At 38.6% G+C, this 72,089-nt stretch overlaps 1 protein-coding gene and 1 non-coding gene across 7 annotated transcripts; both read left to right on the forward strand.

Annotated features, from left to right (window-relative positions):
* Positions 1 to 17,831: 17,831 nt before the first annotated feature.
* POTEC (POTE ankyrin domain family member C) lies at positions 17,832 to 57,622 on the forward strand. Of its 6 annotated transcripts, none has more exons than XM_063597157.1 (12): positions 17,832 to 22,149; positions 26,526 to 26,640; positions 26,800 to 26,973; positions 29,789 to 29,895; positions 31,233 to 31,370; positions 33,879 to 33,949; positions 39,753 to 39,823; positions 41,231 to 41,275; positions 42,318 to 42,484; positions 50,924 to 51,047; positions 52,686 to 54,628; positions 56,232 to 57,622. In XM_063597157.1, the coding sequence occupies exons 1-11, from the start codon at positions 21,629 to 21,631 to the stop codon at positions 52,905 to 52,907; spliced, it is 1,755 nt and encodes a 584-aa protein (XP_063453227.1). In that variant the 5' UTR covers positions 17,832 to 21,628; the 3' UTR covers positions 52,908 to 54,628; positions 56,232 to 57,622. The 6 variants fall into 6 exon arrangements, with proteins under 6 accessions (XP_063453227.1, XP_063453228.1, XP_063453229.1 ...); XM_063597158.1 differs by having other exon boundaries at positions 52,686 to 54,445; positions 56,284 to 57,622; XM_063597159.1 differs by having other exon boundaries at positions 52,686 to 53,939.
* LOC129394643 (U6 spliceosomal RNA) lies at positions 32,650 to 32,756 on the forward strand. Its single transcript, XR_008621985.1, has one exon. It is a non-coding gene; the product is annotated as a U6 spliceosomal RNA (small nuclear RNA).
* Positions 57,623 to 72,089: the final 14,467 nt, after the last annotated feature.

Below are 72,089 nucleotides of genomic sequence, written 5' to 3' on the forward strand. Positions count from 1 at the left end.
AAGAACATAAATATCTATACAAGCTAACTGGATGACCAAAGGAAGATCACAGAAAAAACTGTCTACAACATTGGGAACACAGAAGGGCAAATAGAGGGAAAAACTAATTGGCTCATTGTATGTAGAAAGCCCACTGTCCAACAAGAAACTGCCACAAGCTCAACACACACTCTTTGGCTCATAATTGTTGAATAGTGGAGAGGTTTACATATGGCAATATACCTGTTAAAAGACATGGAGATCAGCAGCACAATCTCAGTCCCATTGAAGAGGTGTAAAAAAAAGAGAAATGCAGCCTTCAAAAGAGATGGTCTTACGCAGAGCAAAAAAGTCCATAATCATCTTTGGTGTGGCAAAGGAGGACAGGCACATGTCAGTGAGACAGGTTGCTGAGCAGGAAGTACATGCGAGAGTGAAGGTGTGAGGTGGATAGGACAGTGAGCAAAATCAAGTAGTTGCCCAACATGGTCATTAAATAGAAGACAGAAAACACCACAAAAAAGAATATCTGGAGTTCAGGAGAATCAGTAAGTCCAAGTAACAGGAATTCAGATACTCTGGAATAGTTGAACCCCTCCATTCATCTGCAGACTCGGCTTTATAATTGTAAAAGGAACAAAATTACAGAGTTTGAAAATGTGATATTTCTACAACCACATATTAACTTATCATTCGCTTAAAGATTGATTACTAGAATCCAACTAAAAATTCTCAGGGTAAACATTTTTTGGGGGAATCACTTAACAGTTGCTACCAGATATAATCTGAAAAGTTTAACCTCTTGGTTTTGACTAGCATTAGTACACATTGAGCTGTAGTCATCACATGCCCATACAATTATACACCTATCTGAATACTACTTAACGAGTTATGTAATACACATTTATTGAGGCAGATTACATTACATTTGTGTGCTCTACTGAATAAGGCATGTAAATAAAACTAAAAATAAAATAAGTGTTGAACTCTCAAAGGTTTCTCTTACACACAAAAATGTGAATATTTTGAGTCAACTATTGTTAAACACTAGACTTAACTAAGACTTTAATGATTTCAGAAGATCCATTTAATATCTTATGAGGGTGATAAATTATTTAATTTTTAATTTCTTAATTCCATAAGACAACTGATAACCAAAAGGCATTCTTGTAACCTACAAGAGTTATTCTCCACTTTTGGTAATTTATTATTTCATAGAAACATGTTTTAAAAAGAGAATCTCCCTCATTTAATTCTCTTCATTCTACCCAAAGCTATATTTTAAACTAGAAAAAACAAACAAAAAAGATACATTAAGAACTCAGAATTATTTTTCAAAATTAATTTTTTCATTTACAGTGCTTCCCAAGTTCTAGAAATTTTATTTCCTATGGAATATCAATGTCTTTACCAAACAGTCAAAAGTGTGGTACAAAACAAGTGAAACTTAGTCCTAGTAAATGAAAGCTAATTTTGTGACCAGGTAGGGTTTACTTTGCCAGCCACCTAATGAAATTTAAGCCTTTGACTACAGAAATTTTAGCTGAGTAACTGGAAATTTGTCCAGGTTACTGGAAAATTTGATGAGACCAAAATTAATTAAGTAAAAAAATATAGTGTTAGATCAGGCATTTATAAATCTATATGCATCTAAATCTTTTTTTTAGTTAAATTGCTTTTTCCACATGTAAAACTACATGAATTCCCTTGTTATATTACACATTTGAATATTTCACTTTATATATTTGAATATTTATCTAGTTTTGATAATAATTTAATTATAATAGATAATGCAATTTTATCTAATCCTGTATTCTAACTTATCCGTCTTTGAAAATGCAATATTTCATTCCTTCATCAATAAAAGTTTACAAGGTACACTAAAAAAGATTTCATTATGTCAGTGAAACACGGCGGACGAATGTCAAAAATTTTAAAATATCAGTATACTAATATTTAAGTTATAGTCAATATTAATATGCTTAGAAAAGAATAAAATCATTGTTACAAACTCAAAGAATGAACAAATGGAAAAAGAGTCAAAAATGGGCCAGGCACAGTGGCTCATGCCTGTAATCTAACATTGTGGGAGGCTGAGGCAGGCGGATGGTTTGAGCGCAGGAGTTCAAGACCAGCCTGGTCAACAATGGTGAAACCCTTTCTCTACTAAAAATACAAAAATTAGCCATGTGTGGTGGTGGACACCTGTAATCCCGGCACCTGTAATCCCAGCTACCTGGGAGGCTGAGGCAGGAGAATTGCTTGAACCCAGGAGACGGAGATTGCAGTGAGCAGAGATCACACCACTCACTCCAACCTGGGAGACAGAGCAAGACTCCATCTCAAAAATAAAAATACAAATAAATGTTACCCTCAGCAATATTTTTCCTTTAGATGACCTCATGTTTTCCCATGTGGAGGAAAATCTGGTTACATCTCCATTTATTTGCACATATTTAAATTGTTTTGTCAATATTGAAAAATTATTTTGGCTGGGTGCAGTGGCTCACACCTATAATCCCAGCACTTTGAGAGGCCGAGGTGGGTGGATCATGAGGTCAGGAGTTCAAGACCATCCTGGCCAACATAGTGAAATCCCATCTCTACTGAAAATAAAAAAATTTGCTGGGAGTGGTGGCACATGCCTATATTCCCAGCTACTTGGGAGGCTGAGGCAGGAGAGTTGTTTGAACCTGGGAGGCAGAAGTTGCAGTGAGCTGAGATGGTGCCATTGCACTCCAGCCTGGATGACAGAGCTAGACTCCATCTCAAAAAAAAAAAAAAAAATTATTTTTAAATTTTGTCATGGAATGATATTTGAGAATTCTTAAAAGGAGTCTATTGCCCGGTAGTTAAGAGTAGTTACGGTATTCTTGACTTCACTTATGTCTCAGTAGCCTAAGATTTGACCTCTACTTGTGAGAATTATATTAGATGGTCTATGTAAAGCTTGAAGCATATTTTCTGGGCAAAATTTAAGGAATTTTCTAGGTTTCAAAATCCAAATTTAACAATGCTGTTCAGAAATAATCAGTGTGTTTTATTATTAATAACATATGCAATAAAAATTCTAATCTATTTAACTTCAGGGATTTAGAAAAAGACCATGTACTACCAAAATAATTTCATCTGTTTGAAATTGCATTTTTCATATGAAAATGGCACAAGTTCCTTTTATATTAAATGCATTGAAAACCCTCAGCTTCACACATTTGAATATTTCTATTTTACTGACAATTTATTTACTATTGGGAACTACTCATATTGATTTAAACATATACATAAGTTTATATTTACATTTTTTTCTCCTTTTCATCACTAGAATGTTTTAATTCCTATTTAATGGAACCATTCATTTTTATGTCTTTAAGTTATATATAATTTTTTCTTTACTATTCCTCCATTGTTTCTGTTTTATGTAATTATTAAATAAATGTCAATTGTTTTGCTATCTGAAGAATGCAAACCACAACTGCTTCTGAAGACCCTATCATATCTAGCTTTTAACCTACGAGTTATGCACCTAGCATCAAAAACACCATTTCCTCCGAGATTCACAAGCCTACTGAAATCACCATAGTTCTTTAGTAAGCATCAGAAGCCTGTAGTATGGATGTATATTTTTCTCCTGTCTTTATTATAAAACCCCTTAGAAAGCAGTGACATTTACTAGATCAAGGATTAAACACTATAATCTACTTGCAGTGGGAGTCATTAAAATGTTGACCCAACTTTTCACAGAGTTGCAACAAGAAATGTGAAGTGTGTCTTTGCTATTTAAAGTGGGAATGCACACCTGTGATGTAGCAATGTTCATTGGAGAAAAGCACAACTGGGACTGGCCTAGGAGAAGAAAACATTGAAGCAGTCAATTACAGAGCATATGGGGAACAAAAATTACTTATTTAGTTATGGAAATATTCCCATATTTATGACCCAGTTTTCAAAATACAACAATTGGAAAATTATTCTTTTAGGCTAAGGCAATTTGTCTCCAGCAAATACTTGCTTACTGGAAGTTGCGTATTAAAGGAGGTATCATGCATTAAAGTTTCTGACAATACATTAAAAATTAGCACAAACTAATACTGATAGCTGTTTCGAGGGATAGGTGAATCATAGAAAGGAGGGGGACGTTGGAAAGTCCAACATAGCCAGGAGGAGAGAAGAGAGGTAGTATGGAGTACCTTAGACGAATAGTGTAAAAATTAAATTATAGAAATAAACTTTAAACATTCAGTTCAATGCTTACTACAAGGAAAGTACTTAATAAAATATAGTAGAAATAATAGCAGGGATGTTTGTAATAATTATCATTATTTTTGAAGTGTTCATAATGGATTATCCAGGAAGACACAGATGTGGATACACAACCCAAAACCATAAGCCAAGGGTCTTGCCATATTTACCTGCAGGTCAATCATTTATCTGTGGCTTGCTCTCTAAGCACGACTTGTTTCCCAAATACCTGAAAGACTGAACTGTTCACAACTGTCATATCCATCCTACATTCCCCACAGGTCTGGCAATAGACCCCAAGAAAATCTTCCCTAGCTGACCACATTTCTAGCACTCTTTGAAATAAGGAAACAAATTTAGTTTTAAGATGTTTTTTCTTCTACGAAGAAAAAGGAAACGACTTTTTAAAAACTTAACAAAACTGGTATAAAGATTTAATAGTTTTCTAGTTGTCCCTTGGTATCCATAGAAGATTGGTTCCAGGACCCCCGCTGATACCAAAATCCATGGATGCTCAAATCCCTGAGTTAAAATGGCATGATATTTGTATACAATCTAAACACATCCTCCCATATACTTTAAATCATCTTAGATTACTTATGATGCCTAATGCAATATAAATGCTATGTAACTAGTTGTTATACTGTATCACTTTCTGAATTTGTATTATTTGTATTGTTTTTTATTAATATTTTGGATCCGCTATTGGTTGAATCCAAGAATATGGAACCCACAGAAAAAGAGGGCTAGCTGTAAATCTAAAATATGTATCCAATTGTAAGACAAAAAATAAGGATATATAGTAATTATTAGAGTAATCCTGGAAAACTGTATAAATCCTGGAAAACAGGTATAATTATTATTAGAGTAATACTGGAAAAGGCAAGAGAATAAACAGAAAAAGAATAGAAATAAAAATAATTCAGAAAGAGAGAGCATGAAGGAGTTTTTTGGTATTAGTAACCTGTTCTATATTTTGGTTGTGGTGCTGATTACATAATCTATATATATGCTAAAATTAATGGATTGTTTACCAGAACAAAGAAAAGGTCCATTTTACTTTAAGATAATTTTATAAAGTAGAATTTTAAAAAGTAAACCCAGATAATTCAGTACAAGGGAAAATTTCAAAATGAGAAAATAAATTCAATAACCTTCTTATAAATTATTCAACAATTAAATATATTGAACTTAAATATATTGAACTTAAATATATTTAATTGTTAAATAAATATATTGAACTTAAATATATTTAATTGTTAAATAAATATATTTAACATTATATTAAATATGTAATATATTAAAATGTAATATGTTAAAATGTAGCCAAAAAGAACCTATTCAGATGAACAATAGGCTATATAAAGTAAATAGGAATAATCTTAAACAGAAATGTGTTGTTTATAAATGACAAAAACTATACTATTCTAAAAAAAGAAAAAAGTTGACAAATAAATTTAAATACTTATTATGGTATTGGAGAAAAATGCAACATCGTTCAACACATACATTTTCCCTCCTATAAAATGAAACTCAATAAACCATGAGATATTTTTGAGTTCACAAAATAATTTTCAAAATTTGTCTGAAGGAAAATCAGATTAAAGTAGTCAAGAATTAGAAATATTATTTCATTTTGTTTGTTTGCTTTATGTTTTGGTTTTAGCTTTTTTTATCGTACAAATTTATGGGATACGTGTGGAATTTTGTTACGTGTATGTAATGCATAGTGATTAAGTCAGGATATTTAGGGTGTTCGTCACTCCAGTACAATACTTTTTAAAGTATAGTTATCCTACTCTGCTATCAAACATTCCATTTATTCCTCCTATCTTATCCTTTAGTGCACTTCTCTTTATTCTTTCCCCTGCCCTTTCCACTCACTCTTCCCAGTCTCTGTGATCTATTTTTCCACTTTCTACCTCCATGTGATGAAATTTTTTTAGCTCCTGCATATAAGTGAGAACATGGGATAGTTACCATTTTGTGCCTGGTTTATTTCACACCGGTTTTATCCATGTTGCTGCAAATGACATTATTTCATTCTTTTTTATGGCTGAATAATATTCCATTGTGTATATACACCACATTTTTTGTTGGTTTGTTTTGTTTGCTGTTTTATTTTTTCATGATTTTTATTGGAGGATATCTTCATGAAATATTCTGTATTTTGTATGTTACTGGCTTGATAATAGATCATGCTCGGAAATTATTTCAGAGCTTCATCACCTCTTCCAAGCACCACTTGGGACCTGAGTACCCCAAACATTGCTGGGTACACCTGCACATCATGCTACTGCCCCTGCACACCAGCACATCCCTGGCTGCTGAGCCGTCCACCTTGCCATCTTCACTGGTCAACAGTTCTGCATGCAGTTTGAAGAGCTTTGCAAAATCCCTCACCAACTTCACAAACCCTGAGTCTTTTTACTATCACCTTCATAAGCCCAAACCCCCACTTAGGTTGGTCTCATATCTTTGCATTGTGAAAAGTACTGCAATAAACACGCGAGTGCAGGTATCCCCTTGGTATATTGATTTTTTTCCCCTTTGAGTAAATACCCAGTAGTAAAATTGCTGTTTCCAATGGTAATTCTATTTTTACTTTTGTGAGGAATTGCCATAATGTTGTCCACAGTTGCTATACTGGTTTACATTCCCACCAACAGTGTAGAAGAGTTCCTTTTTCAATCTGTTATATTTTGTTTTGCTTTGTTTTTGTTTTTAGTAATAGTCATTATGACTAGGGGAAAATAATATTTCATTGTGGTTTTGATTTGCATTTATATAATGATTAGTGATGTTGAGCATTTTTTCATATATCTTTTGGCCTTTTGTATGTCTTCTTTTGAGAAATGTCTATTTATATCCTTTGGCCACTTTCCAGTGGAATTTTTTTTTTCCTGTTGAGTTGTTTGGGTTTTTGGTAAATTCTAGGTATTAGTCCACTATTAGATGAACAGTTTGCAAATATTTTCTTCCATTCAGGAGGTTGTCTCTTCACTCTGCTGATTATTTCTTCTGCTGCTCAGAAGCTTTCTAAGTTAATTAAGTCCCATTTGTCTATTTTTATTTGTGTTGCTTGTGGCTTTTGAGGTGTTAGTCATAAATTCTTTGCCTAGACAAAAGTCCAGGAAATTTTTCCCTAGGTTTTCTTCAAGTATTTTTATAGTTTCAGGTCTTCTGTTTAAGTTTTTAATCTACTTTGAGTTGATTCTTGTACATAGTGAGACAGTGGTCCAGTTTAATTCTTCTGGATGTGGCTATCCAATTTTCCCAGCACCATTTATTGAAGAGTGTGTCCTTTCCCCAGTGTCAGCTTTGTTGAAGATCAAATCTGCAAACAAATTATAAAACTGTAATATCTAAGTAATATTGGAGAAGCACAGAAAACAACTGACAATATAAGGGACTTGAGAACAATGAATTATATATAGACCAAGTATATATAAGACCTTACAACATTATAATGTGAATATGTTAACCTGAATTGCCAAAAGGGACTTTGTAGATGGATTTAAGGTTGCTAATCAGCTTGCCTTCCAAATGCTACCGGAGGTACAAAGAGGAGCTGGTACCATTCCTTCAGAAACTATTACAAACAATAGAAAAAGAGGGACTCCTCCCTAACTCATTTTATGAGGCCAGCATCATCCTGATACCAAAACCTGGCAGAGACACACATAAAAAAGAAAATTTCAAGCCAATATCCCTGATGAACATCAATGCAAAAATCCTCAATAAAATACTGGCAAACCGATTCCAGCAGCACATCAAAAAGCTTATCCACCATGATCAAGTTGGCTTCATCCCTGGGATGCAAGGCTGGTTCAACATACCCAATCAGTAAACATAATCCATCACATAAACAGAACCAATGACAAACATCACATGATTATCTCAATAGATGCAGAAAAGGCCTTCGATAAAATTCACCCCTTCATGCTAAAAACTCTAAATAAACTAGGTATTGATGGAACGTATCTGAAAATAATAAGAGCTATTTATGACACACCCACAGCCAATATCATACCGAATGGGCAAAAGCTGCAAGCATTCTGTTTGAAAACCAGCACAAGACAAGGATGCCCTTTCTCACCATTCTTATTCAACACAGCATTGGAAGTTCTGGCCAGGGCAATCAGGGAAGAGAAAGAAATAAAGCGTATTCAAATAGGAAGAGAGGGAGGTAAATTGTCAAAGTTTGCAGATGACATGATTGTATATTTAGAAAACCCCATCATCTTAGCCCAAAATCTCCTTAAGCTGATAAGCAACCTCAGCAAAGTCTCGGGATACAAAATCAATGTGCAAAAATTACAAACATTCCTATACACCATTAATAGATAAACAGCCAAATCATGAGTGAACTCCCATTCACAACTGCTACAAAGAGAATAAAATACCTAGGAATACAACTAACAAGGGATATGAAGGACCTCTTCAAGGAGAATTACAAACCACTGCTCAAGGAAAAAGAGAGGACACAAACAAATGGAAAAATGCTCTGTGCTCATGGATAGGAAGAATCAATATCATGAAAATGGCCATACTGCCCAAAGTAATTTACAGATTCAATGCTATCCCCATCAAGCTACCATTGACTTTCTTCACCGAATTAGAAAAAACAACTTTAAATTTCATATGGAACCAAAAAAGAGCCTGTATAGCCAAGACAATCCTAAGCAAAAAGAACAAATCTGGAGGCATCACACTACCTGACTTCAAACTATACTACAAGGCCGCAGTAACCAAAACAGCATGGTACTGGTACCAAAACAGATATATAGACCAATGGAACAGAAAAGAGGCCTTAGAAATAATGCCACACATCTACAACCATCTGATCTTTAACAAGCCTGACAAAAGCAAGCAATGGGAAAAGGATTCCCTATTTAATAAATGATGTTGTGAAAACTGGCTAGACATATGCAGAAAACTGAAACTGAACCCCTTCCTTACATCTTATACAAAATTAACTCAAGATGGATTAGAGGCTTAAACAGAAAACCTAAAACCATAAAAACCCTAGAAGAAAACCTAGGCAATACCACTCAGGACATAGGCATGGGCAAAGACTTCATGACTAAAACACCAAAACCAATGGCAACAAAAGCCAAAATTGACAAATGGGATCTAATTAAACCAAAGAGCTTCTGCACAGAAAAAAAAAAAACAACTCTCATCAGAGTGGACAGTCAACCTACAGAATGAGAGGAAAATTTTACAATCTATCCATCTGACAAAGGGCTAATATCTAGAATCTACAGGGAACTTAAACAAATTTACAGGAAAAAAACAACCCCATCAAAAAGTGAACAAAGGATATGAACAGACACTTCTCAAAAGAAGACATTTATGCAGCCGACAAACATATGAAAAAAAGCTCATCATCACTGGTCATTAGAGAAATGCAAATCAAAACCACAATGAGATACCATCTCATGCCAGTTAGAATGGTGATCATTAAAAGGTCAGGAAACAACAGATGCTGGAGAGGATGTGGAGAAATAGGAACCCTTTTACACTGTTGGTGGGAGGGTAAATTAGTTCAACCATTGTGGAAGACAGTGTAGCGATTCCTCAAGGATGTAGAACCAGAAATACCATTTGACCCAGCAATCCCATTACTGGGTATATACCCAAAGAATTATATATCATTCTACTATAAAGACACATGCACATGTATGTTTACTGCAGCACTGTTCACAATAGCAAAGACTTTGAACCAACCCAAATGCCCATCAATCATAGACTGGATAAAGAAAATGGGTCACATATACATTATGGAATACTATGCAGTCATAAAAAAGGATGAGTTCATGTCATTTGCAGGGACATGGATGAAGCTAGAAACCATCATTCTCAGCAAACTAACAGAGGAACAGAAAACCAAACACCACATGTTCTCACTCTTAAGTGGGAGTTAAACAATGACAACACAGGGACACAGGGAGGGGAACATCCCACACGGGGGCCTGTCACAGGGTCGGGGGGCTAGGGGAAGGATAGCATTAGGAGAAATACCTAATGTAGGTGACAGGTTGATGGGTGCAGCAAACCACCATGGCACATATTTACCTATGTAACAAACCTGCATATTCTACACATGTATCCCAGAACTTAAAGTATAATTTTTAAAAAAGACTTCACCAATATTATTTATTTTTCCTGTTGCCTCAGGTTCCAACGTGGCTCAACATGGCAGTTGCTGATCCTGACTTTGCTTAAAATTTGGTACTTTATCACAAATTTTAAAATTAATTTTGATTTCTCAAAATATTGATTAAAATGTTTGTCTCTACTATTGAGTTTTTGGGCACGCCTTTAAATTTTGCATGCAAGATAAGCACCTTACTCAGTTGTAGGATGTTGACGGTGATAAGGGTATTAGCAAAGGAAATATTGAAAAGCTCATGAATACTGTTGCATAATTCTTCTTAGAGAAAATAGTTTCTTGGTATAGGATAGAACAATTGCTAGAGGGAAGGTGACCTCCTACATAGCATGAAAAGATGTGTCATGATCTTGGTATTTGTAATTTGTTCCCTTTCACTCTGCTCAACTAAAACAAGGATGACAAACATTTTTCCATTAAAGATTATTAATTTTAAAACTTAATTGAGTCAGAAAAAATAAATGCAAATTAATTTTATTTTATTTTATAATTATTTTAATCTTTTGCTTTAAAGAAAACACTGAGTTTATGGGTCACTTTACAAGTGAAATAAGAACACAGATTTGGGGGTAATAAACATAATTTAGCACCAAATATATTTGTTCTAATTTATTTCACAGTTCAAAAACAAAGTGTAAGAGTAGAAAAAGGAAAGAAAGAAGAAAGGAGAGAGAGAAGTACAGAAAAAGTTACAATAATCAAAATAAAAATCAAGAGAAAAGGGAAAAGAAAGACTAGCAGAGGCATAAATGGAAAGATAGTCGTATGACTTAAAAAAAAAAAAGGTGAAGAGACAGAGAGATACTAGTCCACGAGGAGAGCAAGACCATCCAGAGGCAGAACTCCTTATCCAAGGAATTCAGAAGTTATTAGACATCCCTATTATGTAAAGCTGGCATCTGGTATGAGATTTCTTTTCCAAAAATTTGTGAGTAACCAGAATTTCTATGCATCTCTGGAATGCATGTATTCTAAACTCATTGTGCAACCCTTGCTGACATCAAGGCACCAAAATGTCTATAAATGTAATTGTTTACCATGACCTATGTGGCTAATATGGTAAAAATTACCCTTAAGCTCCCACTTTAAGGTCCATAAATACCCTAAGGAAAAATCTACTGCAGTGGCGTACTCAGTCCTCTCTTGCTGAGGAGCCCTGCTGCACTCCTCTGCAGCGTTCTTTCCATCTAATACAGCTTTCCTTTCCAAATCTATACAATTGTTGGTAAATTCTTCTTACTACCCACAAGCCAACCACACTCCACTGCCTGGGCTGTGACAGCTCGCATGGCAGTCCATATAAATGCACAGTCTACAAATCCATATAACCACAAAAAGAAAACAATGATAAAGAGAGCTGCACAAAGGAAAATAGAGAAAGGAAGCAAAATGAATGAGGTTAGATACATTCTTAGGTGGAATAATAACCCCATCTTGGAGTAGGTTAGTCTTGCCACCAAAACTTTTAAAAACATGATTTTTTTCATAATTGTGCATATAATCCGGGATCTTATTCACCTCTTAATGTTCACTCTAATACATAAGATAAAATTAATCTGAAGATCTAAAATAGTTCTCAAAATGGAGACTTTTTAATCCTTCTAGGAAAGTTTTATCACCTTGGATAGATTTTTTTCCTCTAGATAATCTTGAATTAATTTTACAATGAAAAGTATTACTGGTATTTTATTAAATTGTATTCAATTTATGCATTGGCATGTATATATTCAATAATATTACTTTTAACCAACAAAAGAGTTTGTCTCTGAATTTATTCATTTTTTTCTCAAAAAATATTACCACTTTTTATATGAACAGATACTTCCCAAAAGAAAACATGTATACGGCCAATAAGCATATGAAAAAAAAATGCTCAGCTTGACTATTCATTAGAGAAATGCAAATCAAAACCACAATGAGATACCATCTCACACCAGTCAGAAGGACTGTTATTAAAAAGTCAAAAAATGGCTGGGCACGGTGGCTCACACCTTAAATCCCAGCACTTTGGGAGGCCAAGGTGGGCAGATCACGAGGTCAGGAGATTGAGACCATTCTGGCTAACACGGTGAAACCCCGTCTCTAATAAAAAATACAAAAAAAAAAATACAAAAAAAAAAAAATTAGCTGGGCGTGGTGGCGGGCGCCTGTAGTCCCAGCTACTTAGGAGGCTGAGGCAGGAGAATGTCCTGAACCTGGGAGGTGGAGCTTGCAGTGAGCCGAGATCGCACCACTGCACTCAGCCTGGGCGACAGAGCGAGACTCCGTCTCAAAAAAAAAAAAAAAAAAAAGAAAAGTCAAAAAATAAAAATTCAAAGAGAATTTTTTTCTTTTTTTACTTTTATGGCATGACTTCTAATATTTTTATATCCTTAACACTTTATACAAAAAAATCAAAGGAAGAAGAAGAACATTTAAGTTTACTTTGTTTCATTTTTCAGAGTTAATAGTTGTTTCACATTCTCACCAAGATTTGATTTTTAAATGTTGATCTTGTATCCTGCAACCCTTGATAAATTTCCTTGTAAATTATAGTTATTTAAAGACACCATAGTATGCTTTACACATATATTTCTTCTATGAATAGATTTTTATTTTTTTCTTCCTAATATTAATACCTTTAAAAAAAAACTTTATTTCAGTGGTTAGCACATGTTGAATAGAAGTGGTGAGAGCATGAATACTTGCATTCTTCCTAATCTTAAAGGGGCATGCATTCAAGATTTTATCATATGTTATAATGGTTGCTATAGGTTTTTCATAATTGCCCTTTATTGGACTGGAGAGGTTCCCTTTCATTTCCAATGTACTTAGAATTTTTTACAGACATGAATGGATGTTAAAACAAATGATTTTCTGCCTCTATTGGCGTTCACCACCACATCCAGCTAATTTATTTTATTTTATTTTATTTTATTTTTTAGTAGAGTTGGGTTTCGCCGTGTTAGCCAGGATGGGCTCGATCTCCTGACCTCCTGATCCGCCTGCCTCAGCCTCCCAAATTGCTGGGATTACAGGAACTAGCCACTGCGCCCAGCTGAGGACATGTCTTTAAAAAGGTAGCATAACTCCTATTTCTAGCTGCTCTTGCAACTAAAGGTGGCTGTGTACAGAATAACTCTATTCCTCTATATCCTGTTTGGACAAACCATCTTTCCATTGATTTAAGCACACTTTCAGAATAAAACGTAATTTCTTATCTCAGGAATTCCAAAGTCTAATGGAAGAGGCAAGCTTATATTGAATAATTTAGCAAAGCAGATAGATTATGCTTGGCAATAATGAAGTAATTCAATATATAAAACATAAGAAAAGAAGGAAATATCTGTTTCATAGTTGTAATTAATTAGAACTTTACTATGCAGAACAGGTAGAGAGGCATTCTTCAAAAGATTAAGAGAGGTATAAAGTAAATGTAAATGTCAGCTATAGGGGTTTTCTTAGGCAGAGAATTATGCTTTAGAGTAAATGAAGGTGACGCTGGTATTCAGGTTCCTTTGGAGAAGGCAACAATAAAAGTAGAGTTATCATTTATGAGATCCAAGAAGCCCAAGAAAAGATAATAAGAGCCCAAGCCACAGCAGGCTCAGACTTTTTTTCCTAAATAAAAAGGAACGAATAGCTAAATATGACAAAAGTCAAGGTATCTTTTAAGAAAGTTACACTTCCTCTGAAGCACAACAGAAATCAAAGATAGTCACCCTTACAGCACTCCTTGCCTCTCTTCCAAGGATATAGCTATGTATTGTTTTTTAAAAAAGGTAAAGGGAATATATCACTTGACCATGTCTCTATCCAAGGTGAATTTCTCCAAAAGCACAACTTTGGGGCACTTGTATGAGATATAGTTTAAACCCCACTGAATTTGATTTCCCACCCTCCCAGACACTTACCTTTATTATTTTCTCATATTTGTTTGCTTTTGTTTCCTTAATATAGTCCAGGAAATGTATTTGTGGGCCGTCCTACAGGAGAAGTTATAATGAATGGAAAAATGTGAAGAACCTTCTATTCTCCCAAGAGTATATGGCAAAGAGGGTGCAATTGCACCCAAAATATCAGTGTGGAAGGGTCACATAACTGATACTATAAAGTAACACATTGTCTTACAGAATTCTCATTCTTAGGCTGAAATATTACCTTCTTCATCAAACTTACCTGACTGCATGTTTGATGTTGTTTGAGTAAAATATAATACTCTTTTATTTCCCAAATGCACACACACACACACACACACACACACACACACACACACATATTATGTTTTGGGAAATATATGTGCTATAGTATCTATATTTATTCACTTCTTAAATTTGTACTTAATTAAAATGACAAAATGAATTTGCTGAAAGGAGTTGGTAAAATGATCAGCTGTATTCAGTCACATAACTATTGTTTAGTCTTAGTAATGAAAATAGAAAAAAAAAAAACCAGTCAGGTGCAGTGGCTCACGCCTGTAATCCCAGCACTCTGGGAGGCCAAGTTGGGTGGATCACCTGAGGTCGGGAGTTCAAGACCAGCCTGGCCAACATGGTGAAACCTCATCTCTACCAAAAATACAAAAATTAGCTGGGCGTGGTGGCACGCACCTGTAACCTCAGCTACTTGAGAAGCTGAGGTAAGAGAATCGCTTGAACCTGGGAGGCGGTGCTTGCAGTAAGCCGAGATTGCGCTACTGCACTCCAGCCTGGGTGACAGAGTGAGACTCCACCTCAGTCAAAAAAAAAAAAAAATGAAAATAGAAAAAACCGACCGACACTAAAAGCTAAGAAAATAGTGTGTTCATTTTGGAATCTAATTCAAAATTCATTATAATGAATTTTAACGGGCCACCAAAGGCATGTGTTGAAGTTCACTGAATATTATTCAATGTTTGAGAATTACAGACAGCACACATATTTCATTTGTAGCAATGTCTGATTTGTTTTGCATCTATATATTTGCATTTATTTAAAACAAAAAAAGTCAAAATATATTTCATCTGTTATTTGGAAAAAACATTGAGTAATTGTCCAAATATAGCTCTCTATTTTCTAATTTTTAATTAACAATGCTTCTTATTTAAAAATATAACTTATTTCAAAATAACTGACATTTAATGTTTTTACATTTTTTAAAGTGTTCATGCACATCTATTTAATTTCTAGATATCATGAGGGAATCGTCACTGTATCTGGAAGCCAGATGCCAAAGATGTTCAGTTATTATCAATGTATCTATGCATAAACGATTGAAACTGATTCTTCATGCCATAATTTATCTAAATATTCATTCCTTTGGAACACTGTTTTCCACCAATAGTAACAAGACTTGGAACAAAATAAAATAGCAATATCATGTGCATTTTCTATTTCTGCACTTTTCCACTTCTGGAAATAGTCATAGAATCATTTTCTGACAGATTAATATCATCCATGATCCTAAGCCACTAAGAATAAGTGTTAGATTCTTTGGGTTAAATTGCCATAAGGACTAAATTTTTTTTTTAACAAATTCCCTAAAGAATCAACTGATTTTTAGTTTTACAGCATATGTATGACCTCTCCATCCATTTTGCCTTAATTCTAGTTATTTTTATCCTTCAGTGGTGAGAATGAGAAAACCTGGATGCATATGGGTATGGTTGATTTGAAAAGTACTTTTTAAACATTTGGAAGTTTTTCAAAACCAAAAGCATATTTGCCAAGTGATCTTTTCCCCCTACATTTTAAATCCATGTGCAACCTAAGAGAAATTTAGACCATATGCTAGTTCAGATTGACTTACATTAAAATCATGAAAATTTTATTTAATAGCTCTTTGACACACAGGGAGTGTTTAAATTAAGCTTCTCTAAATTTTACATTTTTCAAAATACACTCTGTTTTCTATCTACCCTCAACTACTCCTCACTACTCTCCAGGAAAATATCAGATTTAATTCAGGAGATGTAAGTTGGATGTTTTCAGTCCATCAACAATGATTAAGTAATTTAAAAAGCATTCTTTTTTTTTCACTTCTTCTCTAGTTTTTGTTTGTTTAAATATCTCTGTGCAAGTTCAGAACAGTTTTATTTATATTAGGATCAATAATCTGAGGAATGAAATAAATTGTTGCATTTCTTGCAATAAATGAGTTTATGCTTTCTTTACAGAACATTAAGGACATGAACTTTTAAGAACATTTTAATGTTTCACTATAAATGATACTTGAGCCTTGCATTAGAATACATAAGGTAAACTTATATAAAGAAAAAATAAAAACCTTCTCCTTCTCATCTGCATTTGCAATCCCACATGCACTGAAGTAATCAATGTTAATGGTTTTCTGTCCATTCGGCCACACCTCTAATGGATGGAATTTATGTAATTCTTTGTCAGGTACAACTACACATGAGTAAAACTATGTGTGATTTAGAACTCAAGATTAGGATTTTAACTAGTAGTGAAATGGGAAGGGAAAAGCAAAAGTAAAATAGACATCAACTAATGGCAGAATGGTGTATAGAAGGGAGTCATCTGTATATATGACATCTGATGGCCCCGCCACTCAGCTAACCCATCCACACATGAAATAATAAGTAGACAAGTGCATTGAAAATTGTAAGTGTGACAGAAAGGTCACCACGTGATTGCTACTATTATATCGTTTTACTATTTTGTTCTCCCAACAATGTATAGCTCAAATTTATACTATAGGCTGTTCATATCCCTTAACAAAATATCCATTAATTTATGAATTTGATAAAATTCTAACTTACTGCAGTGCCCTACAAATAATAGTTTGGCCCATCTGTGGTGATGACTGTTCTGGAAGATCTTTCTGATGTTGAATAACTAATATTGTGTTTCAATGTTACTATTAGGTTGGTGCAAAAATAATTGCGATTTTTGCCATTAATCACAACTACATTTGTGCGAACCTAATAGTAATTTAACATTCGGTATCTAACATTTGTGGACACTGATCGAATATGCAGTATTCGGGGGAGAAGTTGGTGGAAGAGATGTGTGTTGTTTTGTGAAAGATAGTATTCTGAGGGAAGGCAGAAAAGGGATATACGTATAAGAAAATAGTGGATCTTGATCAGATGCACACTTGTTCCTATTTACAAGAAGTCTATTCTGTGTTACTGAACAAATCAACTTACATGAAGTCAACTAATTCCAAAGAATTTACCATCTAGAGAAATTCACATTTGTAATAATAAATAGTTTTCTTAATGACAGAAATTTTATAATATGTCTTTTTTACTTTATAGCTATAACCGTAGAGTTATAAAATCTAAATACAGACAAGCCTACCCAGTGTTTGATTATATTCAATGATGTTTAAAAGTAATGGCCTCTCTTTTGTTCTTACTGGGAAAATTATCATTAGCACAGTGCTTCATGCAGGCTCTTATTACTTCTATCTCCCATTGTTATGATTGGCAAAGCACAAAGCCATGCTCAAATTGGAATGCTTGGGCACATTGCAGTATTTATCACAGGGTGGACTGGATACTGAGTTTCTTAATTTTTAAATATTTCTTTCCAATGCAAAATTCATGAAGGCTTAATGTTGGGAAATGTCTGAATGGCTATAAATTCCCTTCCTAATTCCCTCCCCTCAATGCATACCCATTTTTTTTGGCTCATTCTTAGAACTGTAGCTGTTCTTGAATCTTTGATGGGTTGAAGCTAATCCACATTCGGATTTTACAATCTCATATAATTGCCAAAATTCTACCCCTCAAAACACTTGTTTCTTTCTTTTTTTTCTCTTACATTTCCTCAAAGAAAATTAGTGAAAAAACAATTTTTTATTTGGTCTGAAACTTTATGGTGGAAATCTGAGGACAGGAAGAAATTTAGGGACTTGTTCGTGCACTTTTGATTTGGCGAATGCCTGGAATATATTTTTTTCTCTCTGCACAATGCAAAGTAGTTGCACTCACAAAGTATCAATTAGAAAAAGAAATTCTTTCCACATTTCATCAGAGTTTTAAGTGGTTACACTACGATAATCCCCAGCTATTTGGGAAATGGTAAAAAAAAAAAAACTTTGAAGATCAAGCCATCATTATTATTTTCACTAAAACCTAAAAATTCAGCCACAATATGTCAAACCAGTTGGGACAGGACTTCCTTCCACTAATTTAGTTTTTACTGCTGGATACCTGATGGGCTACTTACTATATCAGGTGTCTCATAGGGCAAATTGTACCTGGAGATAAAAAAAAGAAGAAAAAAACAGGCTCCACCCCCTAGCAGCAGAATACAGCAGAACATTTAGGTACCCACAGAACATAAACCAAAATGGACTGTATCCTGGATTTTAACAAACATTAAGAATTTTTTAAAAACTGAAATCCTGTAGAATGTATCCTCCAGCCAAAATGGCATCAAATTAAAAATAAAAAAGTAAAATAACAGCAGAATCTTAAATACTTGAAAAATAAACAGCATACTTTTTTAGTTCTTTTTTTTACATTTTTATTTATTTTAAGTTCTGGGGTAGGTGTGAAAGATGTGCAGGTTTGTTACATAGGTAAATTTGTGCCATGGTGGTTTTCCCTACCTATCAACCCATCACCTCGGTTTAAGCCCAGCATGCATTAGAGATTTTTCCCAATGCTCTCCCTCTCCCTCCCCCATCCACAGGCCCCAGTGTGTGTTGCTTACTTCCCTGTGTCCATGTGTTCTCATTGTTCAGCTCGTACTTATAAGTGAGAACATTAGATGTTTGGCTTTCTGTTTCTGCATTAGTTTCCTGAGGATAATGGCTTCCTGTTCCATCCATGTCCCTGCAATGGACATGATCTCCTTCATTTTTATGGCTGCATAGTATTCCATGTTGTATGGGTACTGCATTTTCTTCAGCCAGTCTATTACCGATGGGCATTTAGGTTGATTCCATGTCTTTGCTATTGTGAATAGTGCTAAACAGCAAGCACACTTCTAAGGAGAACGTCTCAAGGGAAACAATTAAATATATTAAACTGAATAAAAATAAAAATACAACATACCAAACTTGATTTAACACAGTTGACGTCAGTGCTGAGAGGAAAATGCATTTCACTAAATATATATAATAGAAAAGTAGAAATCTCTCAAATAAAAATTCAAGCTATCACATCAAGAAAGTAGAAAATAGTTGCAAAATAAAATCAAAACAAATATAAGAAAGAATATAATAAGGATAAGAGCAGAAATAAATGAAACAGCCAAAAGAAAACAACAAAGAAAAGCAAAGAAATAAAGCTGGTTCTTTGAAAATATCTATAAAATTGACAAACCTTAACTAATAATGATAAAGAAAAAAGGGATGTCATAAATTACCAATTTCATGAATGAAATGGGCTAACATTAGCAGTAGAACTCAGCAATGTACACAAAGAATTACACAGCATGTCCCAGTGACGTTTACTCCAGTGACTGCACACCTAGACATTCATCCCACTGAAATAAAAACTTTTTTTTTGCACTTGTAATTGGCTTCCCCTCTGCTTTTGTTGGCAAGAGCAGGTCGGTGTCCCAGGCTTAGAATCCATTTTTCTCTCTCTCCGTCTGTCTCTCTGTCTCCGTCTCTGTCTTTGTCTCTGTCTCTCTCTGTCTCTCTTTCATTTTTTGACAGAGTCTTGCTTTGTCGCCCAGGTTGCAGTGATGCGATCTCGGCTCACTGCAAGCTCCGCCTCCCGGGTTCACGCCATTCTCCTGCCTCCCCAGTAGCTGGGACTACAGGCGCCCACCACCATGCCCGCTAGTATTTTGTATTTTTAGTAGAGATGAGGTTTCACCGTGTTAGCCAGGATGGTCTTTATCTCCTGACCTTATGATCCGCCCGCCTCAGCCTCCCAAAGTGCTGGGATTACAGGCGTGAGCCACAGTGCCTGGCCAGAATGCATTTTTCCTCCCACACTAAAGCACCTGCAGTATGGGTGAAGCAGCCTGGAACCTGGCTGCATAAGCCTGCACAGCAGGAAGGTCCCAGCAGGAGGGTCGAGGTGCCACTGCCTGGGTCCAGCTCACAGGCTGCCAGGGAGGCTCTGATCTGGCTCCCTGGTGCTGGCAGTGTCCTGTTCCCAGGATCTGCACGTGGGGGTGCCTTCCTGCATCTCCCCATCAGTGGTAGGTGCTCCTCCCAGCCCCCCCTCTTGCAGGCCTGGAGACAGCGGCCTGCACCTCAACCCTACTGCATGCCAGTGAAGCGAAGCACCCCGGGCCAGAAGCCCCACAGCTGTTGGCCCTGGTTTGGACACCAGGCAGGGGGCACCACAGCAGGAGCTAGCAGCCCAGCCCCGATTCTGTGGCCCCGAGTGCCCCGTTGCTGATGGCCCTGTGTTCTGGGTGCGGACCAAGGAGGAGCAGGTGTGGAAGGCGCCTCAGGCAGGCCCTGGGCTCCGTGGGCGTCTTGTGGTCGGAGATTTTGAGGCCATTTGCATCCAGCTCCGCCAACCAGAGCTCTAAGCTGCAGCAGCGGCCACCCGCAACAGCGCCACCACTAGTGTCTTGGGGGCTTTCTTCAGAGGAGGCTGTCAGCATCCTCGAGTTCCAGGCGCTCTAGCCCCAGTCCTGCTTCAAGAGGCTTTTTCCCACCACAGGCTTCTCCTCAGTGGCCAGAAAGCTGGGCCAACTCCCATGAACTTTGCCAGTAACGCAAGGCTGTCACTGACATTTGTGGCGCCAAGACTTGCGCACGCGGATTGCACACATCGGCCACTTCCTGCACCACGTGCAATGACACGCGCACGCTTCACGCGCACGCCGCATAACGTCTGAGGCGCGCGCGCCCCGCACGCGCGCCCCGCACGCGCATAACGGCTTGGCTTACCTGTAACGGGTACGCTTCGCTTCGCGTTCCTCGCTTGGCCTTGCGTTCCTAGCTTGGCTTGGCTGTTAGTCGCTTTGCCTGGTGTTTCTTGCTTGGATTGGCGTTTCCTCCCTCGCATTCCTTTGCTGGGCTTGACCTTTTCTCTGCTGGGTTTGGCATTCCCTTGACTGGGCTGGGTGTTTCCTTGGGAGGGGGGGCTTGGCCTTTCCTGGGGTGGGCGTGGGGTCCCCCTGGTGGGCGTGGGCTTTCCCCGGGTGGGTGTGGGTTTTCCCTGGGTGGGGTGGGCTGGGCTCCCTTGCTGGGGTTGGCAAGTTTTGGCTGGGATTGACCTTTCTCTTCAAACAGATTGGAAACCCAGGGTTTCCTGCTAGTTGGTGAAACTGGTTGGTAGACGCGATCTGTTCGCTACTACCGGCCTCCCCTGGCTGTTAAAAGCAGATGGTGGCTGAGGTTTGTTCAATGCCCGCTGCCTCTGCTGTGAAGAAGCCGTTTGAGCTCAGGAGCAAGATGGGCAAGTGGTGCCACCCCCGCTTCCCCTGCTGCAGGGGGAGCGGCAAGAGCAACATGGGCACTTCTGGAGACCATGACGACTCCTTTATGAAGACGCTCAGGAGCAAGATGGGCAAGTGTTGCCACCACTGCTTCCCCTGCTGCAGGGGGAGCGGCACGAGCAATGTGGGCACTTCTGGAGACCATGACAACAACTTTATGAAGACACTCAGGAGCAAGATGGGCAAGTGGTGCTGTCACTGCTTCCCCTGCTGCAGGGGGAGCGGCAAGAGCAACGTGGGCACTTGGGGAGACTATGACGACAGCGCCTTCATGGAGCCGAGGTACCACGTCCGTCGAGAAGATCTGGACAAGCTCCACAGAGCTGCCTGGTGGGGTAAAGTCCCCAGAAAGGATCTCATCGTCATGCTCAGGGACACTGACATGAACAAGAGGGACAAGCAAAAGAGGTAACCGGGCCTGGGATGGGAGGAGGCGGGACATGGAGGGATGATGGGGACATACCCTCCTGGCACAGGGAGGGAGGAGCCAGGCTTTCTCTTCCTCCGCAGGCCCCACACCACCCTGGGTGTGGAAACCTCAGAGAGGTCAGGGCCCAGGTCCCTTTATAAACAGCAACACAAAAACAAAACTTTAGCTGATTTCCAATCCAATTATAATTTCCCTTATAGAACACTAATAGACGGTTTTAAAGTGATTTAACTCGCAAAATTAAGTCGATGCAGCAGATTATTTTTAATGTACACATTTTAAAACAATGTTCTATACACTATAGAAAGGTGTATATTGAGAACTAAGTCCCATAATATATCAACTTCTGGGCTAAATATTTTTCAAATAAAATCCAATATGGATTTTATATCGATGTGTACCCTATGTAAATACGTTCTTTACTGAGTAACCTTAAAAGGAAACTGAAATGGGAAGTATGGTTCATATCTTTGAATAGGAGGGTTCGTTTTTCTTAAGATGTGAGCTTTTTCTGTGTTTATCACTTTTACATAAGCCAAATAAAAATAGCAAAGTCTTAGTGTCTTTAAATTGCACATGATGTATTTTATCATTGTGATAAATTGATTTTTTGTAACAGAATGGAAAAAGACTTGCTTTTCCAGATATCAAAATGTGCGTGTGTTATTTCCACAAATTGTTTACTAACAGCTGAAAAGACATAAATGAACAGAACAGAATAGGAAATCCAGAAATACCCAAATATATGTAAGAATTTAGCACTTGATAATGGTGATGTTTCATATTGGTAAAACAAGGTGAATTATTCATAAATTAAATGCATGCTGTTTGGAGAAAACTACCTAGATTTTTATGTCACAAAAATAAGTTCCTGGAGTATAGATTAAAAATTTTAAAGATACAAAAGGAGAAAAGTACCAGAAGAAAACACAAATGCCTATTTATATGTGCAAATATTTATTTATTTTTCTGAGACAGACTCTCACTCCATAGCCCAGGCTGGAGTGCAGTGGTGCAGTATCAGCTCACTACAACCTCTGGTTCCTGGTTCAAGTAATTCTCTGCCTCAGCCTACCAAGTAGCTGGGATTACAGGCACCCACCACCATGCCTGGCTAATTTTTTGTGTTCTTAATCAAGATGGGATTTCACCATCTTTGCCAGGCTGGTCTTGAACTCCTGTCCTTGTGATCCACCCACCTCAGCCTCCCAAAGTGCTGAGATTACAGTCATGAGCCACTGAAACCAGCATATATATGCAGATATAATAAAATAAGCTCAATTTAAAATTGGGCAAGGTACTTTTTTGCATGTCTACCAGTGACCTGTGCACACAGGAAAACATAGCATTCCTGCTAAGAGAAGGAATTTAAGTTAGAAGAGGAATGAAAGACTATTTTCTGTTTAAGTTAGAAGAGGAATGAAAGGCCAGCCATGGTGGCTCATGCCTGTAATCCCAGCACTTTGGGAGGCCAAGGCAGGTGGATCACGAGGTCAGGAGTTTGATACTAGCCTGGCCAGCATGGTGAAACCCGTTTCTACTAAAAATACAAAGAATTAGCTGGGCATGGTGGCATGCACCTGTAATCCTAGCTACTCAGGAGGCTGAGGCAGGAGAATTGCTTGAACCAGGGAGATGGAGGTTGCAGTGAGCTGAGATTGCACCACTACACTCCAGCCTGGGTGATGGAGTGAGACTCCATCTCAAAAAAATAAATAAATAAAAATAAATAAATAAATATAAAGGAATGAAATACTGTTTTGTGTCCACAAAGTTTGTGAGGGTGAAGAACAGTGGTACTTATATACTTGCTGAAAGTTTAAGTTGCTGCGACTTTTCAAGTAGACACTTTGATGGTAAGAACCACATTTTTAAAATGTGTATGCCTTTTACCCATCTATTCCATTATACTGAAACATCTATATGAAACAGACACAGCTGTTTTTCTTAGTATTGCTTAAAATAGCCATGTATTGAGAAGAACTCATATAAAGATTTTATGAACAAATTTCAGTGCATCCATAGGATGGAATAATATGTAACCATTGAGGGTGTCAGTAGATACAGAGATATGTCGGCATGCAGAGATGTACTTTGCTATATCAAGTGAGAAAAAATCAGTTTGTTATACATATACACAAACAGAATCTGCTCTTGTGTTAGCTGGAAATATGTGGAAAATATAATCAAACTTATTTCTGGGGATTTGTAAGTGAAGTTTTTCCCTTTCTCTTATCTGTGATTTCTGCAATGAACATCTGAAAAGTTTTCGTTAAGTTTCATTAGTAATGAAATAATTCTTGGGAAGAGAAGGAATATGCTACTTGCATAGGTACGAATAATTTCTCACATTCTATTATTTATTTTTATACCTGTGGATGGCTATCTTCTGTGAACTTTTACCCTCTTCAGAAGTAGAGGGCTTCTGTTTACCTCTTCTGGTAGATTTTATTGTATATATATTTTATTATATATAGATTAACATGTAAATAGTATGGATTAATTAGTTTAGTTATATATTTATGAAAACTAAAATAGCAAATATAAATGATCATTACTATCGCAAATGTATTGCTCTACTCAACAGGAGTTTTCTTTTATAAATATTGAACTTCCAACCTATGTTTATCCATTCTTTCAATCCGTTTAGTCATCAAACATAAGCCAGACACCTATTATATGGCAGGCATATTCTGCTATCTCTCAGGATCCTTCCACCTTTGAAAACTTCATGTTTACCTGCTGCGCCTGAGCAAGCTGAGAGAATCAAAATTGGGGCATTAGGACTTAATCTCAATTGAAGCTTTTCCTCCCTCCTTTCAAACAAAAGCACTTCTGAAGGTGGAAAATAGTAAAAGATAACCCTTAACTGCCGTTTTGAAAATTTATAAGACTTGGGTAAAGGCTGTTTTAGCTGTTTTAAGAACTTAAATGTGGTACATAAACAGCATGGAATACTATGTAGCCATAAAAGAAAGAACAAGAGCCTGTCCTTTGCAGGGACATAGATGGTGTTGAAGGCCATTATCCTTAGCAAACTAACATAGGAAGAGAAAACCAAATACTGCATGGTCTCACTTATAGGTGGGAGCTAAATGAGGAGAACACACAGACACCTAGAGGGAAGCAACACACACTGGGGCCTATCAGAGGGTGGAGGGTGGGAGGAAGGAAAGAAGCAGGAAATAGAACTAATGGGTACTAGGCTTAACACCTGGGTAATGAAATAATCTGTACAACCAACCCCCTTGGAACACGTTTACCTATGTTAACCAACCTGCACATCCTGCACCTGTATCCCCGAATGTAAAAGTTGAAAAAAGCTCCACAAATAGTTTCCTAAATCCATTTTAAAAAGAGAAAATTTATAACAGTCTTAAATCCTAATATGAATGATTGGAAATATCTGATGTACATACATTGTATAAATCTAAGTATTGAAAAAAATGAGCCCATGCTATTCATTTGAATTTCAAATTTTCTTTGGCTTAAAGTTTTTGAAAACCAAAGTAAGAAATAGATTATTTTAGAAAATTGTTTTTGTTTTCACCTCAGCCCTCTTATTCCATAGTTCTTTTAAGAACTAAAATTTATCTAAATGCTAGTCATCTGACTGGAACTGCCCCAGACCTGTTATATTATAACATATTCTACTTAATGTAAGGCACCAGGGATTGTATGATGCCCCATTATTTTATGTCTCACTAAGAAAATTATTTAAATGCTGCCAATTATAATTATAGTAAATCATGAATTATAAGTGGTATTTCAGTGTAAGAAATGTTAAAACATGGAGACAATGATCATCTTAGACTCAATAAAATACAGTACAACGCTACCTGTAATCTTTAAAATGTACCTGAAAGTGTAGGTATAATTGTATCGTTTCACTTAATTCAAATGTTGTCTTTAGTGGTATTAGTAAAAATTATAATATCTTACAATTTTTGAGCTGTTATTTGTGTTAGGAACTATTCTATACTTTGTGTAGAGTCTTATTTAAGCATTACAGTGGTTTCCTCTGAGAAACTGACTATTTTCATTCCCATTTTATTGATGAGGAAATTGAGACACAAAAAGGCTAAGCAACAGCTAGGAAGCGACAGAGCTTCAAGTAGGATTCCAGCCCAAGTTGAATGTCATCCAAGAGCTATGCTCTTTCTATTCAAATAGGCTGCTCTTTCATTAATACAGTGACTAATGAGAGGTAATAAGTAGTGTGCTTTCTTCAAAGGAAAATTGAGTTTGTTTTGAAGGCAGAGTAATAGGCTATTCAGTGTTTGCAACTACATGAATCATTAATGTGGCATTAGCTAGTGCACTACAATTTCCTGAAGTCTTCTCACTCTCATAGGACTGCTCTACATTTGGCCTCTGCCAATGGAAATTCAGAAGTAGTACAACTCCTGCTGGACAGACGATGTCAACTTAATGTCCTTGACAACAAAAAAAGGACAGCTCTGATAAAGGTATGCAGTAGTCAACTATATCAGCGTGAGATGGGTTTGATTTCAATAGATAGCATAAAAATGAGTTTTCTCATTTAAATATAACTAGTTGGTGAAAGCTGTGGAATGTTATTTTGAATTCCTAGGACTTATAATTTGTTTTTGGTCTAATACTGACAGGCCGTACAATGCCAGGAAGATGAATGTGTGTTAATGTTGCTGGAACATGGCGCTGATCAAAATATTCAAGATGAGTATGGAAATACCGCTCTACACTATGCTGTCTACAATGAAGATAAATTAATGGCCAAAGCACTGCTCTTATATGGTGCTGATATTGAATCAAAAAACAAGGTATAGATCTACCAATTTTATCTTCAAAATACTGAAATGCATTCGTGTTAACATTGACCTGTGTAAGGGCCAGTTTTCCGTATTTGGAAGCTCAAGCATAACCTGAATGAAAATATTTTGAAATGACTTAATTATCTAAGACTTTATTTTAAATATTGTTACTTTTAAAGAAGCATTAGAGGGTACAGTTTTTTCAGTGCACTTGTGGTTAATGCTTTTTTTTAAAAAAAAAAACACTGAATTTGTAAAAGGTAATACTTTTTTTTTTCAATTTTTCCCTGCCAAGTTTTTTTTCCCTAACAAATGTAAAATGACAAAATTTGCCCTGGAAATAGGTTTTACATTAAAACTCCAAGAAAACTTAAACATGTTTCAGTGAATAGTAATCCTGCTACTTTGGCAAATTCCTAAAAAAACACTAATAGATATGAGGTGATGTATCTCTCAGTGGCAAGGCTTAAGATATTTCTGATTGCTCATGAGGCAGAAGTGGAAAGGGAAAAATGCAGCAATCAGAAATATCAAGGCCAACTTGGAAATTAGGTAATGGGGGAAAAGACCATGAAGAGGTTTTTTTTTTTGTGTGTGTGTGTGTGTGTGTGTGTGTGTGTGTGTGTGTGTGTGTTGTTATTGTTGTTCATTCATTTGTTTCCTTTATATGGTGAGACAGGGTTCTTTTCCATTTTAGAGAATGACAGTTTTCAGTTTGGGAGAGGGAGTTAGTGGGTTGTAAACTGCCTAGAGATCAATTTTAGGAGGCCTCTGAGATTGGCAGTGAATATGTGGTAATGTAGTGGGAAACCCTTGAGTAGAAGGAATAACAAGTAATTAACCAACTTAGTATCCTATTCTGGTAGAAATGGCCAATTAGAATCTCAACTCTGCTTTCAATTCTAGAATGTCTCGATGGGAAGGTGGGAGATAAGGGGCTTATAAGTAAAAAGATCAGGTTGGATTTTGAGTTTACTAGACCTTAGACCTTGTTCTACTCTTACCGGGGAAAATCTTGTGGTGTTTTCAGCAAATGAGTCTCTCTCCTACTCTTTCCTCTTTTTGGCCAAATCCTCAAATGATAAAGGGAATTGTTTATGTGGATGAGAGATGAGACTGAAATAATTGTCTATTGCACTAGCTTCCAGCTAGAGTTGTGCATTCCAGTTACCTCAGGAAAATTTTTAAATAATCTTCAAGTCTAGGTTTTCCCCTGAAGATTTTGATAGAGTAAGTCTAATAAAGCCTGGATATGTACGTTTAAAAAGGTTTCCTTGAAGCCAGGCATGGTGGTGCATGGCTGTAGTCCCAGCTGCTAGGGAGGCTGAGGTGGGAGGATTGCTTGAGCTTAGGAGTTCTAGTCTAGCCTGGTCAACATAATGAGACCCTGTCTCTAATAACAACAACAACAACAACAACAAATTTCTCAAAATCCGGATACACTCCTGCTTAACCACTGAATACATAAGTGTAATATGTAAATTCTTATATCTCAGAAACTTCAGATATTTCTAGAAGAGTTGGAGTTGGATATGTGCTAATTCCTTTAAATCTTTCCTTTCCAATAACATTAATCTAAATTTTTGTTTGTTTGTTTTTGAGATGGGGTCTCACTCTGTTCCCCAGGCTGGAGTGCAGTGGTGCGGTCACAGATCACCACAGCCTTGACGTCCCTAAGCTCTGGTGGTCCTCCAATCTGTTTTTGTATTTTTTTTTTAGTAGAGATGAGGTTTTTGCCATGTTTCTCAGGCTGATCTTGAACTCCTGGGCTCAAGTGTATCACCCACCTCAGGCTCCCAAAATGCTAAGATTACAGCTGTGAGCCACCATTCCTGGGCTAGTCTGACTTATCTCTGTCATTGGGACATTAAAATGAATATTATTGGCACTATCTATCAGCTTACAGAATAATACCTTTTCCTTTCTACCATCAGTTATTCACTGCCATTCAGAAGGTCTTTAGAAATTTGCAGTGAGTAGTCTTCCAATAAGTAGAGGATGGCTCTCTCAGGACTTTGTGTCCCTTTGTTCAATCATTCAAGTGCTTAGGTCAGTAAGTCATTTTTAAGAGCAGAGTTTTCTCAGAATTGTAGCAAATTCTAAACCTTTTTTGTCAATTGAAGCTGTATTATGGGCTATCCAGTATGTCTCTTAAGTTTGTAGAGCTTTGGCTTAATCAGGATGGCAGGTTTAAACACTAAAAACCATGGAGTTATTAAGAATACAGATAGGAAATCTCTTAGTTTCAGTAATCCTATGAACTGATTATCTATCTAGTTAACAATCTGGAAAAATTAAATACAAATAGATTTTAAATGAATAAATGTTGGAAAAATTCTTGAAATGGGCAGTGTGAGTATTAATAGCAATATTTATTGCACGTTGGAGCTTGAACTTTGGTAAAACATGTGAAACTAAAGAAATATTTTACATTCAAATTCTTGCTTTATACACAACAATTTTGTCTTAGGGTTGGATAATATAGAGATAAAAGATACAGCCCCTGCCCTCAAGAAGCTTTTTGTTTAAATGAAAAAAAAAATCATCCAAAAGTGCCATGCCAAATGCTCATTTAGAAACAAAGAGTCTTGGAAACAGTAAATGTTTAAAGTGAGTTTTTGAGATGATCAGATTTAATGTGGTGAGGCAGAGAAGGGATGTTTCCAAGGGAAGGAGTGGCATGTGGGAAAGTACAGAACAGTGAGAAGGAAGCGACCAAATTTTATTTACTTTCTGTGAGTGTAAGTCCATAAGCTTCCAGTTCAGTTGAGAAATACATAATTTTTTGAATTAAATATTGTTTTTGTTTTATATTGTTTTACAGTGTGGCCTCACACCACTTTTGCTTGGCGTACATGAACAAAAACAGCAAGTGGTGAAATTTTTAATCAAGAAAAAAGCTAATTTAAATGCACTTGATAGATATGGAAGGTATGGTTATTTCTTTTAATCTGTGTGTTGTTCTAGATTGATAGCAGTCACTCATGTCATAAATAATAAATTAATAAGATTAAATTATACTTATTGGGACATAGTGATCAGTATCAACACAAATCAGTTAAGTAGAAAAGCAATTATTTGGACTGGGCAACATAAAGAATTGTTTTAGTAGGATTCATCTTCTCTTATTATATTGACTGATGTTACTTGTTGTATGATGTTTTTGGTTACATGATCTTATGTTAGCTAAAGGGATTTCATATTAATTTTATGAAGTTTGAACTTTAACTTTCAGTTTACTTTATGACTCAGTATTGAACTTCTTAACCCTTTCTAGTAGGTTTTAACCTCTATATCTTATATGCTTTTCCACTAAATATGCTGTATTAAACATAAATAGGAGTTGAAAATCCTTTTATCTTTTCAATGACTCTGCTTTAAGTTGCTTTCTTTGAAGAATGTTAATATTAGCTTATCCCTACATGACAATTAATTGCTATTCCCACATACTGTGGGTTCAACAGCTTTTTTCCTTTTTTATTTCCAGTGTATTTTGATGTTTTTATTTTTAGTTGGTATGGAGAGAGGGAGTGAAGATAGTTTTAAGTGGATACACTTTTCCTTTAATGAAGGCAAGCTGTAGGTGGGTGATAAAGAGAAAAGAGCTAGGCTTTGGATTCACACAAGACTGGGTTTAATTCCTAACTTTCTTACTTGCTACGTGTGTGACATTGGGAACGTTATTTACCACCCAATATGTTGTCATATGTGAAAAGTAGGAGAATATATCCTTCAAAGTTGGCTGTGCATAAGCAAGAAAGATATATGTGGCATTTAATTCAGTGCATAGCACATGCTTATTGGCATCATTAACTGAAACTCCTGTGACTACTATTCTTACCATTATTATTAATATTACTGCTTTCAGCATGCAGAGAGCTCTTATTTATCTTAGCCCCTAGCTAATTTTCTATTACAGCATATCAGTCTAGGGAAGCTGTGACAAAATCTTCACTTAAATCTTTGTCCACTTCAGATAAGTGGCCCTAACATTGTTTCTTGCCCATCAAAGGACTTTAAATTAGTAGATTCTGCTATGCAATACCCCACTGAGATAAGAGGTTTCCTTTTTGTCCCTTCCTTTTAACCTTGGTGGTATTTTACAAAGATGAACTCTTGAGCACCCAAGATGCTTATGTCTTTTAGCGCATGTAAATGTTTGATTCTGCATGGACAGGCAAGATGTTAAATTGGTAAAGTATATCAAATTAGCTTTTAAAATAACTTTATTACAGTTCCTAAAGGAGAAATTATCTCTGTAATTTTAGAACTGCCCTCATACTTGCTGTATGTTGTGGATCAGCAAGTATAGTCAATCTTCTACTTGAGCAAAATGTTGATGTATCTTCTCAAGATCTATCTGGACAGACGGCCAGAGAGTATGCTGTTTCTAGTCATCATCATGTGTAAGTGTTTACATGAAAAGGCTAGTTAATGCTAAATTGAGGTTTAAAATAATTATAACAATTGCATCTTACATATCAGGTGAGATGTCATAGTTTGGTTCAGGTAGTTTTAGAGTGGCAGTGAGTTAGTCCCCTGCATCAGCCAGAAATCAGACAAAAAGCAAGACAAGTTAGAAGTACCAATGGGTGCAGGATTCTTTACCTCAGGACTTTTAAGACCTTTATCCTTAGAGATCCCAATATTGTTCATTTCATCCAAGTATAACACCTATGCATGGGATAAAAAAGAGTATCACATCTTTGATTTTTCTGATTAGTTATTTGGGTCTTGAAATGTCCAGTTTAGCAGAAAGCCTTGTACTGTCTTCTGGGGACTATCTCCTACATACTCCTTGAATTTTTCAAGAACCAAAGGGGTTCACTAAATCCAAGGAAGACAGTCCCTTTTATCAAGTCAGAAGGAGGAGAAAAAAAAGGACATTCCAATCATTCTGTTGTTTCCATTGTTTCTGTTGCTGCATTGTTGCCACTCAAACTGGTTCTGCTGACTGGTAATTGTTGACCTTTGACACCAAGATGCCCTTACTGATTCAAATCCCTCAAGTCTTCATGGGGATTCATACAGTGACTTTGAAGTTACAACATTTTTTAGTTCCCTTACCTATGCTTATATGCTCAGCCATTGTTCCCAAAGCACCAGCACCCTGCTCTGGCCGCTGGGCATCCTGACTTTATCCGCACACAAAGTGAGCAAATTGACCCTTCCTCCTGTATTCAGAACCTATTGTGGAACCCACATCTTAGCCAAGAATTAGCTGAGACCTTCATGGTAAGAGATCCTTTCAGGCCGTTGTTGGTCTTTTCTCTAGCAGCTATTAGGTGGGCTTGTTATAAAGGGTCAGAGTGGTTCAAATAATGTGACAGAAAGAGATCAGTGTTTGTTTCTTCTTCTTTGCTACCAGATCTACACTGTGAGGCACCTTTATATCTTGTGTAGAACCTTAGGCAGTAGAAAGTCCCATATGAGCCTTCCCCAAGCAGTGGCTCCCAGCTGTGGTTGGCCCCTTGAGTGATCTGATTTACATGATAATGAAAAATCGTCCAAGCTACTTCCATCTCTAGCTCAAGATTTTAAAATATTTTCAAATTGTACCTCACAGGAAGCCATTGAAGAGAATTCTCAGAATCTCAAGTAGGTTAAGTAAGTAGTGATGAGTCATGGACAAGAGCCAAGCCTTGTCCATGACTCATCACAAATCATGTGTAAAGGTAGGGCTTTGTGCCTGCTTTGGCGGCACATATCCTAAAATTGGAACAATACAGAGAAAGTTAGCATGGCTTCTGCATAAGGAGGCAGCACAACTCTTTGAAGCATTCCATATTTTGTGCAGTCACTGGAAGATCGTTTCACTATTTGCTGACTAGCTCTAAGGAAACAGTGTGAATCAAAGCAAAATGGGTGCCACCAAAATATCAAAATGTGATTTGTGCTGCAAAAATAGTCATGGAAGATGGTCTGTGAGATGATTTAGAGCTGAATAATGTGTTCGGTGCAAAATATGTTATAACTATGTACGTCAAAAATTAGAGAATGTCAATTTGCAGCTTCTTCATGAAAACGGAAAAAAAATAAAAGTAGAGTTTTGGTCTCCCATGTCAGCTGGAATTGAACATCAATATAAAACATTATCCTAACAAACATCTGCTGGCTCAGAGTTTGAGTCTGTAGAGAAGGATCATTGCTCCAAGCCAGGTCTTAACATCCATTGGTTTTTCTGCCCTTAGCACAACAAATTGGTCAACTCCGTAATAGTGGACAATCACATTATCTACTTTAATGAGAGATTTATGAAAAAATTTAGTTACAAACTATGACACAGTTGAGATGCCCTGAATTATGAGCCATAAGGAGTAGGACAACTAAGAAGCAAAATTAGGACTTAATAACATTTTCTAAAAACTACAGCATTTGCATATTAGAACCTATGAACAAAATACACATGGGGTTTTATCTGGGATTCCAAGATAATTTTAGTCATAAAGTTTAGGAACAGATTATTCCATTGCTTTACTATTTCTCTGAGCATTTAAAAAATGTTACCTTGTTAAATCTTTATAACAACCTAGTGAAATAAGGCAGCAAAGTCCTCACTTTGTAGAAGAAGATATTGAGCCTAAGAGAAGAAAGTTGTCCAAGAACAAATAGCTGTTCATTATGGAGCTAGGACTTATGCAGAGTTGGGACACTTTCTATTATGTCATGCTAATGCATGCTGATTTACTGGGTCACAGTGCCCTTGATTTATGAGCATTTCACCTAATTTTTTTATTCTTTAATTAGAAGCTTAAAGAAAAGTTTGTAGAATGTACTCATAACTGTATGGGATAATACTGTTAAATTCTGATATTATGATATTGTTTGAAATACTCTAAGAATTTTACATTTGGTAAGTATTTTTTATATCAGTATTAAAATAGTAATTTGGTTTCTTACATTTTTATACATAGAATTTGTGAATTACTTTCTGACTATAAAGAAAAACAGATGCTAAAAATCTCTTCTGAAAACAACAATCCAGGTAAGACTTGTGATAATGAATTACTTTAGGTCAGTTGTCCACAATGTTTTTGGCAGCAGGGACCGGTTTTGTGGAAGACAGTCTTTCCATGGGCTGGGGGAAGGTGGGGATGGTTTCAGGATTATTCAGCCATGTTTCATTTATTGTGCTACTTTATATTATTATTACATTGTAATATATAATGAAATAATCATACAACTTACCATAATGTAGAATCCGTGGAAACTCTGAGCTTATTTTTCTGCAACTAGGTGGTCTCATCTGGGGGCAAAGTGAGACAGTGACAGATCATCAGGCATTAGATTCTCATATGAAGCACACAACCTAGATCCCTCAGATGAGCAGTTCACAATAGGGTTCATGCTCCAATGAGTATCTAGTGCTATCACTGATCTGACTGGAGGCAGAGTTCAGGCGGTAATATGAGCCATGGGGTGTGGCTGTAAGTACAGTTGAAGCTTCCCTGGTTTGCCTGCTGCTCACCTCCTCCTGTGTGGTGTGGTTCATAATAGTCCATGGACTGGTACCAGTCTGTGACCTGGGAGTTGTGGACCCCTGCTCTGGGTGGTCCTACCGTAGATAAAAAAATAAAAGTAAGGAATTTTTGATCACAAAAGAACGCCAAAGCACAAGTCATGTTGCATATCCTTGTCCCAACAAGGTCTCACTCTTACTGACTTCATTCCTCCTCATTTGAAGTTGGAAAGAGATACATTTACTTTGTTGGAACAAGATGTGTTCTCTACCTGCTGGTCAATTGTCTTGATAACAGTAATTTTGTTAGAACAAGATGCTCTGCTACCATTTACCAAAAGATTGTCATAATAAATATACAAATTGCCCAACTCTAGGCTCAGCAGATTATAATAAAAGTAGAAAAATGTGAAGACATTAACAAAAATACTAGTATGCTACCTGGTTGTGGACACCTAATACATTGTATAATCCAAACTGGATGAGGACACCTTTAATTTAGCCATCTATTTATCAAAAAGCTTCTGTAAGTTAGGTTTTATAAGTTGCAGAAGACAAAGATGGAATAGATGTAGTTTTGATCTTTAAGGTGCTCATAATAGAGGTGTCTCTATTTCATTTCTGTGCTTTTTCAACAGAATTTACAAAGAAAACATTTCTATGTTTTCACTTGTCCACTTAACAAATAACTATCAAATGTCTTTTAGATACTAATCATTTTTCTAATGCTACAGAACACACACAATTAAAAATACAGACAGGAGCTTGTTATTATTGTCATTTTTTTTACTACTTTATTCAGTGCTTACTGTGTGCTAGATGCCAACTGGAAGCTTATAATTATGATTTATTATGTATTATGTGCCAGACATACGTGATGAGGACTGAAAGTTTTGAAAAAAAGTAGGTATGATTCAAAGTAAGCGTGCAGAGTGAGAAGAATTTTTCTAGGTAAAGAAGCAGAAGAATAATTTTTGGCAGAAGGAACATGCAACAAGTTTGTGTGTTTGCCAGAAGAACATCTAATGAGATTGCCTGTTTGGCAGCAAGAGCAACAAGTGCAAAAGACAAGATGCTGAGTGAACTTTGCAGGGTTTCTGAGCAGTTCACTTTTGCTAGTACCAAAAGTGTGAGACACCAGAGGTTGGGAATGAGGTGAATACTTAGCTAAGGCAAGTTTATGATAGACTTTTTTAATACTATAGAAATGAGTAGGTCTTACCCTGTGGGCCATGGGAAATTTACCAGGTAGAATGCTTTGGACTGTAAATACTAGATGAGCAGTGGCTAAAACAGTAGGAACCAGAGTTGTTTTGGTTGTTCAGTGATATCCTAGGATCCCATTTGTCCCTCTTTCAGCTGTGCTGTTGGCAGTGTTTTCTTCATGTCTCCTTTCATGGTTGGCTAATCCGCAGCAGCTCCAAACATCTTGTTCTCACAACACAACATTTCAAGGACTGCTTTTCTTCACATGTGTCTTTTAAACAGGGAGAAAACTTAGAAGCATGCAAGGGGCTTCCTGTAACATTTCATTGGCTGGGTCACACCACATGCTCATTCCCAAACCAGGCAATGGGATGGCAAATACATGATTAGCTTAGAATAAACATTTCTCTTTCTGAGGCTGAGGAGGGGGATTGGGATAATAAATATCCCAATAGACTTGTGTTTCTTCTGCAAGAAAGAATAAGGAATGGCTATTGATAGGAGCCAACAATGTGTGCTGCAGGGGCTCATTGGAGAAATTTGAGCAGGGGAGTTACAAGATTAAATTTGAATATTAAGGCATATTCTGCTTATGGTGTAAAATGGGTTAGCAAGCTTTTTCTGTAAAGGACCAGGTGGGAAATATTTTAGACTATGTGGTCTCTGTCATATCTACTTAACCAGGCTGTTGTCTGTTGTTGTAGTGTGAAAGCCACCATGATTATATGTAAGCAAACAGGCATGACTGAGCTCCTATAAAACTTTATTTACAAAGCCAAAAGGCAGATTGGATTTGGCCTGTGGCCTATAGTTTGCTGGGACTGATGGAAGATAACCATGTAAAGAAACCAGGAGACAAAGGAAGCTTTTGCAGTAGTCAGCTATAGTTTCCATGTCACACATCCTTGGATTAGTATCAATGTATTCTAAGGTTTTCACTTGCCCGTGGCGAAATAAAGTTTGGAATCTCAGTTACTCATTTTAATGTGTTGGCCTTTTTTTGGTGTTATGCTTTTTTCATTTGTTTTGCTTAATTTTTTTCATGTAAGAAATAACATTAATAGTTGGAAGGGTTGTTTGTAATAAAAGCCATTTTGTAAATGTTTATGTTCTCAGTGGCAGTGGTAATATAAAGCAGAGGAAGAAGAGAGGTGTAGTCAATATGATTTAGTGATAATTGAATGAGAAAGTTTTGGGGGACAGAGAGAAATGTCAGATAATTTACAGGTTTCCACGTTGTACACTAGTATTTAACCTGGACGTGAGGAAGGAGTAGGAAATTTTCTCCATGACCTGTGTGAGTCACAGCTTCCAGAAAAGAAAGAGAGCAAGGAGCATATTAAGGAAGCACAGCAAAGTCAGTCCTAGAGTGCCCTGCTTGACTTCATGTCATAGGTCTGACTTCTAAAAAATCATTTTCTGCAAAATGTGCTTTGTGTTTTTCCCCTCTTGCAGCCTGCAGCCAAACAGAATCCCTTTAGCAGGGTATTTTTGTGTTCTTCCTTTAAATAAAGCAACATATAACTAACAAAAAAGAAGTAAGAGAAAGAGTGTTTTTTGTATAGGCTAGCATTTAACTTAAACTTGAGAGCGAGTACTAGGATTATACTTAGAATTTATGGACTGGGTAGGAAGACTAGATAGAAATCTAAAGATTGCTGACTCAAACACAGTGTGATTTTTTTGCTTTATTGTCACAGCTCTGAATTCACAACTATTAGTTATATTCATATACACTATAACTTTATAAAGCACCTTCCCAAATATTAAGTGATTTATTATAATTTCTTTTTTTTTTTTTTTTTTTTTGAGACAGAGTCTCGCTCTGTCGCCCAGGCTGGAGTGCAGTGGCGTGATCTCGGCTCACTGCAAGCTCTGCCTCCCGGGTTCACGCCATTCTCCTGCCTCAGCCTCCCGAGTAGCTGGGACTACAGGCACCCGCTACCACGCCCGGCTAATTTTTTGTATTTTTTTAGTAGAGACGGGGTTTCACCGTGTTAGCCAGGATGGTCTCGATCTCCTGACCTCGTGATCTGCCCGCCTCGGCCTCCCAAAGTGCTGGGATTACAGGCGTGAGCCACCGTGCCCGGCCTATAATTTCCATGACTTATTATAGAATTGACTTTCCAAGCGTTCATTAGAATTATTGAGAATTTGCTACATAGTATCATCTCAGCTGTGTCCACATGAGCTAGCTGTCACCTTGTCTTAATGAATAATGGCTCACTAGGAATATTGGTTTTGGCATTAAAATGATCTACATCTAAATACAGATAGGACCAGGGACCACTCTTGAACGTTAATGTCTAAGCATCTTAAAAGTACGCATAAGGCTTTCATAATCTGACTTCTGCCCTACTCTACATCTTTAGCCCTTTTCCCTGTGTGCCCTTTCTCTGGCATTACTGAGTGGCTCTTAATGCCCTACTCACTCCTCCTTCTATTGCAGGCAAATACTTTCACTCTTTCAGGCCTCACTCCTGCTCTTGCTGCTGTGTGGCATGCTGTCACCCTTTCTTGCCCTCTACCACTTTTAATCTAGCTAGCCTCAATATTTAAGTCTCTGCTTGGGCAGGTGTTCTAGAAAAGCCATCCCTGACAGGCTTTATTTTCATTCTTTTTAAACCCTAACACCTAGCATGTATGTAGCAGGACTCAATAAGAAATTTCTGAGTAAAATAAAGACTGTTTTTACAAAGATGATGTGCAAGACTGTCCTCTGCAGTCTTGGAGTAGAGAAGACAGACCTGTGGAGGAATAATGTACAGTTCAGGTGGTAAAGGTACAGTAGAAAAATCAGTGAGGTCCTAAGGCAACCTCAAGGAAGGAGTTACCTGTTTATCTGGGGAAAGATCTGCAGAATCAAGGAAGACTTCCCATAGCATTGTTTTAAAAGATGAAAATAAGGCTGGGTGTGGTGGCTCACGCTTGTAATTGCGGCATTTTGGGAGGCTGGAGCAGGTGGATCACAAGGTCAAAAGATCAGGACCATCCTGGCCAATGGTGAAACCCCATCTCTACTAAAAATACAAAAATTAGCTGGGCATGATGGTGTGTGCCTGTAATCCCAGCTTCTCAGGAGAATGAGACAGGAGAATCATTTGAACCAGGGAGTCAGAGGTTGCAGTGAGCTGAGATTGTGCCACCGCACTCCAGCCTGGTGACAGAGCAAGACCCTGGCTCAAACAAAAAAACAAAAAAAAAAAAGAAAAATGAATATAAATTTGTCATAATAGTGGATGGAAACATTTTAGATGTTAAGAAGACATTGTACACTAACAAAGGTGTCAGTAGTAATTTTGGAAATCATTTGTAAGTTACTATTTTTGCAGAAAACAGGAGGCAGGAGAGACCCAGTGGGTCAAACAAGAGGATTTTATTTAGGTGCACACCAGCTCAGCGGATTTGCGTCAAAAACCTGAGCCCTGAACAAAGACAGGGCTTGGCTTATATAGGCAAACTTACAGAAGCAGAACAAAGGCAGTTAATTGTATAGTGACAGTTTTGCAACCACTGCATAGCTTGTGACCTTGCAGCTGCATTGAAGGAAAACAAGAATTTGCAAAATATATGCATTTGTAAAAATAGCTATGAATAAATGCTGAGGGGGAGGGGAGATGGTAAAGGAATTTGTTTTCTTAACTTTTCTCTGGGATGTCTGGAGCCCATACCTGTGGGCTCTGGCTTCTCAGACAGGGTCACCACAACCTTTCCTGGGCCCTGCCTGATACTGTCCTTAGAGTCAGAGTAGCTAAGTGCAGGAAAACTTGTTTCTCTTTAAAACTAAATTTTCTTTTCTTTACATTTACTGCTTCACTATTAGGAAGTGAACAACATACTGAGTTACCTTATATGTTTCTACTGTATTTTAAAGTTGTGTTTCTGGTGGTTTTGTTCATTTATGTGGGGTGGATGAATTTGTGAGTGAATCACATCAGGTGTCTCCCCAAGTGGTTTGTTGAAGTTTTGGAGAATTATTTCCTAAGTAACTATTTCATGAAAGACTAAACACTCAATTTATGAAATAAAATAAAATGTTGTCTTCAATCTATTTTTATAAAGGCAATAGTTTTTAACTGTTCTAAGTGGTTCATCTTAACTGAATATATGGATTTCTCAACAGAACAAGACTTAAAGCTGACATCAGAGGAAGAGTCACAAAGGCTTAAAGTCAGTGAAAATAGCCAGCCAGAGGCATGGAAAATTTTAAATTTAAATTTTTGATTTAATGTTGTTTTCTTTGCTTTAATAATATTAGATAGTCCAAGGGAAATTACCTTTCAGACTAGGTTTTAAGAATCAATAGATTCTTTTTTTAAGAATTTTTTAATATATTCTTAAAATTTATTTTAATAAATTCAGCAATCTCATTAACAGAAGAATCAATAAATTCTAATTTAACATTTGATATTTAGCTTAAAAACATAACCACTACAAAATTTAAAATACTCTTATTTTACAGTATTCTTATTTAAAATATTCTTATCTGCCTTTTTGATTAGCTTATAGCTAATCTTTCCTTTTGGAATAGAGGCAAAAACATATTCCAGACCTTTGTTTGTTCTTTTTTTTTACAACACCCTAACATGATAAAGAAAGTAACATCAATTATTGGATTATATTATTAAGCAATAGAACTGTGAACAATGTAACACTGAAGGTCCCTGAGCTGGATTCATGGTTAAAGAATAATCACGGCCAGTGATTGAAAATCTGCAGTTTTATATTGTCAGTCACTGAAACCAAGGTTAAAGACATATTCTGCCTTGTGGTCTCTCACTGACCTCAGCATTTCTGTTCAGGGAGGGAACCAGGTCATAAAAGCAACCCAACTGCCTATTACAAGAATCATATCTTGCAGAATGGGACATTTGGTGTTAGTGCACAAACACAATAACCTTCTACCTTATTTTAGTTGCAGAAAATCAGTACAGATTATTAAAAAATTTTTATCCACTGTAATTAGTACACCTTAGAATATATTAGAACTGGACTTAAGCAGATCATCTAGATACATAACACTATCATATTACAGCATATAATTTCAATTAAAATTTAAGAATTTGCATTTCTTCCTGTTTGGTGTTGATTTCCGCTCCTAATAATTTAAAGCGTGCCTACAATCCAATTAGGAATCTTTTAAAAAAGCACTTCAGTGCACTATAGGGGCTCACTAGTTAGGGTTTCATGAGATATACTCTTTTCAAGTGAGGAAGCCCTTGGAACACTACAAATCATCTGCTAATTCATTTTTGGTAGATTTAACACATAACAAATTAAGTTTAGTCCAAACAAATGGTAACAAAGTTAAGTTTGCTGGTTCATGTTTTTATTCTCCCTTTGTCTAAGGTGAATTATTTTTCACATGTTAGTCAGAAGCCAATGATGTGGCAGTAGCTAAACATAGATTAAAAAGTTAATTCTTAATTTTAATTATTTATTTATTTAATTATTTTAACAGTTAAATTTTATTTTATTTTCTAATTTTTCATGTCCATACTTGATTACTTAAGAATAAAATTATTTTAACATGCATTCCAAAAGAGGAGACATACACGGAAATACAACAAGCAAATTAACCTTCTATTTTTGCATCTGCAGAAAATGTCTCAAGAACCAGAAATAAATAAGGACTGTGATAGAGAGGTATACCTTTATGTTCAAATGTTTCTGTGGAATTAGATTTTTATGTTATGCTGTTTAACAAAGTGTAGTAAGTGTAGGCATACATGATCCTATCATGTAAGTAGCATAAATCACCAGTGAAAAATTTAATATTTAACTCAGAAAGAATTCTGTACATTGAGTTTTCAAGAGATACAAACCCTAGAGAGATTCTTTCATTATTATGGAACAATCCTGAATGGTGCCATAAAATGCTAGATAATGCCACTTCAGGAGATTTGGACCAATCATTTTATCTTTCTTGGTTTTAGTCTGATTATCACTAGATAATGTGGCTAAATAAGATAATTACTTATTCTTTCTAATTTCCAGCTGGAAAATTGTATAGTTATTGAATGTGAAATTTGGGGAGCATCTAATTTTCTGGAATTCCACGCTTGCACCTCAGCAGTTTCACTCTGCTCCTTGTGTTGTGGCAGACTTTGGTTTTCATGTTTCAGTGAGCACCATCATGTTTTTGATATCCAGGAACCAAATGAAAAAAGAACGATCAAAGGCAGCGGGGGAGGAGAATATCTTAGTGCAGAAAAGGGCCATCTTCCTTTCTATTCCTGAAGCCCCCCAGTGTCTCATCCTCTACATCTGAGTGTTTAATGTAAAATCTAGGTGGTAAAGACAGAAGACACATTTTGTGTCTATGTCGTTTTATTTTTGTGTTCCCATGAGTCAAATGGGGTAAATTCATATATAAGATTTTGAAGAGTTTTTGGGAATAAAAGCACAAAATGAAGGAGGGCCCTTTTTGAATTTTGGAAAATTCTGTTTTATTCAGTCAAACAGCAATCAAGCAAACTTTACAAAAATTTCAATGATATACTAATGACATGATAATTACATCTTAAAATTATACGGTAATAGTTCTGTATATATGATCAAATTTAAGTGTGAGATATTTTTAATGACTAAAATAATGGCAAACTGAGTAAATTGATAAAATCAATTAAAAAGGTTATTTTTATTCAATAAAGTGATAACCATCCTTAATATCAAACTTCCACTCAAGGTTGAAGAAGAAATAAAGAAGCATGGAAGTAATCCTGTGGGATTACCAGAAAACCTGACTAATGGTGCCAGTGCTGGCAATGGTGATGATGGATTACTTCCACAAAGGAAGAGCAGAAAACCTGAAAATCAGCAATTTCCTGACACTGAGAATGAAGAGTATCACAGGTAAGCCTATGGCAACATTTAATAGGAGATAACTATATGCTGTCAAACTAATCCTAATTTGGGCTTTCATAATGAACAAATTTTATACTTTTACTAGAATATTCAGCCTTGCCCGTTAATCAGAAAAATGAAAATCAGTAAACAATGAGTTACCGTTTTTTCCAGTCATTAATTTATTTGAAAAATAACCAGTATTGGCAAATGTGAGGGAAAAGGCATTTTCTTTTCTTTTTAATGAACTTTTATTTTAGCTTCAGAAGTTCATGTGCAGGTTTATTATATAGGTAAACTGTGTGATGGAGGTTTGGACTACAGATTATTTCATCAGCCACATAATAAGCAAAATACTCGAGAGGTAGTTTTTTGGTCATCTCCCTCCTGCCACACTCCACCCTCAAGTAGACCCTGGTGTCTGTTATTCTCCTCTTTGTGTCCATAAGTTTTCATTGTTTAGTTCCCACAAATGAGTAAGAATATGTGGCATTTGATTTTCTGTTCCTGCATTAGTTTGCTTAGGATAATGGCCTCCAGCTCCATGTGTGTTGCTGCAAAGGAAATGGTCTCATTGAAAAAGACATTTCATACACTGTTGGTAAATATATTTTGAACATTAATTTAGTAGCATATTTGCACACACACATATATAACATAGTAAGCATATATAGGTATGTTAAGGATATTTGTATAGATTTGTCACATATGTACTTATGTATAAGGACATTTCTTACAGCATTATTATATCAAAAAGATGGATCCTTATCAATAGGAATTTATCATTATCAAAAGTAAATCCTTACCGATAGGAAATAGCTCAATTTTCATACCCAGAAAATAATACACTATGCAAACATTTTTTACAAATGAGGTTAGATCTAGAGTATACTGATTATTTCACAATTAAAATGTATTTAAAGCATTTAGCTTGGTAACATATCTTAAGATAATTTTGTTAGAATTCTTGTAATATCTGCTGTGTTGCAAATGGAAGCTACATGCTACATTGACACTGTACCTTGTTAGCAACGAGATTGCTAGTTATTAAATTTTTGTTGTCAGTGCCTGAGTGCCAAAATATTGGACCTTCAATCTGAATATTGCCAAGGGATTGTACATGGGGATCTATATTTAATATAAACATTTGAGTATATTGAGTAAAACTTTTATTAAAATATATCAAAGTATCTTTCATCTGCTAAACCAGGAGCTGGCCAGCTTTTTCTGCAAAGAGCCAGTTAGTAAATATTTTAGGCTTTGTGGACTATATATATATATATATTTTTGAGACAGGGTCTCTGTTGCCCAGGCTGGAGTGCAATTTTGTGATCACAGCTCACTGCAGCCTTGACTTTCTGGGCTCTAGTGATCCTCCCACCTCAGCCTCTCTATTAGCTGGGACCCCAAGTGTGCAACATCACACCCAGCTAATTGACTCTATGGACTGTAAAGTGAATAAGCATGGCTGTGTTCCAAGATTCTTTACTTACAAAAACAGGCAGTGGGCTGGATTTGGCCCACAGGTGCTAATTTGCTGACCCGTGTGCTAAAAGGAAGGTGCTGCTAATGCAGTAACACTTATTTGTAAAAGTGCCCTGCATGTGTGACATTATCTTTCCTTTGAGAAAAGGATATATTTCAGTATTCACCTCACCATATTTTTCCACAGTGACTTCATATAATTTTAAAAATTTCATTTGTAAAATAAGATTATTTTCTGCATTTCTGCCACTTTATTCCTGTTAATAGAACTCAGTATTTTACGGTGATCAATTACTTTGTATATTCGATGAGTATCAACTGTCCTAGAATTGGCTGATTTTTATCAAGCAAGAAATACTCTCCTTGAAGCTTTTAGTTTTTCTTGGTCTTTATGTATAAGCATGAACAAAATGATAATTAGCTTATGTAATCTAGAAATGGTCAAGGCAACTTTTAGTTCTATAGTTTTAAGAATTTAACACCTTGGTCTGGCATTTTTAATGCCACATGTGTATAATTTTTATAAGCTTTAAAATATATAATTGTTATATAAAATTTGAAAACTACACCTGTTATGTAAAATTTGAAACTATTTGTCTATTACTTTTCCATGACTGTGGAAGAAAATTACAACATTCTCAGCCATGACTCCTAAGTATGATGTCCTTAAAAGAACTGTCTACACTCACAAACTCAAATTTTCTTTTCATTCACTCTTGATCTCATGCCAGTAAGTCTTCAATTTCAGCAGTCCTCCAACATTGTTTTTCCTCAAGATTATCACTAATTTTTTTCTGTAATAAATCTAGGCACTTTTCTTCCACCTCATTTTATTTAATCTGTCAGCAATATTTGAGCCAATGGAGGGCATCTCCTCCCTAATGGCATCTTCACTTGGCTTTCAGGACCTCACTCCCTCAGGCTTTTCCTCCTGCCTTTCTAGTCCATTCATCATGGTCTGTTTTGCTTGCTCCTCCTCATCTTTCTCCTTTTGGACGTTGTTGTTTCCCAGGGCTCACTCCTCAGTCTTCTTTCTCGTGACTTTTTCTTTTTCTTTTTTGGAGACAGAGTTTCACTCTGTCTCCCAGGCTGGAGTTCAGTGGTGTGATCTCGGCTCACTACAACCTCTGCCTCCTGGGTTCAAGCGATTCTCCTGCTTCGGCCTCCTGAGTAGCTGGCATTACAGGTGCATGCCACCATGCCCAGCTGATTTTTGTATTTTTAGTAGACACAGCATTTCCCCATGTTGGCCACCCTGGTCTCAAACTCCTGACCTCAGGGGATCTGTCTGCCTTGATCTCACAAACTGTTGGGATTACAGGTGTAAGCCACTGCACCCAGCCCCTCATGACTTTTTCTACTGTGTATATGCTAGTGATTTCTGAATGTATGTCTCCAGCTCAGATCTTTCTCCTTAATTCCAGATTTCTATATCAGCCTGCCTACTTGACGTCTCTATTTGGTTAGTTATTGGGTATCACACACTTGTCAGATCCAAAATTGGGCTACTGATGTCCTTCCTGAAATCTGCACCTCATGTAGTCTTTCCTATTTTTGGTTAAGGGCAACTCTTCCAGTTGCTCTGCCAAATATCTCGGTGTCATTCTTGACTCATCTCTCTCTCTCTCTGACACCTCACATCTAATCTCTCAGTAAATCTTGTCAGGTCTACCTGAAGAATATGTCCAGAAGCCAGTCATAACTTGTACATCTGAGCCACCCTCATCTGCAGTCTAGATGAGTGTCATAGACTGGGAATTGATAGTCCTGTTTTTTAAAAACTTCCCTTTTCATCAATTCTTAACTCAGTGGATGTATTTAAAACATAAGTCAAATTGTGTCATTCCTCTGCCCCAGCCCTTCTGATTATCTCCCATTTCACTCAGAGTATGTGTCAAAGTTCCTCCTCATTATCTCCCTTGCTCTGCTTCAGCCAAACTGAATTCTTGCCATCCCTTATCTACCCCTAGTTCTTAAAGACGCCAGGCACACCTCTGTGATTCGCAGTTCCCTGTGTCTGGAGTGCTTTTTCCCCAGTTATCCTCCTAGCTTTCTCTTTCCATTCCTTCAGTTCTTTATTTAAAACCCCCTTTCTAAGAAGAAGAGGAAAAAGGGTAAAAAGAAAGACATTAAGGAACAACCACTTTCTGAGGAAGAACAGCGTGCTACCTAGACGCGTCATGCTTGAGGTTCAATTGGGTGCCTACCAGGGATGCTCTCTAACGTAATGAAGGGAAGGTTCAGTGAAACCAAGTGATTTAACATCTCTAACTTCAAACCCATTTGTATCTTGACATCAACGCTGTTAACCTTATGTCATCATTTCTTAGAGTCTTTGATATACAAATAAAAGGTTTTTTGTATTAGAAAAAAAAATCCCCTTTCTCAGCAGGGACTTTTCTGACCACCCCAACTTTCCCACCACCCTCCCCACCAAACACATAAACATTTCATTTTCCTACTTTAGTTTTTCTCCTCTAACATACTGTATATTTTGCCTTATCTGTCTGTTGTTATTGTGTGTTTTTCTCACTCTCATGAATAGGGTTTTTATTTTTTCACTACCATATCCTCACTGCCTAGAAAAAGGCCTAGCATATTGGATGAAGCTACCTAATAAATACTTATTAAATGAGTGAATGGAGTTTATCCTGGATATATTGTTTGATTAATTCTCACTTTAAAAATGTTTGACATGGTTCATTCTAACAGTTTTACCTGGTAATTACATGCATTTTAAAAATGGTTTTGGCTCTTTATAATAAGCTACATTCTTTATATTATTTTTTTATTTAGAGAGAAAAGCCCAATATTGTGGTTATTCACTATTTATTCTTTTACTAGTAATCATAATTGTAATTATGGTAAACTGAGTCAGAGGAATTGCAAACTTTACTGGTATTTTATTTTATTTTGAGATGGAGTCTCGCTGTATCCCCCAGGCTGGAGTTCAGTGGTATGATCTCAGTTCACTGCAACCTTCGCTTTCTGGTTCATGCATTTCTCCTCCCTCAGCCTCCCAAGGAGCTGGGATTACGGGGGCATGCCACCACGCCTGGCTAATATTTGTATTTTTAATAGAGATGGGGTTTCACCCTGTTGGTCAGGCTGGTCTCAAACTCTGTACCTCAGGTGATCCACCCACTTCGGCCTTTCAAAGTGCTGGGATTACAGGCATGAGCCACTGCGCCTGGCCACTAGTATTTTATTTAAAAAAAAATTAGGGTGGCACATTTAATGGACTTACAAATTCTTTTCAAGGGATTATGAACCTTTGGTATTTGAAATAAAGATACAGAGTTGGAATTTTTTGCTTCCTATAGTAAGAGGAATACTGGTCAGGCACTGTCTATTCTGATGGAGCAGGTGCTGCTGCGTGGCTGTATTTCAGAAGCAAGCTGCTCACATTGATATTGGTTGGTGAGCAAGAGCAGTGGTCATTGATTGATTGACTACATTTCAAACTGGCTTTTGGGTGGCTTGTTGTTACCATTGGTACAAGTCATTTCTTTCCTAAGTTAGAGTCAACTTTAACCAAAAATTTTCTGTATAAAAGTTGCCTTCAATTAACTATGTTCAAAATGAAAGTATTTTATATTCCAGAATTGTAGACTTCATTTGAAAATTTTGGTCAAGATGAATTGGTTAATAATAGCCCTCAGGAAGATCTGTTTTCTTTTTTTTAAAAATACATATTTCTCTGTATAATTTATTCCTTAAAATTAATTATTTTCTTTCTGTTTTTGGTATTTTTAGAAGCTTTTGCTCAAGTCCTAACATAATCTCCAGTAGGAGATTTTAGTCTCTTTGTCAGTTCATGTATGTATATGGTAGTGATACCCTCTTTTTAAATTCCTTTTCTTGTTCACTTTCTTCTCAGTACAATAACAGTGATATTCTTATATATCTTTACCTCATTTAAAAGTAATTACAGTTTTCTGCTGGCAAATTCAGCTTTTTATATTTTGACTAAATACTAGGCTAAAATTGAAGAAAATTTACAAGGTCATTTTATTTTCAAACAAAATCATTACTAATAAAAATTGCTACTTTTGAAATATAAATAATGACATTTTGATATTTTAAAAGTAAGGATACACACCCCCCCCCAATAGTTTGGCTTTGTGTTTCCACCCAAATCTCATGTCAAATTGTAATTCCCAGGTGTTGAGAGAAAGACCAGCTGGGAGGTATTGGATCATGGGGTTGGTTTCCTCCATGCTGTTCTCTTGATAGTGAGTTCTCACAAGAGCAGATAATTCTATAATGGGCTCTTTCCCTTTCACTTCTCTCTCTCCTGCCACCTTTTGAAGAAGTTGCCTGCTTCCCCTTTACCTTTTGCCATGATTGTAAGTTTCCTGAGGCCTTCCCAGCCATGTGTAACTGTGAATCAATTAAGCCTGTTTCCTTTATGAATTACCCAGTCTCAGGTGTGTGTATATATATATATATATATATATATAATTTTCTTTATTCCACTCATCAGTTGATGGACACTGGCTGATAACATATCTTTGCATATGTGAATTGTGCTGCAGTAAACATACGTATATAGGTGTCTTTTTGAGAGTATGATTTCTTTTATTTTGGGTAGGTATCCAGAAATGAGAATGCTGGATAGAATGGTAAGATCTACTTTAACAGAACTCTCCAGAATGTTTTCCATAGATTTGTACTAATTTGTATCCCCATCAGCAGTGTATAACTCTTCTTTTTTCACCACATCCACACCAACATCTGCTGTTTTTTTTATTTTAGTAGTGACCATTCTGGCTGAAGTGAGGTGATATCTCACTGTTGTTTTATTGTACATTTCCCTGATGATTAGTAATATTTAGCATGTTTTTATATTCTTGTTCACCATTTGTACATCTTCTTTTGAGAAATGTCTATTCATGTCATGTGCCCACTTTTTAATGGAATTATTTGTATTTTTCCTGCTGATTTGTTTGAGTTTCTGGTAGGTTATGGACATTAATCCTTTGTTAGATTCATAATTTGCCCATATTTTCCCCATTGTGTAGGTTGTTGGCTCACTTTGATGATTATTTCTTTTGCTGTGCTGAAGCTTTTTAGTTTAATTAGGTCTTTATTTATTTATTTATTTATTTATTTTTATTTTTGTTGCTTTTGCTTTCAGGGTCCTCATCATAAATTATTTGCCTAGGCTAATGTCTTCAGGTCTTAGGTTTAGGCCATTATCTTGAATTAATTTTTTTACATGGTGAGAGATAGAGATCCAATTTCATTCTTCTATATGTGACTATCTTTTTTTCCCAGCACCATTTGTTGAATAACGTGTACTTTCTCCAGTGTATGTTTTTGTATCCTTTCTCAGAGATCATTTGGTTGTAAGTGGCCTTTCTTCTGAGTTGTCTATTCTGTTCCATTGATCTGTGTATCTACTTTTATACCAGTACCATGATGTTTGTTACTGTGGCCTTAGAGTATCATTTGAAGTCAGGTAATGTGATGCCAACATGTTTGTTCCTTTTGCTTGGTATGTCTGTTGCTATTCAGGCTCTTTTGTGGTTCTACATGAATGACAGCTTTTTAAAATAACTCTGTGAAGAATGACATTGGTACTTTGGTAGAAACTGTATTGACTCTGTAGACTACTTTGGGCACTATGGCATTTTCACAATATCAATGCTTTCAGTCCAGGAACATAGAATGTATGTTCATTTATTTGTATCATCTGTGATTTTCTTCAGTGGCATTTTCCAGTTATCCTTTGATAGATCACTCACCTCCTTCATTAAGTATATTCCTAGGTATTTTACTATTTTGCAGCCATTGTAAAAAGGATTGGATTCTTGATATGACTCTCAGCTTGGTTGTAGTTGGTGTATAGTGGTACTGTTCATTGGTATTTGTATATTTTGTAACCTCTGAGACTTTACTAAATTCATTTATCAAATCTAGGAGTGTTTTGTAGGAGTCTGTAGGGTTTTCTAGGCATAAGATCATATCATTGGTGAAGAGAGAGTTTGACTTTCTCTTTTCCAATTTGGATGCCCTTTATTTCTCTTGCCCAATTGCTCTGCCTAGGGCTTCCCAGTTTTCTTCTTAATATGCATGAAATAAAAGTAAAATTGAAAGCGATTAATGATCAGTTTATTTCACATCTCTCTCTCATACACAGATAAAATTAATTCAAAGTTCTATGTTAAAAACACAATATTAGACCCTGTCTTGTTCCAAAGGGAATTTCTAAGTTGTCTATAAATTACAGAGGAATCAAGAATATAAGTGGAAACTGTTTCCAAAAAAATAAACATAAAAGGTTTGGGCTAACACAGGGGTTTCCAATCCCCAGGCCACAGACCAGTACCAGTCCCTGGCCTGTTAGGACCTGGGCCACACAGCAAGAGGTTAGTGGTAGGTGAGCAAGTGAAGCTTCATCTGTTTACAGCCACTCTCTGTCACATTACCACCTGAGCTGCTCCTCATGTCAGATCAGCGGTGACATTAGATTGTCATAAGAGCATGACTTGAACCCTATTGCAAGCTGCTCATGCATGGGATCTAGGTTGTTCACTCCTTATGAGAATCTAATGCTTTATGATCTGTCACCATCTCCTGTCACCCCTAGATGAGACCATCTAGTTGCAGGAAAATGAGCCGAGGGCTCCCACTGATTCTACATGATGGTGAGTTATATAATTATTTCATTATATATTAGTAATAATAGAAATGAAGTGCACAATGTATGTAATGTGCTTGAATCATCCTGGAACCATCCCCCACCTCAGGTCCATGGAAAAATTATCTTCCACAAAACTAGTCCCTGGTGCCAACATGACTGGGAGAGCAGGGTTAACAGATGTGAGACCCCTTTGCCTTGTCTTGGATTAATGTGCAGATATACATTGTGTGAATGACATCTGATGGTGCCATCTTGCCCTGTAGATCATTTTAGGGACACCTCCAGTATTTCATGAAAATTAAAATTTCTTCTAGTGACGAACAAAATGGTACCCAGAAACAACTTTCTGAAGAACAGAACACTGGAATATCACAAGATGAGATTCTGACTAATAAACAAAAGCAGATAGAAGTGGCTGAAAAGGAAATGAATTCTGAGGTATTTTCTTTAGTCATTATCAAATGTTTTCTTATGTGTGTATATTTTTAAAAAGCTTTATTTTGGAAGGTATAAAGGATTTTTAAATCATATATATACACATACACACCCTGTATATCCTTGGTCATATATCTATATATGTACACATAGGATAAAGCCATGTTCTTAATTCAACTGCATTTGCCTGCAACAGTCGAGTAGTGACCTTCACAATGGCCTCAATCCAAAGGAAAAGCATTTGATATTTTTCATAAGAATTGATTATCTTTCCAATATCAAAAATAAGTTTTGCTACTAACAACAGATTTGCTAGTTTTGGGACATTAGTTCTTTTTAAAATATTAATAGAGAAGTCAGTTTGTTATTTTCACTAATAGGAAAGTAGGAAATGTACAGCTGGGTCAGAGGCCACATTGTGGATGTCATTATCCTTGCTTTTGAGGAGAGGAACAGTTTGCTCCGAGTAGTTTCTCATTTCAATGCAAAGAGCTTTGAAAACAATGACATGCCATGATACACATTTAGTGATAATTTATTGATAAGTATTTTCTTCCCAGATGAATAGTTCAGTATGTTTCCTGTATTTCACACTTACTACTATAATGTTTCAAACATTATGAAGAGGAAAGAAAAGTTATTGCAATGGCAAATAATCTCATGATTTCTAAGAAAAGCCTTGTAAGTTATATCTTATTTACCATTTGTATTTTGAAATAAAAGGCTTCTTTTGTATTTATATATTTACACCACAGAAGCAACTGATTTTGTGGAGGATCACTAGCAGTAGCATCAGAAGACCTGGCAAAAATCTTGCACGTTGCATATATACGTGTGTGTGTGTGTGTGTGTGTGTGTGTATTCTAGATGGAGTCTTGCACTGTCACCCACGCTGGAGTGCAATGGCACAAACTCAGTTCACTGCAACCTCTGCCTCCCAGGTTCACACGATTCTCCTGCCTCAGCCTCCTGAAGTGCTGGGATTACAGGTGTGAGCCACTGGTCCTGGCTGCATATATTTTTTGACCTCTCCTTTTAAGAATCGTGATCTTAAATGAGTTGAGTGTTGTATATAGAAGTGCAATGCTTAGATGCCGGTGTGTACATTGTAGAAGGGTACAATGCTTAGATTTAACAGTTATGAATAAATGTAATTCTTATAACTGACTGTAAAAATATTAGAAAAGCAGTATATTGATAAAACATTCCTCAGAAAAAGGAACTTAAAGAACTTTGAGGAATTGCTTCTGTCCTAATATATGCATAGCTAAGGCTCTTATGATGGTGTGGTTTGTAGGTTAGATATCAGAGTGTAAACCCAATTTTAAAAATGTAGCCAAATGTATTAATCTTCTATTTTATGCCTCTGGGTTTTTTGTAATTCAGAGAAAGGCTTTTCCAATTCTGAAATTCTTAAAAATCCTCTAGTGATTTATTTTTCATGGTCTTTAGATAAATATTTCAACTTTTTGGAATTTACACTCTTTTAGATTTGAAGTTTTGTCCAACTTTTTTCCAGTTAAATATCCACTGTGGGAATTATTTCATTATACAAATATAAATGTCATTCTTTAATTTGAGAAGAAATCATGATATGTCATTCTATTGAGTGCTAAGTAAAAGTTCCCTTTGTTTACTTAGCTTTCTCTTAGTCATAAGAAAGAAGAAGATCTCTTGCGTGAAAACGGCATGTTGCGGGAAGAAATTGCCATGCTAAGACTGGAACTAGATGAAACAAAACATCAGAACCAGCTAAGGGAAAATAAAATTTTGGAGGAAATTGAAAGTGTAAAAGAAAAGAGTGATAAACTTCTAAAGGCTATACAATTGAATGAAGAAGCATTAACGAAAACCAGTATTTAAGTACAGTGGACAGCTTAGGATTTTGACAACTGAGAATGCTCAGTTCTGAACTGGAGAACGTAAGACACAGCTAGGAAACACTGGAAATGGAAATTCAATCATGTCATTGTAGACTGACGACTGCTCTACATGATTGTGATCAAAGTCAGATAGCTGAAAGGGACTTCTTTCCAGAGAACAAACATCAACAGGTTTATTTACAGGAGAAAATGAATTCTCATATATCTCACCTAAAAGATAACAGTGAGATTCTGAACAACTCTAATGCTCACAGTAAAATTAACAACCTAAAAATTAAGCTCCATCACACAGGATAAATTCTGAGAGAAAAGATGAGGCAGGCCACCATCTTTCCTGTTTGGGCAACTTAGTCATTCCAGCGTGTGGGCTTTGGAGAGTACAAACTCACCAGGGGCAGAAGAGATCCTGTGGCATAGCACAGCTGCTTTACCAAATCATGGCCAGAATGCTTCTGTAAGCAGGCCCCTGATCCTGTTCCTCGTCACTGGACAGGATCTCCCACCTGAGGCCTCCAGCTACACCCACCAGTGTTCCCTGGCCAATGGAGATTTGAAACCTACCTGGGACAGAGTTCCCAGAGAGAGGGGTGGGCCATGACCTTTGTTGTTTGGGCAACTAACCCTTCTGGCCTGTGGGCTTTGGAGAGCCCAAGCTGACCAGGGGTGGAAGTGGTACCTCAGCACAGAACAGCCACCCTGCGAAAACGTGGCCAGACTCTTGTTTAAGCCAGTCCCGAACCACATTTCTAATCACTGGGTGGAGCCTTTCAACCAGGGTCTCCAGCCACCTTCACTGCTGTTCTCTGGCTGACAGAGGTTTCAGGCCTCCCTGAGTCAGCGCTCCCAGGGGGAGGACCAGACTGTCATCTTTGCTGTTTGGATGACTCAGCCAGTTCAGTCTTAGAGTTTCAGAGTGTCTGAGGAGACCAGGGGCTGAAGTGAACCCCCAGCACAGCATAGCCACTCTACAAAAACGTGGCCAGACTTCTTTTTTAAACAAGTCTCTATTCCTGTTCCTCCTGACTAGGCAAGACTTCTCAACTTGCTTCCAGTCACATCCAACAGGTGTGTTCAGATTGGCAACAGGTTCATACCTCAGAGGTACAGAGCTCCCAGAGGAAAGGGCAGGCTATCGTCTTTGCTTTTTCGCAGGCTTCACTGCTGATACCTTCAGCCACTGGAAAATACGAGGCAATTGGCGACTGGAGTGGACCCCCAGCATACCACGGCAGCCCCACAGAAAAGTGGCCAGACTGTTATGTGGGTGCCCATTTCCATATCTCCTTGATGGGCAGGTCTTCCTGGCCTGGGTCTCCAGCCAGCCCCCCACTTGAGCTTTCAAGCCAGTAGCAACTCAGCAACTCCCTGGACAGAGCTTCCAGGAGCAACAGAAATCCTCTCTGCCACTGCCTCTGCAGTGGAACTGCCCTTGCTACCCTCAGAATATCAAGGGAGCAAAGACCCTAAGTGCCATATTGACACCTCCAACAAGCTGCAGTTGACACAAGGAACAAGTCAGTCCATCTTCCATGGGTACAACACACCCCTTACTGCTCATCACCAGACAAGGAACCCTGGCTTGGGCCCACAGCACAGACCCTCCATCCTGGGGTGATTACATTAAGTAACTGCTAACTTACACCTCTCTAGGGTGGAGCCCCCAGGAGACAAGGAAAGTGGTGGAGCCGCAAGTCAGCTGATGTGGAGCCCGGAGGGCAGGGACATCTATGTCTCTAGGCTCCACTTGCTCTTATGAGACACTTTATCCCAGCACTTAAGGAGTGCTGAGGTCAGACCAGCCCCATCTCATGTGCAAGATTGCCCAGCACAGATCGGGTCTAAGAGTTCTCTTCCTAAAAAAGGGGACTTGCTTAAAAAAGAAGTCTGGCCGCGTTTGTGTAGAGCAGTTGTGCTGTGCTGAGGATTCACTTTTGAGAGAGTTCTCCTCTGAGACCTGATCTCTGCTGGGCAGTCTTGCACATGAGATGGGGCTGGTCTGACCTCAGCACCCCTTAGTCTGCTTGCCTCTCCCAGGACCCCAGCCAGGCCACACCTGCTTAGAGGGCACTTTCGGGTGCCCACACCATAGCTTCTGTACAAGCGGACCGTGGCTGATCAGTGGAGAGCTGCAGCAAGGTGACCTCTACAGCCATGTACCAGCCTGCACATTACCTCTCCATACTGCAGCCCTTTATATGGAAACTTCCTACATCACTTTGCTGTGTGTGTTTACACAGGTGGGTTTTGTTGTACTTGCCCTAACAGCATATGGGAATGCAGCACACACCCCAACCCACACCAACTGCCACTGAAGATGAAGCCATGGTGGGCACAGAACCAAAAACCCCACCCCTGCTAGCATCTCACCCTTGAGGTAATGCTGTGCAGAGGAAAAGGGACCTTCTTATACCCTGAGTGACCACTGTTGCTTGGGGGGGATCAGAGAAGGCACCTTCACTGGCCAGCCACCCACCCCAAACCAGCACTACCTCCAGTGCAACAGCACACACAGTCAGCAGGGGCCCCCTGGCCCACACCCCAGCTGTTTTTCCTCTACCACTAGGTGAATGCCCACAGGGAGGCAGGGACTTTTGCATCTGCTAGCATTCTGCCACAGCTGCCGCACTTTGGTCCCCTCAGTGCAGTGGACTCCAAACCTCGAGGAGCCAGAGAACAAAGTTGTGGCCCAATACAAGTTCCCCAGAGTTAAAGCACACAGTCCAAGAATTGGGAGCTGCATGTTGGCCCCTTAAAATCCTCCAAAAACAAAACCTGTTGGCTGAATCCACCTTACACCACAATCAAATCCTCAAGGTCATCAGATATAATAAAGGAAAAATACCCTGTCCAAAGTTCAGCAACCTCAAAGATTGAAGGTGGATAAGCCCATAAAGATGAGAAAAAGACTCTGTGCAAGAACACTGAAAACTCAAAAATTCAGCATGCTTTCTTTTCTCCAAATGACTGCATCAACTCTCCAGCAAGTGTTCAGAACTGGGCTGAGGCTGAGATGTCTGAAATGATACAAGCAGAGTTCAGGATATGGGTAGGAACAAAGTTCCCTGAGTGAAAGAAGTATGTTGTAATCCAATACAAGGAAGCTAAAAATCATTGTAAAACATTGCAGGAACTAACAGACAAAATAGCGAGTATAAAGAAGAAAATAACTGACCTGACAGAGCTGTAAATCACACTAGAAGAATTTTCATAATGCAGTCACATGGTGATTGTGTGTGATTGCATTATGAAAATTATTGTAGTATGTGTGGGCACCTGAGAGTGCCCTGTAAGCAGGTGTGGCCAGGCTGGGGTCCTGGGAGAGGCAAGCAGACTAGGGAGGGCTGAGGTCAGACCAGCTCCATCTCATGTGCAAGACCATCCAACAGAATAGACCAAGAAGAGGAAAGAATCCCAGAGCTTGAAAACTGGCTTTCTGAAATAAAACAGGCAAACAAGAATGGGGGAAAAAAGAATGAAAGGGAATGAACAAAACATCCGAGAAATATGGGATTATATAAACGACCAAATCTATGACTGATTAATGTACCTGAAAGAGATGAGGAGAATGGAACCAACTTGGAAAACACATTTCAGAATATCATTCATGATAATGTCCCCAACCTAGCCAGACAGGCCAACATTCAACTTCAGGAAATCCAGAGAACCTCAGTAAGATATGCCATGAGAAGATCATCCCCAAGACACATAATCATCAGATTCTCTGAGGTCAAAATAAAAGAAAAAGTGTTAAAGGCAGCTAGGGAGAAAGGCAACATCACCTGCAAAGGGAATTCCATCAGACTTAGCAGACCTCTCAACTGAAACTGTACAAGCCAGAAAAGATATTCAACATCTTAAAGAAAAGAAATTTCAACCCAGAATTTCATGTCCAGCAAAATTAAGCATCATAAGTGAAGGAGAAGCAAGATCCTTTTCAGACAAGCAAATGCTGAGGGAACTCATTATCACCAGACCTACCTTACAAGAGCTCCTGAAGGAGGCACTAAATATTGAAAGAAAAGACCACCACCAGCCACTACAAAAACACACTGAAGTACACAGATAAGTGATGCTAAAAACCAACCACATACATAAGTCTGCAAAAAAGCCAGCTGACAGCATGACGACAGGATCAAATCCACACATACCATTACTAACCTTAAATGGAAATGGGCTAAATGCTCCAATTGAAAGACACAGGGGGCAAGCTGGATAAAGAACCAAGACCCATTGGAGTATGCCATCTTCAAGAAACCCATCTCACATGCAGTGCCCTACATAGGCTCAAAATAAAGGAATGGAGAAAAATACTTCAAGGAAATGGAAAATAGAAAAAAGCAGGTGTTGCACTCCTAGTTTCTGACAAAACAGACTATACCAATAAAGATTAAAAAAAAAAAAAAAGACAGAGGGCTGGGCGCGGTGGTTCACACCTGTAATCCCAGCACTTTCGGAGGCTGAGACGGATGGATCACAAGGTCAGGAGATCGAGACCATCCTGGCTAACACGGTGAAACCCCGTCTCTACGAAGAATACAAAAAATTAGCTGGGCATGGTGGCGGGTGCCTGTAATCCCAGCTACTTGGGAGGCTGAGGCAGGAGAATGGTGTGAACCTGGGAAGTGGAGCTTGCAGTGAGCCAAGATCGTGCCACTGCACTGCAGCCCAGGCGAGACAGTGAGACTCCGTCTCAAAAAAAAAAAAAAAGAAGGAGATTACAAAGGTGGTCCTGACCTTTGATAAATCTCATTATTGCTTGATACCAACCTGGGCTATCTTTATTGCCCAAACCAATAGGATAATGTGCTGAGGTTAGGGAGCTTCTCCCCTGCAGAGAATCCCTGATCTCCCAAAATTTGGTTGATATCTAAGGTTGATTGCCATACAACTCCTTTTCTGAAGTTTTTCTTATTTCCAACAAGGCAAGTTTTCCTGCTTCCATGATGATGGAGAGCAGGCACCTCCTTTCTTGAGTTTCAGCTTGCTTCTGACAGGGAAGGTGAGTGTAAGTTTTTTCCAGCTTCTAAGATGGCAGAGAACAAGCACCAGCCTGAGACTTATTTCCAGGTAAGTAGCTGAATTAGAGTTTTGTCTTAAAATTTTTCCTTAATGACTAAAATTTAAGATTACTCACCAGCTGCTTTTAATTTCTCGTTACCATTAGAACACTCAGTAATCATATGAATTGTGCATTTGTTTGTTTGCTTAACTCTTTTTGTTTGTTTATGTTTGGGGTTTTGTTATTATTGTTTCACTTTTCTCCCATCTCTTCCTGACTTGGTCAAATCCAAAGAATGCTCCAAATTGTGGGGAACAAGGCTTCTGAATTGGCTAAATGTCATGTGGCTGAAAAATTCCAGTTAGCAGAAATGATTTTTTTTAACTTTTTTATTTTTATTTTTTACATAAGTGGTTGCATCTTTTGCTAGCCAAGGCCAAACTGAGGGAGTAGTGGTGGTGACCCAAAGTTAAGATTCTGCCCTGTTCACTACAGAAACCTGAGTTTGGTTCCTAAGTCTAGTTCTTTCTGTTTGATATTTGTGTTACTTTTAAAATATCAGCAGTTTGTCCCAGCTATGATGTGGTAGTAAAAGATTCAGAAGTATTTTCTTTACAAGTTCTATGTTGAAAAGCTTAATTAAAAGCAAATTTCTTTTTTTTAAATTATACTTTAAGTTCTGGGGTACATGTGCAGAACATGCAGGTTTGTTACATACGTATACACATGCTATGGTGGCTTGCTGCATGCACCAACCCATGATCTAATGCCATCCCTTTTCTAGCCCCCCACCCTGACAGGCCCTTGTGTGTGATGTTTCCCTTCCTGTGTCCATGTGTTCTCATTGTTCAGGTCCTACTTATGAGTGAGATCATGTGGTGTTTGGTTTTCTGTTCTTGTGTTAGTTTGCTGAGAATGACAGTTTCCAGCTTCATCCATGTCCCTGCAAAGGATATGAACTCATCCTTTTTTATGACTGCATAGTATTCCATGGTGTATATATGCCACATTTTCTTTATCCAGTCTATCATTGGTGGGCATTTGGATTGGTTCCAAGTCTTTCCTGTTGTGAACACTGCCGCAATAAGCATACGTGTGCATGTGTCTTTATATTGGAATGATTTATATTTTTTTGAGTATATACACTGTAATGGGATTGCTGGGTCTAATGGTATTTCTAGTTGTAGATCCTTGAGGAATCATCACACTGTCGTCCACGATGGTTGAACTGATTTATACTCCCACCAACAGTGTAAAAGCATTCCTATTTCTCCACACCCTCTCCAGCTTCTGTTGTTTCCTGATTTTTTAATGATGGCCATTCCAAGTGGCGTAAGATTGTATCTCATTATGGTTTTGAATTCCATTTCTCTAATGACCAGTGCTTTGCTTCACATGTTCATTGGCTGCATAAATGTCTCCTTTGGGAAGTGTCTGTTCATATCCTTTGCCCGCTTTTTGATGGGGTTGTTTTTTTCTTGTAAATTTGTTTAAGTTTTTATAGATTCTGCATAATAGCCCTTTGTCAGATGGATAGATTGCAACAATTTTCTCCCATTCTGAGGGTTGCCTGTTCACTCTGATGATAGTTTCTTTTGCTGTGCAGACACTCTTTAGTTTAATTAGATCCCATTTGTCAATTTTGGCTTTTGTTGCCGTCGCTTTTGGTGTTCTAGTGATGAAGTCTTCGCCTATGCCTATGTCCTGAATGGTATTGCCTAACACAAGGACATTTCTGTGCCTGAATGCCATATCTCCCAAAGTAATTTATAGAATCAGTGCTATCTCCATCAAGCTACCATTGACTTTCTTCCCACAATTAGAAACACTACTTTAAATTTCATATGGAGCCAAAAAAGAGCTCGCGTAGCCAAGACAATCTAAGCAAAAAGAACAAAGCTGGAGGCATCACAGTACCTGACTTCAAACTATTCTACAAGGCTACAGTAACCAAAACAGCATGGTACTGGTACCAAACCAGATATATAGACAAATGGAACAGAACAGAGGCCTCAGAAATGACACCACACATCTAAAACCATCTGATCTTTGACAAACCTGACAAAAACAAGCAATGGGGAAAGGATTCCTTATTCAATAAATGGTGTTAGGAAAACTGGCTAGCCATATGCAGAAAACTGAAACTGGGCCACTTCCTTACACTTTATACAAAAATTAACTTAAGATGGATTGAAGAGTTAAACTTAAGACCTAAAACCATAAAAAACCTAGAAGAAAACCTAGGCCACCAAACTCAGGAGAAATGTACTTGTAGTGAAATGCATGGTACAAACACACATTCCCTGCTTCCTTAAGTGGGTGAGGTTGGTGGCTGGTCCACCTGCTCCAGGTGGATCCTTGCAGAGGTGGCTGGTTGCTCTTTGAGCCAGCTTGGCCTTGCCTGGCATTCACAAGCCTCAGTGCAACAACTGTGCTACAAATGGAGCCACGCAGAAAATGACCAGCAGGCTCAGGAGCAGGGTGTACACTGCCTTTGGGGCTCCAGTCCATGCCTCAGGGCTCATATGGCACTGTGGGCTTCATGGTTGCCAAGAGGCAGATCACAGGCCATCTTGTGGAGGACTTTATGTTCAAGTGCAGAAAGCAGCCAGGATTACAACCTAGGGGACTCAGCCTTTTGTGACCCTGGCCAGACTTAGAATTTGGCCCCAGGCATGACACACTCACTCAGAGCAGCGTGTCAGTACCTGGGGCCTGTGCATGCCAGGCAAAGCCAAGCTGGCTCAAAGAGCAACCAGCCACCTCTGCAAGGGTGCGCCTAGAGCAGTTGGACCAGCCGTCAATCTCACCCCCTCAACGAAGCCGGGATGGCCAGGTTCCCACAGCCTGAGTGGCTGCCACCTGATGGCTGATGGAGCAGAGGCCTGAGGAAAAGCAGATGGCACTGGGGCCCTACCTTTAGGGTAGAAGAACTGAGGTACCATGTCCGGCAGCAAGTGAAGTTGGTGGCTGGTCCACCTGCTCCTGGCACACCCTTGAAGAGGTGGCTGGTTGCTCTTTGAGCCAGCTTGGCCTTGCCCAGCATGCACAAGTCTCAGTGCAACAACTGTTCTACAAATGGAACCACACAGAGGACATTAGAGGCAGGCTTAGGAGCAGGGTGTATGCTGCCTTTGGTGCTCCAGTCTATGGCTCAGGGCTCATATGTCACTGCGGGCTTCTTGGTTGCCAAGAGGCAGACCACAGGCTGTCTTGAGGAGGACTTTATGTTCGAGTACAGAAAGCAGCAGGATTACCACCCAGGGGACTTGGCATTCTGTGGCCCTGACCAGACTTAGAATTTGGGCCAAGGCAGGACAAGCTCACTCACAGCAGCATGTCAGTAGCTGGAGACTATGCATGCCAGGCAAGGCCAAGCTGACTCAAATAGGAACCAGTCACCTCTGCAAGGGTGCACCTGGGACATGTGGAGCAGCCACCAACCTCAGCTACTCAAGGAAGTAGGGATGGCCAGGTTCCCACAGCCTGAGTGGCTGCCTCCTGATGGCTGATGGAGCAAAGGCCTGAGGAAAAGTGGATGGCACTGGGGCCCTACCTCTAGGGTAGAAGAACTGATGTGCTCTGACCTGCAACAAGTGAGTTTGGTGGCTGCTCCACCGGCTCCTGGCACACGCTTGCAGAGGTGGCTGGTTGCTCTTTGAGCCAGCTTGACCTTGCCTGGCATACACAAGCCTCAGTGCAACATCTGTGCTAGGTAAGGAGTCACAGAGAGGAAATGAGCAGCAGGCTCAGGAGCAGGGTGTGCGCTGCCTTTGGGGCTCCAGTCCATGCCTCAGGGCTCGTGTGGCACTGCGGGCTTCTTCGTTGCAAAGAGGCAGACCACAGGCCATCCTGAGGAGGACTTGATATTCAAGTGCAGAAAGCAGGCAGGATTACCACCCAGGGGAATCTGCCCTGGACAGAGATAAAATATGGGCCAAAACAGAACAATCTCACTCAGAGCAGGATGTCGGTAGCTGTGGCCTGTGTATGCCAGGCAAGGCCAAGGTGGCTCAAAGAGCAACCAGCCACCTCTGCAAGGGTGCACCTGGAGCAGGTGGAGCAGCCACCAACCTCACCCACTCAAGGAAGTAGGGATGGCCAGGTTCCCACAGCCTGCATGGCTGCATCCTGATGGCTGATGGAGCAGAGGCCTGAGGAAAAGCAGATGGCACTGGGGTTCTACCTGTTGGGTAGAAGAAGTGATGTACACCGACCGGCTGTGAGTGAGGTTGGTGGCTGGTCCACCTGCTCCTGGCACACCCTTGCAGAGGTGGCTGGTTGCTCTTTGAGCCAGCTTGGCCTTGCCCAGCATGCACAAGCCTCAGTGCAACAGCTGTGCTACAAATGGAACCACACAGAGAAAACAGAGCAGCAGGCTCAGGAGCAGGGTGTGTGCTGCGTTTGGGGCTCCAGTCAATGCCTCAGGGCTAGTATGGCTCTGTGGGCTTCTTGGTTGCAAAGAGGCAGACCACAGGCCATCTTGAGGAGGACTTTATGTTCAAGTGCAGAAAGCAGCCAGGATTACCACCCAGGGGACTCTGCCTTCTGTGGCCCTGACCGGACTTAGAATTTGGCCTAACTCAGGACAAGCACACTCAGAGCAGCGTGTCAGTAGCTGGAGCCTGTGCATGAAAGGCATGGCCAAGCTGTCTCAAAGAGCAACCAGCCACCTCTGCAAGGGTGCTCCAGGAGCAGGTGGAGCAGCCATCAACCTCAGCTACTTGAGGGAAGCAGGGATGGCCAGATTCCCACAGCCTAAGTGGCTGCCTCCTGATGGCTGATGGAGCAGAGGCCTGAGGAAAAGCAGATGGCACTGGGGCTCTACCTCTGGGGTAGAAGAACTGATGTACCCCGACTGGCTGCGAGTGAGGTTGGTGGCTGGTCCACCTGCTCCTGGCACACCCTTGCAGAGGTGGCTGGTTGCTCTTTGAGCCAGCTTGGCCTTGCCCAGCATGCACAAGCCTCAGTACAACAATGGTCCCACAAATGGAGCAATATAGAGGAAATGAGCAACAGGCTCAGGAGCAGGGTGTGCACTGCCTTTGGGGCTCCAGTCCATGCCTCAGGGCTCATTTGGCACTGTGGGCTTCTTGGTTGCAAAGAGGCAAACCACAGGACATCTTGAGGAGGATTTTATGTTCAAGTGCAGAAAGCAGCCAGGATTATCACCCAGGGGACTCTGCCTTCTGTGGCCCTGACCGGATTTAGAATTTGGCCTAATGCAGGACAAACTCACTCAGAGCAGCATGTCAGTAGCTGGAGCTTGTGCGTGAAAGACAAGGCCAAGCTGGCTCAAAGAGTCAGCCACCTCTGCAAGGGTGTGCCTGTAGCAGGTGGAGCAGCCACCAACATCACCCACTCAAGGAAGCAGGGATGGCCAGATTCCAACAACCTGAGTGGCTGCCTCCTGATGGCTGATGGAGCAGAGGCCTGAGGAAAAGCAGATGGCACTGGGACCCTACATCTAGGGTAGAAGAAGTGATGTACCCTGACCGGCAGCAAGTGAGGTTGGTGGCTGGTCCACCTGCTCCTGGCACACCCTTGCAGAGGTGGCTGGTTACTCTTTGAGCCAGCTTGGCCTTGCCCGGCATGCACAAGCCTCAGTGCGACAACTGTACTACATATGGAGCCACATAGAGGAAACGAGCAGCAGGCTCAGGAGCAGGGTGTGCGCTGCCTTTGAGGCTCCAGTCCATGCCTCAGGGCTCGTGTGGCACTGCGGGGTTCTTCGTTGCCAAGATGCAGACCACAGGCCATCTTGAGGAGGACTTTATGTTCAAATGCAGAAAGCAGCCAGTATTACCACCCAGGGGCTCTGCCTTCTGTGGCCCTGGCCAGACTTAGAATTTGGCCCCAGGCAGGACAAGCTCACTCGGAGCAGTGTGTCAGTACCTGGGGCCTGTGCATGCCAGGCAAGGCCAAGGTGGCTCAAAGAGCAACCAGCCACCTCTGCAAGGGTGCACCTGGAGCAGGTGGAGCAGCCACCAACCTCACCCACTCAAGGAAGTAGGGATGGCCAGGTTCCCACAGCCTGCATGGCTGCATCCTGATGGCTGATGGAGCACAGGCCTGAGGAAAAGCAGATGGCACTGGGGCTCTACCTGTTGGGTAGAAAAAGTGATGTACACCGACCGGCTGTGAGTGAGGTTGGTGGCTGGTCCACCTGCTCCTGGCACACCCTTGCAGAGGTGGCTGGTTGCTCTTTGAGCCAGCTTGGCCTTGCCCAGCATGCACAAGCCTCAGTGCAACAGCTGTGCTACAAATGGAACCACACAGAGAAAACAGAGCAGCAGGCTCAGGAGCAGGGTGTGCACTGCGTTTGGGGCTCCAGTCAATGCCTCGGCTAGTATGGCTCTGTGGGCTTCTTGGTTGCAAAGAGGCAGACCACAGGCCATCTTGAGGAGGACTTTATGTTCAAGTGCAGAAAGCAGCCAGGATTACCACCCAGGGGACTCTGCCTTCTGTGGCCCTGACTGGACTCAGAATTTGGCCTAATGCAGTACAAGCTCACTCAGAGCAGCATGTCAGTAGCTGGAGCCTGTGCATGCCAGTCAAGGCCAAGCTGTCTCAAAGAGCAACCAGCCACCTCTGCAAGGGTGTGCCTGGAGCAGATGTAGCAGCCATCAAACTGACCCACACAAGGAAGCATGGATGGCCAGGTTCCAACAGTCTGAGTGGCTGCCACCTGGAGACTGATGGAGCAGAGGCCTGAGGAAAAGCAGATGGCACTGGGGCCTAACCTCTATGGAAGAAGAACTGATGTGCCCCAACCGGCAGCGAGTGAGTTTAGTGTCTGCTCCACCGGCTCCTGGCACACCCTTGCGGAGGTGGCTGGTTCCTCTTTGAGCCAGCTTGGCTTCGTTCGGCATGCACAAGCCTCAGTGCAACAACTGTGCTACAAATGGAACCACAGAGGAAATGAGCAGCAGGATCAGGAGCATGGTGTGCACTGCCTTTGGGGCTCCAGTCCATGCCTCAGGGTTCATAGGGCACTGCGGGCTTCTTCATTGCCAAGAGGCAGACCACAGGTCGTCTTGAGGAGGGCTTTGTGTTCAAATGCAGAAAGCAGCCAGCATTACCACCCAGGGGACTCTGCCTTCTGTGGACCTGACCAGACTTAGAATTTGGGCCAAGGCAGGACAAGCTCACTCAGAGGAGCATATCAGTAGCTGGGGCCTCTGCATGCCAGGCAAGGCCAAGCTGGCTCAAAGAGCAACCAGCCACCTTTGCAGGGGTGCACCGGGAGCAGGTGGAGCAGCCACCAACCTCGGCTACTCAAGGAAGCAAGGATAGGCAGGTTCCCACAGCCTGTGTGGCTGCCTCCTGATGGCTGATGGAGCAGAGGCCTCAGGAAAAGCAGATGGCACTGGGGCCCTACCTCTAGGGTAGAAGAACTGATGTGCCATGTCTGGCAGGCAGCGAGTGAGGTTGGTGGCTGGTCTACCTGCTCCTGGCACACCCTTGCAGAAGTGGCTGGTTGCTCTTTGAGCCAGCTTGGCCTTGCCCAGCATGCACAAGCCTCAGTACAACAACTGTGCTACAAATGGAGCCACACAGAGGAAATGAGCAGCAGGCTCAGGAGCAGGGTGTTCACTGCCTTTGGGGCTCTAGTCCATGCCTCTGAGCTTATATGGCACTGCAGGCTTCTTGGTTGCCAAGAGGCAGACCACAGGCCGTCTTGAGGAGGACTTTATGTTCAAGTGCAGAAAAAAGTCAGGATTACCACACAGGGGACTCACCCTTCTGTGGCCCTGGCCAGACTTAGAATTTGGCCCCAAGCAGGACAAGCTCACTCAGAGCAGCATGTCAGTAACTGGGGCCTGTGCATGCCAGGCAAGGCCAAGCTGGCTCAAAGAGCAAGCAGCCACCTCTGCAAGCATGCTCCTCATGCAGTTGGACCAGCCTTTAACCTCACCCACTCAAAGAAGCATGGATGGCCAGGTTCCAACAGCCTGAATGGCTGCCACCTGATGGCTGATGGAGCAGAGTCCTGAGGAAAAACAGATGGCACTGCTTTGTAATGCCCTTGTCTCTTTTGATCTTTTCCATTTAAAGTCTGTTTTATCAGAGACTAGGATTGCAACCCCTGCTTTTTTTTTTTTTTTTTTTTTTTTTTGCTTTTCATTTGCTTGGTAAATATTCCTCCATCCCTTTATTTTGAGCCTGTGTGTGTCTTTGCATGTGAGATGGGTCTCCTGAATACAGCACACCAATGGGTCTTGAGTCTTTTTCCAACTTGCCAGTCTGTGTCTTTTTACTGGTGCATTTAGCCCAGTTACATTTAAGGTTAATATTGTTACATGTGAAATTTATCCTGTCATGATGTTGTTAGCTGTTTATTTTTCCCATTAATTAATGCAGTTTCTTTATAGTGTCGATGGTCGTTACAATTTGGTATGTTTTTGCAGTGGCTCATACTGTTTGTCCCTTTCCATGTTTAGTGCTTCCTTCAGGAGCTCTTGAAAGGCAAGAATATGGATTTATTTCTTGTAAGGCAAATATGTGGATTTATATCTGGGTGCTGTATTCTATGGCCTCTACTCCAAGAGTCATTACTTTTAAAAATGCAATTCAAATTAGCATAAAACATTTACAGCCTAGGGAAAGGCTTATGACATTAGAATCCTTATTTATAGGATTATTTTGTGTTTTTTTGAGATATGGTCTCTGTCTGTCATCCAGGCAGAAGTGGAGTGGCTTGGTCATAATTCACTGCAGCCCTGAACTCTGAGTCCAAGCCATCCTTGTGCCTTAGTCTCCCAACTAGTTGGATCTACAAGCATAAGTCACCATGCCTGGCTAATTTAAAAAATTTTTTTTTTTTTGTCGAGATTATGTTATCACTATGTTGCTCTGGCTGGTTTCAAATTCCTGGCCTCAAGTAATCTTTCTGCCACAGCCTCCTATAGTGCTGGGATTACAGGCATGAGCCACCATGCCTAGCATAGAGTATTACATTATTTTCAAAGTCTTATTCTAAGAGCCATTTATTGACTTTGGCCTAAATAACTCAATATTATATCTCTGAAACTTTTTTTGACAAATTTTGGGGCATGATGATGAGAGAAAGGGGTTTGAAACTTTCTAATAAGAGTTAACGTAGAGCCATTAAGGAGGAACAGACACAAATTATCAGAAAAATAAAAGAAAACTCAAGTGCAAAAGTTCTGTGGCAAAGATGATGATAGTAAAGAATATATCTGACTTATGGTGGCTTTTACTTTGTTCTTGAATTTCTGAGTAATTTAAGGGTTAACGTTTAAAGAATCTACATTATAGATAACATTTTATTGCAAGTAAATGTATTTCAAAATTTGTTGTTGGTTTTGTATGAGATTCTCAGCCTACTTCATTTTCAAGCTATATTATTTTATTAATGTAGTTTGATGATCTTACAGCAGAGCTGGAAGCTGTATCTTCAAAATATGTCTGTTTGACTCAAAACAATCAAGGTATTCAACAGGAGTTATTATGTATGAAAAAATACAACAGGAATGTAAAAAACTAGAGAAGGCTAAAATGATGTTGGAAGAAGTAATATTAAATCTTAAAAAACGTATGGAAAGTACACATTGGTGAAGACACATTGGTGAAGTACAAAAATATAAATTGGATCTAGAAGAAAGGGCAATGCAGGCAATGGAAAAATTAGTACAAATCCCTTTACAGGTTAGTTTGTAAAATCAGGTAAGTTTATTTATAATGTGCTTTCATTTATTTCACTGCAAATTATATTTTGGAGATTATATATATATATATATATATATATATATATATATATATATAGTGTTTCCTCTGCCTCTCTTATAGTAATTTGCCTTGTACAGTTCTAGCAAAGAGGTGGCATCTGTTTTTACTTTTATATGTTTAAATTTCCATCATTATAACAAAATCGATTTTTCACAGTAATGATTCTCAGTGTGGAGTCATTTAATTATTAAGACCCATTGACATGAGATTACATCCTCTGCCTATAAAAATCCTGGAAGAAAACCTAGGAAATATTCATCTGGACATTGCACTTGGCAATGAATTTATGGGTAAGTCCTCAAAAGCAATTGCCAGAAAAATGAAAATTGACAAGTATGATTTAATTAAACTAAAGAGCTTCTTCTGCACAGCATGAGAAACTCTCAAGGGATTGAACAGACAGCCTACAGAATGGAAGAAAATATTCACACACTATGCATACAGCAAAGGCCTATTATCCAGAAGCCATAAGAGACTTAGGCAAATCAACGAGCAAAAAATAAATAACCCCATTAAAAAATGGGCAAAGAACGTGAACAGACAGTTTTCAGAAGAACACATATGTGGCCAACAAACATATTAACACATGCATACCATCACTAATCATCATAGAAATGCAAAACAAAACATCAGTGAAATACCATCTCACACCAGTTAGAATGACTTCTGTTAAAAAGGAAAAATAATAAAAATATTTAAACATTTAATACTAAAATGTCATTTAGATTGAGATAAATTAATTTGTCATTATCATTAATTCTCAAAACATGGATATTTAAGAGTAGCCTTACTTCACATGTAATAACACAACAACTACCTTAAAAACTAAAAGCTGGGGCCTGGCACAGTGTCTCAAGTCTGTAATCCCAGCACTTTGGGAAGCTGAGGTGGGCCGATCATGAGGCCAGGAGTTTGAGACAAGCCTGGCCAACGTGGTGAAACCCCGTCTCTACTAAAAATACAAAAATTAGCTGGGCATGGTGGTGGGCACCTGTAATCCCAGCTACTCAGGAGGCTGAGGCAGGAGAATCATTGGAACCTGGGAGGCGGAGGTGGTTGCAGTGAGCTGAGATCACACCATTGCACTGCAGCCTGGGCAACAGGGCAAGACTCCATCTCAAAAAAAATAAATAAATAAAATTAAATGAATAAAAACAAAAGCTGGAAGTTCTATGAAAACATTAATGCACATACCATTTTTTAAAAATGTTCATGGTTTCTCTAGAGATTTCAATACCTATTCTAGCTTATTACAGTAACCTATAATTTGTACTATACCAACTATGGTATAAAAACCTTAAAATGTATATTTCTGTTTCCTCTCTCCTTTATACTATTTATGTCATGCATTATAGTCTCAAATATTATGAATTCCATAATATAAAGTTGCTCTTTTTTAAAAAAATTAGACAATTATCTTTAGAGCAATGTAAAATAATTGGGTTATATATCTTTATATGTTCTCTGGCATTATTTATTTCTTTGTTGTAGTTTCAACTTTCACCTGCTTCCATATTCCTTTTGCCTCAAGAAATGATTTTGACATTTATTTTAGTGCATACCTGTTAGCAAGGGACTCTTCCAATGTTAATCTGCAAATGTCATTTAATTGTTATTTTTGCTGTATTACAGTTAATGGATATAAGATTGGGGGTTGACTTTTCTTCAGTTATTTAAGAATTTTGTATCATTGGTTTCTGACTTGTAGAGTTACTGACAAGCAGTTCATTATAATGTTTGTTTCTGTTTATCTCTCTACACAGTGTTCCTATTTTTTCTGTGACTGAATTCAAGATTTATGCTAATCATTAGTTTTCAGCAGTTTGACTAGTGTGATTATTCTAGTGTTCTTTAAATTTTGTATTAATCTTTCTTGGATATTTTGAGGTCATTTGGTCTCCTTAGTCATGTTTTTCAAATTTTTCTTCTCTCACATTCTGTTTTTACTCTCCTTCTGTAATTCCAATTAATTGTATTTTAGTTAATTTCATATTACCAGAGAATTCTTGGATTGACTGGAGTATTTTATTTGCTTGGTTTATTGGTTTATTTGGTTTTTCTCTTTCCTCCCTTTGTGCTACCATTCAAATGATTTGTATTGACCTAGTATAAAATTTACTGCTTCTTTCTTTAACTCTGATGACCAGTCTGCTAATCAGCTTGCTGATGTAATTCTTCATCTCTGTTCTCATGCTTTCACTTATTTCTAGATTTTGCCTTATACTGTTCCCATCTTTGCTGAAATTCCTCATTTTTCCATACATGTTGTCTTTTTTTAACTAGATCCTTTAACATTTTGATCATTATTATTTTAAATTACTTGCATTTAGTTCCAACATCTGAATTATCTCTGAATTTGATTCTGTTGACTTTTTATCCTTTGAAAATATTATAACTCGTAACTCAAATTTCTAACTTGCTTTTATGTGTCTCCCAATTTCTAAAAAATGCAAATCATCTGATGTAGAAAAACAGTAGATCATGAGATAATTATGTATGTCGAGATTGTTTTATATTTCTGTTTCATTTTTATGTCATGCTATTAGTGTGGGCAGGAACAAAGGTTGCTTTTTGCTGCGGTGTCTGAAACATTCAGTGACCAATGTAACTCAGATTTCTCCAGCAGTAGGCTGCTATATGATGTGCCTTGTGTGCGGCCTTAGACTCTGGAGAGCATATGCCAATGATCCTGTTCCACAGTTAGCTTTCGGTAGTCCTTACAACCTATGTTATAGAGAGGGTCTCTCTCCACTTTCTTGTTCCTCTCTAACTGTAGAACATCATTTTGTGTGTGTGTGTGTGTGTGTGTGTGTGTGTGTGTGTGTGTGTGTGACTAGGCAAAAAATTCAGGTTGGGGACAGAGGGATGATTCATGTTATTTTTGAGCCAGTTTCATCATTGGACACTCAGAGGAGGGGTATTTTTAGCACTTCTTGACTCTTATTCTAGTGGGAGTCAAACTGTCACTTATCTGTGTTGTTTTTTGCAGAAGAAATAATACCTTACCCTCCTCCCACCTCAGTAGTAGAAAACCTCTGATTTATATCATTGCAAGTTTTCAACCCCACAATAAGAACAAACTCTTTTATTTCTCCTTCCATAGGAACAATGTACCTTTGTCTGTGGTCACTGGATGGAGACTTTCCAAACCTTTACAACAGTAGCACTACTCTGCATTAGTGCAAAATCCTGGGCCCCAAAACAATCCTTGTTCCTCTCCTGATGGAGGAGTATTTTTCTTGCATCCCTCTCCCAGAAGCAGTGATCCTTTGCCTGGTGTCAGGTGGGGTAGGGTAGGGTATGAGAGGTTTCTTAACCTTCTCTGAAAGCTGATGTGTTTTGCTTCTTCTTATCTCCCAGAAACAGTAGACTTTTGCATGGGTTCATGGACCCAGATGCTTTTTTGCCACAGCAAATTAAGGGTTTTGATTCTTAGGAGACAAGCAAATGTTCATGTAGTCAATTTTTTTCTTATTTATTTTTTGCTTTGGTTTCTTATTTCAGTAATGATGAGTTCAATATGATCATTATTTTCCACTTACACTGCTTGCAACTCTAATATTTTGTTTTTGTTAGTCCCCCTTTGACAGTTCAGCACTAAATCAAATGCAGATAATCATCAGTTGTGTGAATGAAGTGTTTCTAATTGAGAACAAAATTGTTGATATAGACACAAATTTGGATATTATCCTACTTAGCACAATATGTCGCTGGTTCAAAATGTAAAAACCTCTTTAGGCTCAACAAAGAATGGTTCTTAGAACTATTGTCCCTTTTTGACAAATAAAACCCAATGCTTTTTATCTCATGGATAGATTATTAAAATAACTACATACTTGATCTTCATTTTATGTTCTCTCTCTTCAAGATACTCCTTCCAAACTACTTAGACTGATTAGTCTCTTTTGAATTATGTTAGACTCTGTATTTTCTCCACAAACTCATCAGGGTAAATCCTGCCTTTACATTTTTTATAAAAATTCTTTTTTTTTTCAAATCTTAGTTGAGCTGAAAGATTTCCACCAAATGTCTCCTAAGCCACAAAGCCTTATTTTACTTATCTCCCCTGTCCTCCTTGCTCAAGCTCATTTAGGAATATTTTAATTAAAACATTCATGCAATACTGTTTTTTAAAAAATCTGAACATATAGTATTTTCAATCTGAATACAAAATAGTGCTCTAATTTGAAAACAAGTTTTAGAAACAAATGTTTCTAGAAGGAGAATCAACAGTGTCATAAATATCATAATCCAATTTTCCTGTTTGTACTAAAACATTAGCAAATTTTTATTGAGAAATTGCCATCTGCCTGAAAGTATAATGCTTTTGATGCACGTTATATCATAAAAACTAGGTACTATTAGTAGTATCTTAAGAGTATAAATATCAAGTCTTAGATAAGTTAAGCA

Source organism: Pan paniscus, chromosome 17 (assembly GCF_029289425.2).
Source record: "Pan paniscus chromosome 17, NHGRI_mPanPan1-v2.0_pri, whole genome shotgun sequence".
Classification (NCBI taxonomy): domain Eukaryota; kingdom Metazoa; phylum Chordata; class Mammalia; order Primates; family Hominidae; genus Pan; species Pan paniscus.

Bases quoted from the DNA above. Each gene is read 5' to 3' on its own strand.
- POTEC (XM_063597157.1), top strand. From the start codon at position 21,629: ATGGTGGCTGAGGTTTGTTCAATGCCCGCTGCCTCTGCTGTGAAGAAG. The intron at 29,896-31,232 runs GTATGGTTATTT...CTGTAATTTTAG, and splicing joins GCACTTGATAGATATGGAAG to AACTGCCCTCATACTTGCTG. The intron at 42,485-50,923 runs GTAAGCCTATGG...AATTTCTTCTAG, and splicing joins GAGAATGAAGAGTATCACAG to TGACGAACAAAATGGTACCC.